This window comes from Monodon monoceros, unplaced genomic scaffold, assembly GCF_005190385.1.
Source record: "Monodon monoceros isolate NGI ecotype Baffin Bay Population unplaced genomic scaffold, NGI_Narwhal_1 Super_Scaffold_3, whole genome shotgun sequence".
NCBI lineage: Eukaryota > Metazoa > Chordata > Mammalia > Artiodactyla > Monodontidae > Monodon > Monodon monoceros.
In genome coordinates this window covers 24,557,596-24,618,950 of record NW_021703780.1, presented here as the reverse complement: position 1 = coordinate 24,618,950, position 61,355 = coordinate 24,557,596, and the positions used below count along the sequence as shown (strand labels likewise).

General features: G+C 39.9%; 2 protein-coding genes and 1 pseudogene across 2 annotated transcripts; 2 read left to right on the top strand and 1 right to left on the bottom strand.

Moving 5' to 3' along the window:
- Positions 1-12,562: 12,562 nt before the first annotated feature.
- Positions 12,563-26,342, top strand: BTNL2 (butyrophilin like 2). Its single transcript, XM_029243271.1, has 11 exons — positions 12,563-12,641; positions 15,045-15,392; positions 17,312-17,593; positions 18,791-18,811; positions 21,953-22,300; positions 23,329-23,610; positions 24,326-24,424; positions 25,015-25,189; positions 25,328-25,358; positions 25,490-25,547; positions 26,281-26,342. The coding sequence occupies exons 1-11, from the start codon at positions 12,563-12,565 to the stop codon at positions 26,340-26,342; spliced, it is 1,785 nt and encodes a 594-aa protein (XP_029099104.1).
- A 2,417-nt stretch (positions 26,343-28,759) lies between these two features.
- Positions 28,760-36,515, bottom strand: LOC114907537 (annotated as a pseudogene).
- A 6,248-nt stretch (positions 36,516-42,763) lies between these two features.
- On the top strand, positions 42,764-49,331 carry LOC114907536 (butyrophilin-like protein 1). Its single transcript, XM_029243270.1, is given in 10 exon segments — positions 42,764-42,845; positions 43,771-44,121; positions 44,711-44,992; positions 45,134-45,334; positions 45,909-45,929; positions 46,020-46,046; positions 46,231-46,257; positions 48,071-48,097; positions 48,809-48,934; positions 48,937-49,331. Coding segments are annotated over 10 exon segments (1,539 nt in total).
- The last annotated feature ends 12,024 nt before the right edge of the window (positions 49,332-61,355 follow it).

Below are 61,355 nucleotides of genomic sequence, written 5' to 3'. Positions count from 1 at the left end.
ATTGTGAGTTGCCCTGAGAGAGAAGCAGGTTCTTTGGATTATATTGCTGTTCTGGAGGCATCTCTCACCCTTGACAATCTGCCTATATGTTCAGCATGCTTCAAGGTGATGGCTCTGGAAAGTTGGAGCAAGTTTGGTGCAGAAGGTCAGGGTCCATAAGCCTATAAAGTTTGTCTCTCAGATTGGCTCTGATGTGCTAGGGTGCAGGCCAGGGTTGGAGGGGGCTTTGGTACTTTCCTGACAAAATTTTTTGCCATTCCTCTTCTCTGTTTAGATTTATTTCTCCTCGGTCCTGCCAGTCTTATTGCTCCCCAAGAAAAATTGCCCAAGGGGCATATGAGTCTAGTTACTGCAAAATTATGTGCAGTAGGAAAAGACTGGAAACAGCTCAGATGTCCATTTCAAGTGACAGGTTGAACGAATAAAGTACAGACACACAACAGTGCAATGAAGCTGTTAAAAGTAATCATGAGGGAGGAGAGGACAAGCAGAGAAGCCCTAGAATAAGGGACTTTTGGCCTGGGCTTTGCAGGTATCGGTAATTGGAGCAGCAGAAGCTACAACTGAAGGCAGAAGCTGGAACTGGTTCCCAGGAGAAATAACGTCACTGGACCATGGAGCCAAACATAGGGCTTATCGTGGAGAGCTGCCTGATTTCACCAACGGTTCCTGGATTTTCCCTCACTCTTCTCCTCCGCTGATGTAAATGTTTCTCTATGATAAAAATCTCTGAATGGTTTCCAGACCAGAGAAAAAAATCTGACCATGTGAGCAGCTGCAGACAGTGTTCTCCCCACGTGGACATGCTCCTCCTTGGTGATGTTTCCTGCTTTTATGTCTTCTGATTATGTCAACTACAAACCAGTCATCATGAACCAGGAATTAATTTCAGCTAAGCTGATCTTATTTAGGCAAGAAGTGAGGATTGTGGGACTGCTGAGCCCTTCCAGGGGGTGGTCACGTCCATAGGGGAATTGTGATTACTGTGCTGCTTAAGGGGACCGTCAGCACGGAACACTATCAGAAAGTGATTGGTTACCGTGCGAGAGTGACTCTAATGCCCTGCACAGTGGCCAGCAGGAGGGAGCCAACGCCGAATATGCACCACTCCGAAAATCCAGGTGAAGGTCACTTTCAATAGCCCTAAAAAACTTATTTATGTTTGTGAATTTAGCTATAATTTATATGAAGATATATAAAGTTATTTCACCATTCAATGGTTAACAGATACTTAAGTTGTTTTCAATGTTTTGCTCTTATGAATAAAGTTGTTATGAGCTCTCAACAGTTTTTCTAGGTGTATATTTAAGGCATAATGCAGTATGTACATATTTTCAATGTTACTATGTAATTTTGACTTCCAAAATGACTGCATCAATTTATACTCCCATCAGCTGTATACTGGCAGAAACACTGTTCCGCATCCTTGCTTACAACTGATATGTTTTGACATTTTTATTATTTTTCCAGTGTGTTTTTGGTTTGCAATCCTCTGATTAGTACTGAGGAGGTTGAACAACTTTTCATATTTGTATATAATTTAGGTATCTTTGCTGTAGAATGTTTCTTCTTGCCTTTACCACTTTTTCTTTTTACCCTGCATATTATAAGTTTTAGAATTGTTTATTTCTACAAAGCAAACCTGTTGGGAACATTGATCAGGATTATGTTGAGGAGAACTGGTGTTTCAACAATATCAATTCTTCCACAACCAGCCATATACTATCTCTCCATATATTTGAGATTTCATTAATCTCTCTCATCAGAGCTTTATAGTTTTCACTGTAGAGAGAGCAAACATATTTTGGTTAAATTCATCTCTCAGTATTTTGTGTTTTTATTGCTATTGGAATTGCTTTTTAATTTTATACGCAGTATTCTGCTGCTAGCATATAAGATTACAATTGTTTTGTTGTATATTGCCCTCGTTAAATTCACACATTCTAGACATTTTAATAACTTTCTTAGGGTTTTCTGTGTAATCATATAAAATGCTTTCCAGGCTGCAATGTTCATTCTTTGTCAAAAAGAGTCTGAGACAATGGGAAATCTGCTTGGCTCATATTAAACTTTAAAGTAATATTATTTTGAGAAATAAAGCCTGATTAATCAAAAACATTAAAGAATATTTTAAAGATTGTTTCTCATACCCAATTTTATGTTAAATTACAACCAGATACAGTTAATTAAACGTCTTAGACATGATCATGGAACTAGTCACAAATTGTTTCCATGTTCCAGTTTAAATAATTTTCATAGCCTTCAGGGTGTAGATTTCCTTTCTCTCTGCCAATATCTGGAATACTCTTTATTCTCACATGTGTCCACAAGTAGATATTTCTCTAATATTGAAAGCTCCGTGTCCCTGATAGATGCTCCACACCCGCCATCTCCTACACCTGTGGCTCACAGCTCTCAGTGAAGTATGAACTATGCCGCATGTTCCATCCCGTGAAGCATCTCCTCCATGAAGATTTTCTTGACTCCCTCATTCGTCACTGAACTATTATAATTTAGTGCCTATGTTCTCTCCTCTTAAAACTGTAAATGCCCTTGAGAACTGGATTTATAATTTTTTCATCGTTGCTTCTTTAAGAATACCTGATGATGAAACACGGTAACAGTGAATGTAAGATAAGGAAGCAGCCTCCCTCTCAAGAAACCTTTCCTTTTTCCTTTTGCCTCCCCTTCAGTCTCTCTTTCCGTGTCTTTCTCTCCTTCTCTTCTTTTCCCATCCCCACCAGTATCTACAGGGTGGTTCAGTCACCGAATTCTGGAGCCCCAGGAGACTGGAGCAGATTCAGCAGCATCAGTTTTCCTATTTCTGCTCCCATTTCGCAAAATTTATGAAAGGAAGAGATTGGGAGTTAGGATCTGGGACATTTTAGGACCCAGCTCTCAGCCCTCCCCACCTCGCTCAGAAAGTCGCTAGCCTCTTTGAAACCTGGTGCACGTTCTTGGACAAACATGCCATCTACTGGTCACATGAAGAACTGCAATAGCCTGCTTGGGACTGTGCCAGAGGGCCAAGCGCAGTATTTGAACCAAGGAAGTATGGCAGGGTACAAGGGTGCAAAGGCAGGAGGCTTGCTAGGTTGGTGTGCTTTTCTTTAACCCTCTTTTCCCCAACATTCAGAAGGTTCTCCTATTTCCGGTGTGAGATGCTTGGCTATCTCTGTGATTGTGCATTCTCTGGGGTCCTGGGAGGACTTTGCAGTTATTAAGACACATCCTGTGGTCCTCCTAATTCCCAAACTGAGGCATCTGTGCTAGTTTGCTAGTGAGTTAGTGTGTGTTTCACCAACTCTTCCCATGAGCTTCACTCCTACAGGCTAAACCTGCAGCGGAATCAATTTTACATAATTTTATCACTTTCAAAAAGTCATGGATGATAATTAGTGACTGTGTTTACACTTCCGTAACTTTCTCACAAAAGTAAATTTCAAAGTAAAAACTGAAATTTAAAAGTACATTTTAAAAAATTTAAACACTTCAGAGGAGGAACTGGTTTGTCAGACACTTTTTGGATTCTAAGACTGGGATGGCTCTAACAGTACAATGAGCTCTTCAGCTAGGATTTAGCTCAGTCCCCCAACCCTAAATGTTTCGGTATTTTAAGCACTGCTGTGCAGGAATTCCACTGCTTTTTATTTTTATACTGACTTCTGGTGGAAAATCTGTAAGATGGGGAGATTTTATTAAGAAAGCTGGATCTGAATGAGAGTCCTTGGGGCCAATCACAGTATTACAGTTACCCTATTTTTGTGGCAGGAACTTTAGAAATCACTATATTCTTCCTTCTCCTTTAAATGATTCCTCAGTCTGTAGGATCTCACTTTGTCACTGATTCTTTTTCCTCCTGGGTTTTGGCCAGACGGCAATGCCGTGCTTCCCTTTGATTTAAAGGAACATGGTCATGGCCCTAAGCCCTGCAGATCTCCGGAAGGGAAGCACAATTCCATGTCCATTGTGTCCCCTACTGAGGCCAAGGTGACACTCGATAAGGTAGGGTAGGACAGGGAGGCATACACACCAAGGAGTCCTCAGAGCTCTTCCCCGAGCATTTATTACCACATCACTTTCATCTCTATGGACCTGAGATATCACAGCGGGGCCTCCAATATGGCCACGGACACAGAATAACTTGCTTCTACCCCTTCAGGACTTGGGTTAATCTTCAGGCTGTTTATACCTGGGAACACACCACCTTTTGGGGTGCAACATTCCCAGAGGTCAGGGTTGCTGACTTGCACCTGTTTGGTCAGCTTCCTCCTGCACACTAAGCCCCCTCGTGGGCCTACTTCCTCCCCCTACTGTCCCTGTTACGGGTAGCTTGAACTCCTCATTTTAGGCTCAAATATTACCTTCAATTAAGGGAATCATCCCTCTCTATCAAAGCTAATTATCTTTTATCCTGTGTCAGAAAAACACATTAGCGAGAGGAACAGATCCAAGAAATGTTATTTTAAACAAGATTTTAGAGCTTCGGGCTTCTTCCAAACAATAGTGAGAGTCAGACTTTCCTATCTGCAGTTGTTCCAGAGCATCAAGGGTGATGGAGAAGAGAGACATAGAACGTTACCCTTCCCGAGGTGCCAACTGCACTGTGGTCATACATATGAAGAAAGGCCACCGTCCAACTCTGAGCATCAACCCCCCTCCCCACTCTGTGCTTTGGGGACCATTAGACACGTGCCTCAGCATTTGGGTGGGCATCTCAGAGCCCTGCCAGTGCTTTCTCCCCTCTAGTCAGAAAACAAACGGAGAAGACATTAGAATGATAGACTGCTATGCCACCAGGATATGAGAGTTGAGTTGATACTTTTTCTTTCTTTTGCACAGAGAGAACTGTACATCTTTAAGACCCATTGCTAGGGGACTCCGTGAAATAATTATTACCTTTATGGTGAGTCCACCTGACAACTCTCAAAATAGATTTCCACCAGGTCTCCCAACAGAAGTTGACAGTGATCACCTGAATTTCTCTGAATTCATAGCCAGAGTCCTGATGTCCTCTCTCAATAAGACATTTTTTTTCTTATTTTCATTTATCTCCCCTATTGTTTTAGCCTCTGGCCTTTCCAAGACTCTCTACTCCCAATAATGAAACCTACATAGGGATTTTGTGTCACAGTTATATTTTCACATACCCTTTAGAAATGTTTAAATGTGAGTAGTGCACATTTTAAAGCTAATGAAATTGAAACCTCAGAAATGAACAGACTTATCCAAAGAAGAAGCTTGCCCAAATTTATAGCAAAACTAGAATTTAAATCTCAGGCATCCTAAGCTCAGGGCTCCTTTTGTCATCTACTAGCTGAGAGAGTCATGAATGTGTGTCATACAGGACAGTAGCATTTGCAGGAGGAAAGGTCTGAAGTGAATCAGGTTTTGAACAAAAGCCTTTGAGGGGCAGACAGTGAACATGTCTCTGCTGCCTTCTGGTGGCCATATTGATGTATGACACCCTTTCCCTCCCTCCTCCCTCCTGCCTTCTCTGGAATCCTCATTCTCCCTGGTTTCCTCACTGATAGGAGCATTTGTCTTGTTTTCATGCCTCTCTCTTCCACATACCAACATGTCCCTACACAAAATGAATATCCATAATCCACGGCATAATTCAGGACACAGTTCTTATTTCAAAACTGGGGTCCCCTTGAAAAAGTGTATGTACGGGCCTTTTGTGAAGAGATGCATAAAATTTTAAATAGAGCTTCTTTAAGTGGTCAGTTGGTGCTAATGTGACTGACCATAAAAAAAGCGCAAAGACAAGTCCTAAGGTCCTGGGAAAATTCCGACAGCATATACCATGAAGATGATACAGAATATGTGTCATGAGTAGAATATTTTCATACCACAAAATTGGGTGTGAAAAAATAAATTTCTGTGTTTTCCTATTACTGATCCTAATTTATTTATTTATTTATTTATTATTTTTTTGCGGTACGCGGGTCTCTCACTGCTGTGGCCTCTGTCGTTGCGGAGCACAGGCTCCGGACGCGCAGGCTCAGCGGCCATGGCTCACGGGCCCAGCCGCTCCGCGGCACGTGGGATCCTCCCGGACCGGGGCACGAACCCGTGTCCCCTGCATCGGCAAGCGGACTCTCAACCACTGCGCCACCAGGGAAGCCCACTGATCCTAATTTTTATGTCAAGCCCTATAATGTCTTAGAGCAAAGGGGTCAATCTAGTAATTTCCAGAAAATTCCGTGGCTTTCACAACAATTAATAATTTAAAAACAGCTCTCTGCCCAGGGTTATTTCTAAGTCCCCAGGTAGGAGGTGGTGCAGGACTGGTGCAGAAGGCTCTCCTCATATTTACAGCGTTGGCTCCCACTGTATGTCATGGTCACACTGCCCTTGCTCGTCCCTGCCCCTCCCATGTTGGTGATGATGACTGTTATATCCATACCATCGCTCTCCTCTTCCTGTATCATCCCATGCCAGCATTTTAGGCAGCAAATTTTCATTCTAATAGTTGAAGCTTCCAGGGCCCAATTCTTCTTGCCTTGGGTAGCTTTCCCTTTGCTGCTGCTCTTTGGTTCTGTTGTAGGAGAGAGACGTCTGTGGCACTGCTGCCATTCTGGGAATCAGAGGTGAAGTGGAGCACGGTCCCTTCTACCCTCATTGAGAGAAAGAAACAGGGTAAAGGAACTTTCACCAATGTTTAATTATTTTTTTCTCCTCTTCAAACCCCTCATCCTCCACAATGGGAAGGGTCTTTATCTACACTGAAGATTGGAGGGAAAAAATTCTTCATTAAGAATAGCAGTTTCAAGTTAGATGGCCCAAATATGGGCTGATCATACCAGAGGAGAAGAAGAAACTTCAGGAAAAAGAATCAGCTTAAACACTACCACACCATAATGTTGCATATGCTTCAATTTTACATTGAAATGAACACCTAAATTAAATTTAAATTGTTCTGGAGAGGGACTTCCCTGGTGGCGTGGTGATTAAGAATCCACCTGCCAATGCAGGCGACACAGGTTCGAGCTCTTGTCCGGGAAGTTCCCACACGCTGTGGAGCAATTAAGCCCGTGCTCCACAACTACGGAGCCTGCACTCCAGAGCCTGCGAGCCACAACTACTGAGCCTGCACTCTACAGCCCGAGAGCCACAACTACTGAGCCCATGTGCCACAACTACTGAAGCTCACGCACAGAGAGCCCATGCTCAGCAGCAAGAGAAGCCACCACAATGAGAAGCCCGCAAACCACAACGAAGAGTAGCCCCCACTCGCCGCAACTAGAGAAAGCCCTCGTGCAAAAATGAAGACCCAATGCAGCCAAAAATAAATAAATAAATAAAAATTTAGAAAAGAAAAAATTGTTCTGGAGAACTCTTGAATTCCTGAGAATATACAGGCATACCTCAGAGATACTGCTGATGTGATTCCAGACCGCCACAATAAAGCAAGTATCGCAATAAAGCAAGTCACACAAATTTCTTGGCTTCCCAGTGCTTATAAAAGTTATGTTTATACTGTGCTGTAGTCTATTAAGTGTACAGTAGCATTATGCCTAAAAAAGTACATATCTTAATTAAAAATACATTATTGCTAAAAAATGCTAGTCATCATTTGTGCCTTCAGTGAGCTGTAGAAGTAGCATCAAAGATCACTGATCACAGATCACCATTCAAAAATAATAATAATGAACAAGTTAGAAGTATTGCAAGAATTACCAAAATGTGACATGAGACATGAAGTGAACAGATGCTGTTGGGAAAATGGTGCCAATAGACTTGCTTGACTTAGAGTTGCCACAAACCTTCAATTTGTTTTAAAAAAATGCAATATCTGGGAAGTATAATTAAAGGAAGTATGCCTGTATCTGCAGACCCCCAGGGGTATTTGCACTCTGATTCAAGAAAATGGACTTAAGAGGACTTTAAAGGAAAATCTAACTTAAACCAAAACAGACACACACACACAAAATGTACCTATAACTTCCATCATTATAATTTTTGTGCCTGAACATTATGTTGAGAAGCTTATTAAATTTCTTTGGTTTAATGTCTGAGAATAATTAAACTCTTTATTACCCAGCAAAGATAAAGGACCAAAGTTAAAAGAGCAATAAACTAGCACGGAGGAGACCTTGGCCTGGCGCTCTGATCCAGGAGAAGGTAATTCCTTTCTCTGGGCCTCTGTTTTCTCATCAGTAAAAAGAGGGGGAAGGGGGCTTCCCTGGTGGCGCAGTGGTTGAGAGTCCGCCTGCCGATGCAGGGGACACGGGTTCGTGCCCCGGTCTGGGAAGATCCCACATGCCGCGGAGCGGCTCCGCAACGGGAGAAGCCACAACAGTGGGAGGTCCGCGTACCACAAAAAAAAAAAAAAAAAAGAGGGAAAGGATATTTGGTATTCAGCCGTGCTTCCAACTCTAAGCCCCATGCGCACTGTATTCTGGTAGAAACTTGGCAGTAGATGGACATCCTTGACGTGTGTGTAGGTAGAGGGGATGCTGTAGACCAACAGCCAGCCTGAGGTGCTGTGTGAGGACCTGATGAGATGGCACAGATGGCTGTCCGATGGGACCTGGCTTTCTGGGGAAGGGTGAGGAGTGTAATGTCACGGTTTGGTCTGCAGCTCTAAAGAACTCATAACTAAACCCAGCCAAAGTTCACTCGCCACCTCAGTTTCACTTTCCAGAGGATTACAGCCAGGAGGTTAACATGCAATTCTGACTGGAATCTCATCTTCAGGGATTGGGCTCTTCCTTCAGTTTGGGTGAGATGGCTTAAATCCTCCTCCACCCAATGCCCTGGGGGACGGGGGCTGCCTCCACCCCATCTGCCTGTCCCTCAATTCTTGCTCCAGTCAGCCCTTCAAGCTCTGACCTGTCTTTGGACATCTGCTCTCTTGATGCAGGGTACAGCTGAGATGCAGTGAGGAGAAGCCCCAGCAGCCCCAGGTTTCTCCCCCAAGCAAAGAGGGGGACACGTGAGTGGTTTGGAGACTCTCTGGTAGAGGACAGCTTGGGGAGGAAAGGGAAGTTGGCTAAGATGATGAAGCAGGACATAGAGACACCTGTCAGGGGCCCTCTGCCCCTTGTCGTCATATCACCTACTTGTATTTTTTAAATTAATTAATTAATATTGGTTGCGTTGGGTCTTCGTTGCTGTGCATGGGCTTCCCTCTAGTAGCGGCAAGCGGGGGCTACTCTTCGTTGTGGTGCACGGGCTTCTCACTGCGGTGGCTTCTCTTGTTGTGGAGCATGGGCTCTAGGCGCGCGGGCTTCAGTAGTTGCAGCACATGGGCTTAGTAGTTGTGGTATGTGGGCTCTAGAGCACAGGCTTCAGTAGTTGTGGCACGTGGGCTCAGTAGTTGTGGCGCATGGGCTTAGTTGCTCTGCGGCATGTGGGATCTTCCCGGACCAGGGCTCTAACCCGTGTTCCCTGCATTGGCAGGCAGATTCTTAACCACTCCACCACCAGGGAAGTCCCCCTACTTCTATTTTATACTCAACTCCATTTTACATTTTTCAAAGTGCTGCCATAGTGTATTCGAGCCTCACAATGTTGCTGTGAAGCAGGCTGGGTAAGGAAAGGGCTCTAGATTAAACCTCAGAAAACCAGGATCACATGACTCCGTTGTCATGTCGGATGTTGTGCTTGTGCCTCTGAGCCTTGCTTCCTTGTCTGTCACATGGCAATGATACAGCTGGAAAAATTTTAGGAATGATTGTCTCCTTCAGAGAGGAGAGAAAGGAGAGGTTCAAGGAAATAGAGTGAGATTCTCAAGGTCACGGAAGTAAATACCAAGTCACCTTGGCTCCAAGAAATCTCATGTTACTTTGCTTTCTCTCTATAAAATGGGGATCTGTTGTTCAAGTGTATGTAGGTAAATAAGTTTCAAACTTCATGAACTGATTTAATTCATTATCACCAGTTAATTACTATGGTTACTTGGCATTTTGAGAATTTAACCTTTGAGGTTTTTTACTGAAAAAAAATCCTCTAACAACCCATGACATGTAGAAACTTGTAATTTTCTTTGGCATGAATTTTATTTTTTTTTATTTTTATTTTTTTTGCGGTACGCGGGCCTCTCACTGTTGTGGCCTCTCCCGTTGCGGAGCACAGGCTCCGGACGCGCAGGCTCAGCGGCCATGGCTCACGGGCCCAGCCGCTCCGCGGCATGTGGGATTTTCCCGGACCGGGGCACGAACCCGTGTCCCCTGCATCGGCAGGCAGACTCTCAACCACTGCGCCACCAGGGAAGCCCTGGCATGAATTTTAATAGAACATGCATAGACCTTGAAATCTGGAATGTTATTTACCCAATGCCTAAATACCACCACTTATCACCTCATTTTAACAGTTGCACTTTATCCAGAAAACTAAATGAAACATGGATTTTTGAGAATTTGATGGAACACATGCATATCAGGTCATATCACTTGACAATATCAAAGTTTACCATATTTAATATCAATGGCGGTTTCAGAAGATTCTTGGCTTACATTCAAGTCGTAACGTGGAGATGTCAAAAGCTTATGATTAAAATGTTTTGATTTAACACTTACAATGTGAGTCCAGTTATTTATTTACAGAAAAAAGTGCCGAAGATTTTCAGCACGCTGACAGCTGATGGCCTATGGCAATGCTTTTCCTTGGCATTATTGACATTTTGGACTGTGTAATTCTTTGCTGTAGGGGCTTTCCTGTGCATTGTAGGATGTTTAGCAACATCCCTGGCTAATACCCATTGGGCGTCCCCTCCCCTGAGGTGTGACAAACAAACATGTCTGCAGACATTGGCCAAATGTCCTTCAAGGGCAAAACCATCTCCATGCCCGTTGAGAACCCTGGTCTAAGGCATTTATTCACCCTGTTTATACTCTCTCACAAATCTCTTTATGAGCATCACTGAAGGTTAAGATGCATTTTCACAATTTCTTCAAAAGCTTCAATGATTTGGACAGCTTTTTTTCTAGAGGGCATTTGTAGGTTTCCCCTTGGCTTTCACATAAACAGCCTAAAGGAACACAAACCTATAAACTGGTTTGTAGCAAGTGTGAGTCCTTCTTTCTCACAGGAAAGGGCAGTGAAGCTTAGCACGGTCTTTGTGGGTTTTCTTTGCTTTTACTTGGTGGAATAACATGTTTCTGCTTTTCACAGGAGGAGTCAAGGAGTCAAGAAGGCAATTTCCTTTCATCTGAGGGGACATGACTCATCTATTTCAAGTGGCAAACTAGTACTGTTCCGTGCTGTCTTCTAATGCTCAGTCTAATTTTCCATAAATATTTGAGCACTCTTTCAGGTATTGTGGCTTTGTGACTGGGTTTGTATCACTTTTCCTAGAGATATTTTAGATGAAAGTATGCATCACTTTAGAAAGTAAATAGTCATAAAGGAGTAAAAATAATCTCCTGAACCACATGGTTCATCATCCCCATTTCAGATGACTGTTGTTCCCCCCACCGCCCCGCTCTATAAAATCGTATTGACATTAGTTTATGGGGTGATAGAAGCAGTAACTTATCATTGCTCCTGTGCAGGTTCTTCTATTTGGTGCGAAGCAAGTTTTTCTTTCCATAAAACACTTGACACAGCAGATAGAATAAGTCTTAGACGTCTTTCACTCTGAATTTTTCATTTTCCAAAACTAAAGTTAGCATTCTATTTTTTTTTCCTGGTAGTTTTAAAACTTTTTAAAATCTGTGTAGAAGCATTTTTTTTTTTTTTTTTTTGTGGTACGCGGGCCTCTCACTGTTGTGGCCTCTCTTGTTGCATAGCACAGGCTCCAGACGCACAGGCTCAGCGGCCATGGCTCACGGGCCCAGCCGCTCCGTGGCATGTGGGATCTTCCTGGATTGGGGCACGAACTCGTGTCCTGTGCATCGGCAGGCAGACTCTCAACCACTGCGCCACCAGGGAAGCCCTGTGTAGAAGTATTTTTGTAATGCTGGTACAATGGGCATGTTGGGTTTGCCCATCTCTGCCAGTTGGGCTATTTTTAAAAATTCATTTCTATATGTCTTCTAGATGATACTGAAAGGTCATTCAAGTCATTTCTTTGCCAGTCTTCTTCTGTATCACCATTTCCACTATTCTTTCCTTTCCTTTCCAAGGCATCCCCTGTCCCTGGGTCCTCCCGAGGCCCTAGTAATGGCTTCCTGGCTATAGCATGAGGATGCAGAGCCTTTCTGCTCTTTCCTTTACATCTTGGAGACCGTAGAGATGAAGGACTTTGCAGGAGGGACTTGAAGGAGGTCTCTGAAATTCTGCATGCTCAGAATAAATGGATCTAAGGAGATTTTAAAAAATTATCTAAATATTATTGTCCCTTTGGCCCAGAAGTCATTTTCATTTAAATCAGAAATCTTCCCTCGGGGACCCCAAATAGGTTAAAGTACAACACAGTAAGTAAGAGTTTGGAAATGATCGATAAATGCAGAGAAAGGGAACCAAGCCCATTTCATCATTTGATTGTGGAAGGTGTTGATGTTGATTTTTCTTTATGTCTACGTAACCACTGGAAACCACAGAAGTGCTTGCTGTATTACAGCCTCATTTAGGTACAGTCATATTTTCTCTTGTGTTTGTTCCAGGGAAGATGGTGGATTTTCCAGGGTACAGTCTGTCTGGTGTAGTTGCCTCCTTTTTCTTTGTACTGCTCAGCATGAAGCAGTCAGGTAGGATGCTCTTCTTCCCTTTACTGCATATTCGAGTGTCTCAGAGGTCCAGTCTGGGTGCAGAGTTCTAAATTCAAAAGGGCTAGTACAATATTAAGAGTGGGGATTCAGGGGTCAAAGCACCTGTGTTATAAAAAGGGCTCCTCCACCTCCAACTGTGTTACCTTTGGAAAGTTACTTGAATACCTTCTGCCTTAGTTTTCTCATCTTTATGATAAGAATAACAACCTACCTACATCTCATAGCTTAGCACAGCCTTTAAGATTAAATCAGGCTGTACACAGAAAACACTTGAATCAGTACCTGGAACATGGTAAGTCATCCATTCTCCTGCTTCTATTTAGGACAACACTTCCAGGGTGAGAAAAAAGTGGCTGCTTCCTACCATAAATTAAACAGCATAAAAGTACTTGGAAATAAGGAACTAGAAGGAGACTTCTAAGAAATGGGATTGGAAATCTCAGTAGCTGAATTTTGTTGGTCAAAATATTGTACCTTGAAAAGGGATTGTGAAAATTCAATGTCAGTGGGTAATATCAGAGCCCCAAGGAAAATGCAGGATTGCAAGGTGGGAAAAAACATTGGATAGGACATCAGAAGGCACAGGCTCCAGACTGAGGCTGTCAGAAACTATATGATGTGGTGAGGCTTCCCTCCCTGCTATGGGATGCAACTTCCTAACCTGTAAAAGAAGTCACCCAAATGGTATGACTTCAGTTCTAGCTTTATACTCGGATTCCATCAACACAATGCAAGCAGATGTCTATCTATGTTCCATAGTGACCTTTTGAGCACCATCTACTTGATGTTGAGCATCAGCTAAACGAGATGAAGTTCCTTCTTAGGAGGGTTGGATCTGCACGAAGTGCAAATGGCCCTGGAGCATTTTAGGATGAGAAAAAACATAATATACATGACATATGAAATTATTAAGCATAGGAACATACAGAATTATTAAACAGCTCTTCAATTTGCAGATAAAGAAGACGTCAAACATGACTTAAAATTTTATTGGAAGGCTTGAACTCTTTATACTAATCACTGCCTTTTATTTTTCTTTCTTTTTTTTTTTTTACATAGAGTATAGTTGCTGTACAATGTTGTGTTAGTTTGTGCTGTATAACGAAGTGAATCAGCTATATATATATATATATATATATATATATATATATATATACCCTCCCTCTTGGACCTCCCTCCCCCCCTCCCCTCCATCCCACCCATCTAGGTCATCACAGAGCATGGAGCTGAGCTCCCTGTGCTATACAGCAGGCTCCCACTAGCTATCTACTTTATACATGGTAGTGTATATATTTCAATCCTAATCTCCAGTTTGTCCCACCCTATCCTTCCCCCCTGTGTCCACATGTCCATTCTCTACATCTGCGTCTCTATTCCTTCCCTGCAAATAGGTTCATCTGTACCATTTTTCTAGATTCCACATATATGTATTAATATACGATATTTGTTTTTCTCTTTCTGACTTACTTCACTAATCACTACCCTTAATCCACCACAAAATGTCCTTGCAAAAACTGCATTTTACATAGCCCCAGTAGCTGGAGTCTTGCCCAGTCTAGACAAAAACAAAAAGAAACAAAACAAAGCAAAACAAACCCAGTTCGTTACATAGGACAAGACAAAAACAATTCTGAAAAGCTGAAAAATCTATTGAATAAATCTATTATCTAAATTTTAGGAAAAGTGATTACAATGTCAGTCACCAAAGTGAAATTACTAACTAGAAAATAAATCACTGTAAAATATAAAATAAATCACTAACTAATAAAGTTCCCAATAAAAAAAAAATCAATTTACACATTAACTTATTTGAGAATAAAAGCAACCCAGAGACGGTGGTTTTAAAATCTTAAAGATGAATAAATTGAGATTGCAAATCTTAAAATCTCATCGAGAATAATGGATTTGCCCCTGAATAACACAGCTGGTAAGTAATAGATTTAGCACGCACACTAAATTTTTTTTTTTTTTTGCGGCACTCAGGCCTCTCACTGTTGTGGCCTCTCCCGTTGCGGAGCACAGGCTCCGGACACACAGGCTCAGTGGTCATGGCTCATGGGCCTAGCTGCTCCACGGCATGTGGGATCTTCCCAGACCGGGGCACGAACCCGTGTCCCCTGCATCGGCAGGCGGACTCTCAACCACTGTGCCACCAAGGAAGTCCATCACACTAAAATTTTTGAACTGCGTGTTATTTTCGGTACACAAGATTGTCTCTGTACAACCAAAGATGCAAATCATAATGCTGGGTTTCTCTAAAACATTGCAAATAAAACTTTCCCTCCTCCAGGTGCCTCCATTTTCATAGAGTAGACATCCCAAAACAATCATATTGATCCTCCGGTTGGCATTTCCCGGTTTCTCTTTGTCACTCTTTTGTAGATGACTTTAGAGTGATTGGTTCTGCCCATCCTACCCTGGTCATGGTCGGGGAAGATGCCCTACTAACCTGTCAGCTCCTCCCTAAGAGAACCACGATGCACATGGAGGTGAGGTGGTACCACTCAGAGCTCAGCACACCTGTGTTTTTGTATCGGGATGGAGCTGAGGTGACTGAGATGCAGATGGAGGAGTACAGAGGCCGGGTAGAGTGGATAGAGGACAACGTTACTGAGGGAAGTGTGGCTCTGAAGATACACAACATCCGGCCATCTGATCATGGGCAGTACTGGTGCCGTTTCCAAGAGGGAAACTATTGTGGAGAAACAAGCTTGCTGCTCAACGTAGCAGGTGAGTATCTCAGAAAAGACATAGGGGCTCAGAAGAAGTGTATTAATTTGTGTTAAGCTTGGTTCCAATTGAAGAATTCCCTTTGAATCATCAAGGCAATTGCTCCTGTCCAGTCCTCTATCCTGATTCATTTGGAGGCAGGTGGTTCTGAAATCTTTAAAGTGAACTCACAAACAATTCCCCCAAATTTAACTTACACAGTTTTGACTATTCTTGAGGATTATTTAACATTGATGACATGTAGTCACTAGCAGTTTTGCTGAGGCAAGAATTTGTGCCATATAGGCTAGTGCACAAGGGCAAGTCAATTGCTGGGTGAACGACCCTAGCGGACTGCCCTGCATCCATGTTCTCTACTCAGCCTCAAGTACACAGTCACTGAGATGTGAACACATTGTTTCTTTGTGTAACGCCACCTCAAGTTAGAAAGTTAGTGATGAGACTAAGACATTAAGAACATGGTGCTTTTATGGAGATTACTGTATACTAGTGTTCAGTGAATTGGGGGTTCACAGATGCTTTGGGGACATACCCATTGTGAGTGACAAGGGTCTGCATGATGTTTTTGTGTTAGCAAAGTAGGACAGGGTCAGAAGAAGGGAACGACTGAAGAAAGGATGTCTCTGTGGAGAAACAAATATCTGAAAAGTAAACTATCGTATGGTTCCCTGGCAGGAATAACTCCTCCATGTGCTAAAGAGAAAATCAGGCAAATCCACTTGCCTTATCAGGGAAATAGTTCTCTGGAGATGTTAACATCTCTGGCTGATGTGACCTCTTTCTGTTCCCTAACACATTTTGTCTCAACACCTATGTATGATTATTAATGTTATTATGTTCAAGTTGATTCAAGATGGATGAAAGAATCCACATACTTCTGAGATGTGGAGTGGGGAGGGCACGTACTAAGGCATTTCACTATCAGGGACATTTGAAAAGAAACCATGCATTTTCTAAGCCTCTAGGTGAAGAAAATGTGTCTCTGTCCCCAGCAAGTGATAGAGACAGAACTACCATCTATGGAAAATAGAATCCTCTTCGTTTGGGTTTGAGAGTTGTGTTGAATAGAGAAAGAATTTCAGGATTATATAAAACTGGGATGTCTTGACAACATTTTCCCATGGAATGGAATATTTAGATACAGAAACTCAACATGAAGCTTCCCATTTTACATGACCCAGATTATCTGTTTGCACCCCAAGTTCACAACCACCAACAAAAGAAATGAGAAGAATATTCTCCCTGGAAATGATGTCTCACTTTATATTAAGTATTCTATTTATTTTGTTTGTTTTTTTTTTTTTTTTGCGGTATGCGGGCCTCTCACCGCTGTGGCCTCTCCCGCCGCGGAGCACAGGCTCCGGACGCGCAGGCTCAGCGGCCACGGCTCACGGGCCCAGCCGCTCCGCGGCATGTGGGATCCTCCCGGACCGGGGCACGAACCCGCGTCCGCTGCATCGGCAGGCGGACTCTCAACCACTGCGCCACCAGGGAAGCCCAAGTATTCTATTTAATTGGAGTCAAGATATTATCCAACAAGTCAAAGTGCCTGACACAATAATATTAAGATGAAACAGGCAGAGTCTGTGGCGTGAGGGAGTTCGTGAGTAAATTTTAACACATCTTAGTTTGCCGTGCTAGAGACACAAGCAAAATGTTATTATGTCCCTTTCTCTTATTTTCATGTCTGGGTCTGAATAAAAATACTGCTCATGTGCTAAAATTTAAGGATCCAGAGTGGGGTATAAATAAAGTGTATGTGAACTCCAGTTTGAATGTGAAGAGGACTTTGGGCCATCTTTTGCTCCCCAGAACCTTGAACTTCTGCTCTCTCCCTATGCAATGTCATTGGACTCCCAGCCTCTGTGATTTGTGCCTCCATGGGCTTTGGGACTCAGGGCTGTGTCTTTCCACCACAGGTCTGGGGTCTGACCCTTACATCCACATGGATGGATCTGTGGAAAGTGGACTCCAGCTTGTGTGCACTGCAAAAGGCTGGTTCCCAGAACCTCAGATTTCTTGGCAAGACATCAGGGGAGAAAAGTTGCTGACTATGTCTAAGCATAGCATCCAAGATGAAGATGGCTTGTTCTATGTAGAAAGCACCCTTGTGGTCAGGAATGTCTCTACAGAGATTGTGTCCTGCTTTATCCACAGCCCCACACTCACTGAGGAGAGGGGCTCAGACATCTCCATCCCAGGTCAGTGCTCTGCCTCTAGGACCAAGATGCTCTGATTAGCAGGAAAGGTTGCAGGGACTGTTCCATAGCACTTAATATTTTTTAATCAAGAAGAATATCTAATATTTTGTAATATGCATTAAAAACTATAAAACATTTATGGCTGGAAATATATATACTATATAGCTATTGTTAATGGCATTCCAGTTTCTTTCAGATTCTGCCTTTTCTTCTTTCTTTATTAATTTTCTTTACTCACAAGTATGTTTTACATTGTAAAGGAAATACAACTATATTCTTTCAACTGAAGTGTTTTCTTGTGCTGTATTTGTGCCAGTTACTTCTAGGAGCTTATCATCTGAACACAATCAGAGATGGAGACAGCTGCTTACATAGCAGCATCTTTATTATAGCCTCATTTATAAATAGCAACAAAAACAACAGCCAAAAACCCAATACAGCAGTGGAGTGTTAAGTGTCTTATGTTACTTATAGCATTGATGAAAAATGGTATTTTCAAATAATTTTAATGGTTGAAAATATCCCCCTGATGGACTACTTAAATGATAAAGATTACATCTATCTATCTATCTATCTATCTATCTATCTATCATCTATCTATCTATAAATAGATATTTCCAATCATGGAAAGATTATTGGCTTTAAATAACTTAAAATTTCACTAAGACTTTTGGGACACCCTCTACATTTAGATATAAAGAAATAAGTACATAGTTATTCATATAAATGGATACAGGAAAAAAGTTAAAATAAATATTATATGTTAATGTTAAAAGGAACAATACATATATATACATAATTGCAAAACATATACATATATATTTATATATCTCTCAGTTTGTAATTATGGGTGATAATTGTCTATGTCCATATATTTTTATACTTTTCATGCATTTATAAAAAGAATATTATTATTTTTATGAAATAGTTAAATATCGATATGTTAAATATAAGCAGAAACAAGCAGAATCATGGGGTGGTAGAAATGAGAGCATTTTTGTTGTGCAGAGAAAGGGAAAAACAGCTGGACCACCAGGAGGTGGATGGGGAAAAATCATTATTTTTTTACATTTTATTTTTCTTATGAATCAAGTGTTTCCATAAGATGTAGAACTTTGGGGGTTTTTTGGGGGAAATATTTTCTCTCCTTTCCCTTAGATCAAATTCCTTGATATGTTATTTTCATTCTTTTTCCAGAAAAACTCCAGACAGAGCTGGGTAAGTAGAGGTGGTGGCTCTCACAAGTATACACGAGCCTCTGCCCTCTCCAGGGGAGGGTGGTGCTCCTTGGACAAAGCGTGCACAGAGAAGGTGACACCTCGTGATCCAGATGAGAAACTGAGGCACGACCTTCCCAAGTCTCACATTTAGTAGTAGAGGGACCAGCAAAGTGCAGCTTCCTGAAGGCACCTTTGCACCTTGTAACCTGCCACTTTCAGTGTTCATGGGACCCCAATGAGCCTCAGATGGATGCCTAAAATGGGTGCAGACCTAAGCTCTGTCCTTCTGGGTGGGAGGAAAGGGAGTGTGTAGGGCAAGGCAAAGGACAGCTGGCCCAGCTCTGGAGGCCTTAGTGTGAGTTTCTAGTGCAAGGAAGCAGTGCCATCACGATAACTGGCGGTCCTCACCCACCACCTGCAACCTCTGGCCCTGCTACGGTTTCTGTACCTGCTCTTCACCCCAGTAAGCCTGACCTCATCACTGTCGGGAGGGAGCTGTGACTTTCTTAGATGCAGCCTGGGACCCTGTGCTTGGGGTTATCATTTTCCTTTTTATTTCTTTCCTTAATAGTTGGACTGCAGGTATGATTTTACTGTACCTAAGATAAGTGGTTTAAACAGTAACCAACTGATTTTTGAACCTCTTTCAGTTTCTCCTTTGTTGCCTTATCATCTTCCTCCTGTTCCTCATTTCTGTGACCTCTCCTCCCAGCCCATGACAACCAACCTGCCCCCTACCTGCTCGTTTTCTCCTTCCATCAGTACTCTGCTTTCCCTCAAGTCACCTGTTACAGGAATATATGCTTATGTGGGTGCGTGCCTGTGCACATGTTAGGTGAGTTTAAGCACACTTTTCGGCCCAGGTAGGAGTTTTTGAGGAAAATTAGGGTGGCGAACACACCCCAATCCCTGTCAGAGTCTAGTGTGACACTTTGGACCCCTTTGGACCATAAAGATAAAGGAAAGGGCCTTGGGATGGTCAAAGGTAACTCCACAGTTTGAAGAGAGTGCACATCTGCGAGTCTTACCTTCCAAGTCGGATACCCTCCCACCCAGGTGACATCTGCTTGTGATAGGTCAGAAACCTTGGCTGGCAGAGCTTGTTAGTTACAGATCAGAAAGCCAAGCCAGTGTTTGGGCAGGTTGACCCATGTCTCTGTCCCTTAAGAAAAATTTAAGTGAAGACTCATTTCTCTAAGTTATCTGAACCAAATTGACATGCCCATTGGACACCTAGCACACAAAATACAATCTGATGTCCTGTTGTTTCTAAGTTGTGCACACCTTCTGGGCCCACATTGAAACAATATGAAAAGACAAAGCTTCCGTGGGTTCCCTGTCAGGAGGAGGGCTGTGCCCTCAGGAGCTTTGAGGGTGAGCTCCTAATAGAGAGTAGAGTAGGAGATTCACAGCTACCTCCATGTTTTTAGAGCTTGTGAATTAGAGCTCAGAGGCTGCTGGTGAACCGAGATTTCCTTAGAAGTCCTGAGACTGAAATCCTAGTTCCCTTCTCTGGCAAATAATGTTGTTGGTAATACAGATAATGACTAAGTTTTTGAAATGGTAATAACATGCCTGGGACGATGCTAAGTGCTTTTCAGGAATTATTTTCTTTTCTTACAATAATTTAAAGGTGAATAGATTTATCATCATTTTACAGTTGGGAAACAGTCAATTTTAGCTCTTAATTACCAATCTCTGGAAGAGTAATTCAGTTTGAGAGTTGATTTGCACCACAGGTCATGGACAGGAGTAGAAAAAAAACCTCATATGGGTAACAGAGATGAGGAAACAGTCTGCTTTATTACTATAAGATACATGGATGGAGAAATAGCAGCAAACTAACTACTAGTTTTTTTTTTTCTTCTGATTCCTACTTTTGTCTTTATATTTAAACAGATACATATGAAGTAGAGATAATATGTTTTAGGTAAAATTGAAGAACAAAGCAAACAACATGCTGGATATAACTGGGAGTCAAATTTTAGCAAGAATAGAATGAAATAATCTGAAAATTAAAATTATGTTGGCAACGAGTTTCCTCTCTAGAGAAGTACCTAGAATATTTTGGCTAAATACATAATGAAGACATTTTGCCTTTGATCATTGACTCCCCGTCCAGACAGTTTACAAATTTATGCTTGTATTTCTTTATAAATGATCATTACACTTCAGCATTAGAATGGTAAAAACGTTCTACCATTTGATGGAAAAGGATGACTCTAAATATAGTATAGAGCATAATCAACATGGCCAGGACCTGATGAGAACTGCAAGTTGGGTCCAGGAAAAGCCAGGAAAGCCCTCAGAGAAAATCTCCATTCTTCATAATGGGGGAATTAGACTCATTTTTATGTATTCATTCTTGCTTTGTGCTTCGTATTTTCCCAATCTCCCCAATTCTTGATCTTATAACATTTCTCAAGATCACCTGAGAACATTGACTGCTGTGTGTTTAGTGCCCCACATATGTGGGAGCTGGGGAAACTGAAATACGGTGGTGGATCTGACTTATAAGGTATTATAAAACAAACTAGGGAAGGTTTCTTCACATTTCATTACTAAAAAGCCACCTGACTCAGTTTTGTTCCCTTCCCATTATCAAGGTCTAGAGTGGGATTGGCTCCAATGACCTCAAGTCTTATAATCTTAGGTCTCCACTCATACTGCATGGTCATCAAACTCTTTATATGGTTATTTTGTTTAACTCCAGTAAAAACTTATGATTTTGATAGTGATATATTTGTCTTATGGTATAAGAAGCTGAGACATACACAGATTAAGAAGTAGTTTAAGGTTGTGCAAATTTAAAATGATAAAATTTTAATTTGATTTTAATTGCAAAATTATTTTCTTATTGGGCTGTAAACTGAATAAGATTATAGGTAGGGGCTGCAAGTGTGGGTTCTGTTAGTGATAATTTTCAGACAGACACACATAATGGGATGGTTCTGCCTTGAATAGGGACAACCTCTATCCTGATTCCACCAAACCTCTACCTCTCCAAGGGATGACCTTGAACCTCAGGGCTCCCCTGGCATGTCCCTGGGTTCTAAACCCTACTCAAGATGTTCTTACTGATGACACTATTTGCTCCAGTTTGGATCTTCCATTGCTTTTTGTCTGCTGTATTTAACAGCTTCCTTAAAAGTGATTGGACCTTCCCAGCCCATCCTTGTCAGAGTGGGAGAAGACATACAATTAACCTGTTCCCTGTCCCCAAAGACTGATGCACAGAGCATGGAGGTGAGGTGGGTGCGATCACACCGTTATCCTGCTGTTTATGTCTATATGGATGGGGACCATGTGGCTGGAGAGCAAATGGCCGAGTATCGAGGGAGGACTGCATTGGTGAGTGATGCTATCAGTGAGGGGAGGCTGACCCTGCAGATAAACAATGCCAGGACTTCAGATGATGGGAAGTACCAGTGCCTCTTTGAAAAAGATGGTGTCTACCAGGAGGCTGATTTGGATCTGAAGATCATAGGTAAGGATTCTAGATAGATGTTTTGAAATCAACATTTGTTCCCACTGCTTTAACTTGCTAGTTCATGGAAAATTTCTCTGGCACCTGAAATTTTCTTAATGTCCATTCACTCATCAAATTTTTAGTAAACTCTCCCATATGCAGGAGCTGTAATAAATACATAAAGTCCACAAACCCTAAAGGACCAGATTTGATCCTTTGTGTGTAAATTTGTATCCTTCCCAGGATCTCCATAAAGTGGCCATACACCTAGTAAAATGTGAGATTCTTACTCCATAAGTACACAGGACTCATTATTTCAGTGTGTTTTTAAAATTCTGGGAAATATGTAGTTATTAGGAAGCATGATGATTTGAAGGCTAAACTAGATCCACCATATAATCAAAAATCATAAACATTGACAGTATTGGCAGGACGGAGGAGGAAAGACAAAATCAATCCCTGCATCATGATTTCCCACTGCCTATGTTTGTGGGTGAGAATTGATTTTCCAAGGTTAGCAAATGTCATTGAGGACATTGCCTAAATTGAGGAAAATCTACTTGTTTCTCCCATTGATGGTGTATTCAAATTAATAAATATGTTTAGAAAACATCCATGAGAGCACATGTTAAAACTTTTAATGAACTTCATCATTTTCTGCCATTGGACGCATGTATTTATAAGATTTTGTTCTTTGAGGATATTCTGTCTTTTTTATCTTTCTGGCTATGTGACTCATGACCTACCTGGTCAAAGTTACTTTGTTTCAGGTATAGAAGAAAAAAAATTGGATTTGAAATGTATTGTATCCTTTAATCTGTCCCAGAATGATTTTAGGAATACAAAGCATAAAAATAAAAATTTGCAAACAAAAGGAGACAAGTAAAGGCTCCAGCTAGTCTCGTTCCTGAGTGGAGTATAATTCCCCCCTAAGCTTTGCTTTCTTCTCCAAGTCTCTGAACCCTTCTCTTCCCCCTCTGTGCAATCACTGACTGTGTAACCACTTGCAGAGACTCTAAATTGCCTTCCTTCATCTCTATTCCCAGGTTTGGGTTCTTCCCCTCAGATCTCCATGGAGACACTGAAGGATGGAGAGACAAAGCTGAAGTGCACTTCAGAAGGGTGGTTCCCACAGCCCCATGTGCAATGGAGGGACATGGAAGGAAAGACAATACCATCAGTTTCCCAGGACCTGACTCAAGGCAGCCAGGGCCTGTTCCATGTGGAGGCATTTCTACTGGTCAAAAACAGCTCTGTTGTGAATGTGACCTGCTCCATCAGCAACCCCCTTCTTGGTGAGGAGAAAATGACAACTTTTTCTCCTTCAGGTTAGTGATTCCATGTGCTCCTCTCAGCTTTGGGAAATTAATATGAAGACCAACACAAACTTACTCATTTTATTGCTTTTCTATTTTTTGTTTTTTATGTTTTCTTTCTGATGAAGTCTCTTGCTATCTCTTGCAAAGCTGGTCTTCAGGACACCTAGAGATTCTACTCTTTAGAGTTTCTTCCTGAAATTCCCAACTAAAGCCCTAAGGTTATATGGTTACATTATTATCTACTGAATTCCAAGAATTGACTCTATCATCACTATATCTATAATCTCTTTTCTTCTAATGTGAAAACAATGACATCATTTTTTCCCCCTCATGATGGGTTTTCTTCTGGATTAGAAATTAATTTTCCTTAACACCGTCTTCATGGCTGTGGACTCAGTAAATTTATCCTTTTGCTGCCCTCATTATTCCAGTGATTGTGGTGGTATAATTGGAAAAGAGAAGGGTGAGAACTCTGTGTGTGTGTGTGTGTGTGTGTGTGTGTGTGTGTGTGTGTGTGTATTTCTGAGAGGAGCAAACAAGAAAGCTAGCATAAACCCCTAGCCTCTCCTCAGCCTCTGCAGAGCGGGGAGAAGCAGACCCACTTTCTTCTTGACAGGACTAATTCTCACCTTCCTCTCCAGTCTAGGAGCTCTCAGATGAAAAGAACGATCTTGAAAATTTCCCAGTTTCATGATTTAATGTGATTCTGGGGTTTCCATTTTAGAGCCTGGGATGACTTTTTCATGGAAGATACTGCTTATTTTGGGATTGCTTCCTCTTGTTGGGGCTGTAGGCTTGATCTGGAGGAAGAGCTGTAGAAAAGGTAAGTTAGGAAAACAGAAACAGCGTGGAGCACACTTTGTGATGGGAGCCTTACTGTACACTTTCCCTAACCTCTCTTTACAGCAGGCACTGAAGCACAGAGACATTCAGGGGATAGTCAATAATTCATGAAACATGAGGTTGATGGCTTACATTCATGTAGTTGAGGATCGGTGCTGAAAGAGCTCAGTTTACAGTGATAATAGAAGCAAAAGAATTAAAAGACAATAATTTAATCTCCCAGTGCACATTCCCAAGTGATTTAGTTAAGGGAAAGGAAGAAAAAAAGTGGCAAAGCCATCCTCACTTTGAAGTTGAGAGCTGAGACTTAACTGGGATTCTGTTGGCATGAACATTTCACTAAGATCATTACAAATATGGTGACTTGCTTATTGGCTATTCCTGCTCTGCCAGTGAAGGACTTCTCATGTATTGATAGGCTGTTTTGTGTGCCCTAGAAAGTTCTTCCACTTTAAATTTCTTAAGTCATTGTAACTTTTGTTTTCCTGTTTGGATGTTAATATCATGAAATTGATATTTTTAAATATTCCTGTATTGATTATTATCAGAATGGATTTTCTTTCTCTGCAGTGAATGAGACATTGGATCCAAATACAGCTCACTCAGAACTGATCCTTTCTGAGGGAAATGAGCGTGTAGCCCACAGACGGTCACGCAGCCAGACTTCCTACAGTGATCTGACGGCCTCCTCACTGCGATGGGCCAGGAGGGGCTCATCTCAGGAAGGTGGTTACAAGAAGTGGAGGTTAGGGACAGGACAGTATGGGTCCTGAGTGTTGCCAAGGATGGTGTCGTGAAGGAGTCATCTTTGTGTCAACTGAGAATGGGTTCGGGCAGTGAGTTGCTATGGAAATGAGTACTGGGCCATTTCCTCTTCTCTAAGCCTCCGCTCTCTGAAGATGTCTCTGGGACAGGTTAGAATCTCTCTGGACTACACTTCTGGATGTCTCTCCTTCTATAACATGAACAAGTGCCTTATCTATACCCCCCTAATTTTCTTCTCTGAAATTCTGCACCCCCTTCATTCTTTGGTCCCCTACTGTAGGTTCTCCTGACATTTTCCCTGCACTTAAGAGAGCCCCAGCAACACCTCCAAGGAAAACAATAACCCTGGATTCTGGAAACCAGGATTATATTCTAAGTCCCAGCTCTTTTCCCCTTTCACCAACCGCTTGAAGGGGTCTCACACGATCACCCATTTACCTAACCAAGAGGCTTTAACTTTACTCTGGCATCAATTCTGACCTGGAGACTGATCCCTTCTGTGACCTATCATATCCCAAGCTCTCTGATATCCTGCCTACGGATCACAATCTGATATCTGGTGATAAAAGACCCTTAGAAAATCCAATGGGAAATACAATTTAGCCTAGAGGAGGAAGTGCAAGGAATGATCAAATATTTGATTGGTTTCTCTAGGAAAGTGACAATTAATTATCCAAGTGGGGGTGAGAAAACAAAAAATATGGTTAAAATGAGGTAAAGAAAATACAGCTGAATATAAGGAGAAAAATCTGATCACTAAGACATAATCTTGAAAATCACATAAAGTGTGTAATTCCTGCACCAGACTTCTTCAGAAAGTTAATTAAGAATGTGGAGTAAGGAAATTTTTCAGAAATTTTAGTCCAAGAGAAAAATATGTTACGTTTATGAAAATATCAATTTCTGTTTTAGAGTGAAAAAAGCACACAGTTTAAAATTAACAATTATAGAATAAACATAAGCAATTAATGCAACACAAGTAATAAAATGCAGTGGAAATAAAAATATTTTAAAAGTCACAATGAATTAAAAGAGAGAAGCCACACATAGGACAAGAAAGAATGTGAAGAAATAAAGATTTGGAAGAAGTCTTAAAAGCTTCTGAAGTGAGAATGAGGAATACCCGCAAATGACAGGCTGCTGCTTTCTAGGAAGGCAGACATCACGGTTTTAGCTGTCCTTTGAGGATTATTCATCTGTGGCATTCTGGAGTTTTCTCTTTTGGGTCATGATATGTTTTCTCTATTTTTAAACTCATGAACTTATGTTTGAAACTATGTAGTGTAATACTGTAGTATTATTATTTCACAAGTATTTGAACATTTATTTGATTTAGTTTTAAAATTTTTCCAGTAGTGGTAAAATACACATAAAATTCATCATTTTAGTCATTTTAAAGTGTCCAATTCTTATTGTTGTTTTAACTTAAAGGGAACCAAAAATCATGAACAGTTTCAGGCCTTTTTAGACTCTGATTTTACAGTTTCTTGAAGACAGAAATCTCAAAGGCAGAATGCAAAATGGGAAAGATGTTATTACTAAGATGAGAAAGATATATAATTACTGAAATGATGTCTCAAATCTGAGTTCAATCAAAATTAGGAAGGAATGTAATCAAAGTGTATTTAATTTTCATATCCATTAGAATTTTATTTAAAGAAAAAAATAAACTGTCCAATTCTGTGGTATTTTTACCTTCACAATATGTGCAACCTTCATCAGTATCCAGCTCCAGAATATTTTGATTACTCTAAAAGGAAACTCCATAACCATTAAGCAGTTACACCCATTTTTCCCTCCCTCCAGCCCCTAATATACTTTGTTTCTGTGAATTTGCCTATAGTGGGTATTTCATATAAATGGAATCATAAAATACTATATATGGATTTCTTTGTGTCTGTATTTTTTTAATTTAGTGTAATGTTTTCAAAGTTCATCCATGTTGTGGCATGTAACAGTACTTCATCCTTTTTTTTTTTAAATTAAAAGACTTTATTTTTTAAGAGTTGTTTCAGGTTTACAACAAAATTGAGTGGAAAATCTAGAGCACTCCCATATCCCTCCCCTCTCACCCCTTAGTTTCTTCTATTATTAACAACTTGCATTGGTGTGGTACATTTGTTACAACTGATGAACTGATACTGGTACGTTATTTTCAACTAAAGTCCATAGTTTACATCAGGGTTCACATTTTGTGTGATATATATACATACACACACACACACACACATATATATGACAAAAGTAAAATATCCCAAACTGAACGCATTGTCCTTCCTGTTCCATATCATACTTCCAATACCATTTGTACCCATTCTGTTGTTACCCTCACATATCCTCATCCACATGTCCATTTGATTATACCTATTAATATTTTCCCCACCGTTCATTTACCTCTCTCCTGCTTTTATTATTTCTTGCTTGTTATTTAAGCCCTTCCTTTATTGTCAGTAAAGTTAATATTCTGGGGTCTGGATTTATTCTTCTTGGGTTCAAATACTGACTGCCACTTAGTGGCTGTGTGTTAGGGAACTTTTGCTATGGCAGTATACCTTCCAAGAGAGGTTGTTAAAGGGACTTGTCACTTAAAGATCTGCTAGAAGTGCAGAAAAACCTAAGTGGATCTAAGTTGATCTCATCTACTGTCAGAAAGAGAGGGTTCATTTAACAGGAGAAGCTCATATTTTATATTCTTGAAAACGTAAGCTTTGTGATAAACACCTGGAGAAGGCTTAGCTGCATTAAAGGCAAAGGAAAAACCCTCAACAGTGGAAAGAACTTGGTCAGAAAGAAAAAAATAGGCAATGTTAATGATGACTCTTTCTTCATGAAGTCTGAGGATGTTTCTCCATTCCTATTTGATGATTTCTTTTTTCTCTGAAAACATAAATTGTAACATCCATTCCTTTTTTATTCACATACAGTTCTGGACTTGCTGACCAGTAAGAACTTGTTTTTTTTTTTAAAAAAAGGCTCTTCCTACCCAGGAGGCTTGTTCTCCTCAAATGGTTTTACAGTTATTTATCAGTCTTCAACACACCTTGGCAAAGTCCAAGTTTAGAAGTTGATGGACACCAAAGTCTGAAGAAAGAACAAGCTGAGCCATTAACTTTTAAAAGACTTGAACAGATTTCTGCGTGTATCTCCAACAGTACTGCTCAACTGAGACCCTCCCCTTTAAACATCACTCCCTCTTCCATATTTGATAACAAAAATAGTAAGAAGAGAGATTTTCTCTTTAAATGTAGCTTTAAACATATTTACTTCAAAACACAGTAAGTACCAGAGCTGAAGAAAGGCCCATGAATTAACTTGGAGCTTTCTCGTGACAAATCGTTGCTGCCCAGAAAGAGTATTTCCCCAAAGGGAGCACTGGAGGAAATTCCCCCAGACATTTTCTAGCCGTGCCATTTCTCTTTCTCCCTCTACCTCTCTTTGAAAGGGGTCAGATTTATACCTAGTGAGAATGACCTACTCTTCAAGAAGAAGAGCTTTCTTGGACAACATACCTATAAGAAGCTTGAGCAGAGGCAGCAGAGGTGCTGACACTTCACTTCTTATGGTGGTAATAGAGAGTTTCTTGGGGGACGCTTGTATCACAATTACTTAAATGAGTTAAAGAGGTCTTTGGAGAAGAATCAGGACAATTTTCAGTGTGATCTGAAGCTGCACAGATGGTCAAAGATGCGCCAGCACCCTGAAGGCTAAAATAAGGATGAAGGGTCCCACAGAAGGTGATTCCAGTAAAAGGATAGATGTGGGACCCATCGATCATACTGTAAAAGGACACATTCCCAGCATCCCAGTCCAAGAAAACTCCTATCTTGCAGGAGTGCTGCCTCAGTGACAGAGGCTTTCTCTGGGAGGTGGGAAATATGAATTCTCCTGCCTTGTATACCACCACCTAGAAATTCTTCTCTGGACATTCTAAAAACCACCCCTCTCTCTTTGCTGTGTCTGAGCAAACACCCAGAGCCCATCTAGTTCTAGATCCAACTTCTGTCCCAATATTTACTTCTACCTCCCAGTATTGTCTCTCCACAGTAAGAAAAATCTTGCCCAGAACACTGAAGATGGCTTCAGACTCCCCTTGCTCTTGGTGTGTTGGGGCATCACCATTCTGAGAAACACTCTCTTTTGAATAAATATGTTTTCTGCTCTCAGATAAGATGAGGTTGGGAAGAGCTGTGGCTGGATCCAGAGTAAAAACCACTGTAGGTATGGGGGAAAAAAATAAAGGTCATTCCACAGTGGAGACTTGTTAGTTTTAGGAAAGATGCAAATTACTGGGAAAGGAGAATGAAGAAAAATAAGAGGGAGAGAAATGGAAGATTAGGTAAAACAATGCATGTTCTCTCCTATGTTCATTCATAGGAGACACATGATGTATAGATCATAGAAGGCCGGGGATGGATAGGACCTTGGGTAACCATGTGTTCCAGACAGGCTGAGACCATTTAGCCAAGAAGTCTGTCTCATCTGAAAATCTCCAGGATCATGTATTTCAAGTTGTTGTTTCTCTAACCTCCTGCAAATGCTGGTTGCTCTACTGCTTGCTCTTAATAGTTAAGCCATGCCTTATTTCCAATCACAGTGTACCCACTTTCATTTAAGCTTCTTTGGTGTCATTTTTCTCTAGGCTTATGTAAAAACTAAGTCATCTACTTCTCATACACTCTTATTATATTTCTAATGGTTGAAATCCCAGGCTGTGTGGTCAGAAAGAGCTGAATTTTGATAATCACTCTGTCTTTCGTAGCAGTGATGTTGAAGTTACTTTGTCTCTCTCTGTCCCACTTTAATCTCATGAAGATGTACATCATTATGGTACCTCAGTACATACAGGACTAGTGTGAAAAGTCAATGAGCTAATGTGTAGAGAACTTAGTACTACATCTTGTCCATGATGAACACTTGGTAAATTTTAGCTTCTGATGGTTGTAATAACACTAATACCTGTACTCATAATAGCAATAGTGCTAATACTAGTAGTAATTAATCTGCTTCTTGTCAAACCGAACATCTTCAATAATGAAAAGTTTTCTCATAAGAATTTGTATGTTAGCAATTATAATATATTTTAATTTTTGGAGGATTAATTTAACTGGGAAATGTGTGTAGATACAGGGATATTCAGAGTGAAGTAGCAAGCAGTAGAAATAGAGAGTCGACTCATAATTCTGGAAAGACCCTAAGATGGTCAGGGGTCATTTTTCCACTGAGATGCAACAAGCTCTTCTGTGTATCAGACTGGGTATGTAATAGGCTTCCTTCTGACTGAACTATTCTTTCAATGTTATTCACATGAATAGATCTACCATATCACTTAAGTCTCATATTAAATATCAATTCCTCGGGGTAATTCCTTTAATCCACGATTTTTTTTTCTCATGGCAATCTTTTATTCCTTCATAAGATTCATCACAGTTTGTACATGTGCTTTTCCGTGAAGTTAGAGACCAGCTCCACTCTATTTATTTGGCACTGAATAAATAGTTGTATAATTTTATGCTGATGAATGAACGGTGTAAGAACAGTAAGAAATCTGTTAACATTTCTGCATGAGATTGAAATGAAAGCCATGAAATGAAAAACCAGTTAGGTATTACTGGGAGTTTATACAAATAGAGTAGTTTCTCATTTGTATAAAAGAGATTAAGTGAGACAAAATAGTAAGGGCACTCACCTGCTTTGAACTATTCCTTTCTCCAGTCTAAAAAGAAAATCATATGGGAAAATATGCTAAGGACGTTTCCTCCGAACTAGTGAGATGCTTATCCCTTTACCTCTTGTATTTTTTTGGACTCCCAGATTCAAAGTAAAATCTCCAGATGATGGCACCTATCTGAAAAATTCTCTGGAAATGTCTCATGAAATCCTGAAGTACCTGAAGCCCCAAGACAACATCAGTTACTCACCAGCATATAACTCTGCTTTTCTCCAATCTGAAATAGAACAAAGGAATTAGATTCTCTCATTCATTGGAATGCCACTTCAGGGTGTGAAATTGCAGTGACCACAAGAAATCTGAGGGTTTATGATAGTACTATATTTCTGCATTCATTATCTCAATGACAATTCTGATGTACTTGCCCTCTTTTACATCTCCTGTTTTATTTCTCACACTTTCCACATTCTACATCTATGTTAAAATATGAGGGTCTGGTTTTTTGCGGGAAGAAAGGAAAAGTAGGCTTAAATTGTGAGAGTGTATTGGAAAGCCTAAAATTCTATGTGCTGCCTTGATAACTTTGAGCTTCACAGGGCTCCAAATGCCTAATCGTGAGCTCTCCTGCTCTCACCAGGTATGCCCTCCACCCAGCAGGAAAAGCTCCCCCTCTCAGCTAATTTCCCTGTTGGCCAAAACAGCTGAACCACAGCTGGTCTTCAACCTAATGAACTTTACCTCCCTGTCAGCCTGCAAAAAATATCAAACAAGCCAATTACATACTTCCACAGAAAACAGCGCCACCTCATTCTCTTGTTCCTGAAAACCCTGGCTCCTACAGACCATGTTAATTCATTCTGCTCCCAGGTGCAGTCTCCATGTGGTCCTGCATGGTGTGAGGTGTCTTTCTTCCCCAGAATGTGGGTACATGTGACTAAAAAACTGCTGTCAATCTCTTTTGTCCAGTGTTGGGTGTCATGTGTTTGAACATCTTATACTGTTTAGGGTATGGGATCCCTCCCTCACCAACAAGGTAAATAGGGGGTGACCAGAACAGAGGGGCCAATGAAATGGTTCATCCAACCATAACATCAGTATAACTCACCTTGCTGATACAATTTCTTCCTTCTGGCTGAAAGGAATAACAGCCTGTGAGAGGCCAGACATACAGCATACAGTAATGACTCTATTTCCTCTATTAGAGCAAAGAAAGTGGAAGACTTACCAAGCTCTTTCTCAAATGATTCTAAAAAGGAAAGAAAATAACAAAATGGATTTAACAGAAAATAAATATTTTCTAGACTATGTTACTAAGCCCAGATCCTAAGTGCTACTTCCATATACCTAAAACAAAAAAATTACCTTAATTGAGAATTATTATGACCATTAAAAAAAACCCTCTATGTTTATACCAGTGATATTTTCTCTCTCCAATGGACTTTATAATACTTTTTTTTTTCTCATGGAGGTCCTGGGCTCCATGTTTTATAGGAGGTCTTGGCGCTCTAACTCATCCTTACACATATCTCTTTGTTCCCAAAAGATGCCATCCACATGCACAATCATGTTAACAAACCCATAAATTCACAGATCCCCACCAAGTCTGATTCACAGTTTTACCTTTGGCTTTACTTTCTTTCTCCTTTTCCTTCTTGACTTCTGATAGTTTCTTCTTTTTCTGTCGTTCATTTTGAGCCAAATACACAACAGCACCAGTGAAAGCCCCAAGTATCACCAAAGTCACAACGAATGCTACCTTCCAAGGAGAGGTCCTAGGGAAGAAGGGTTCTGACACAAGACCCCCCCCAAACCTGATTAAAAACATACACCAAGCAAGTCTAGCCCATCCCAGGTCATAAATATCCCCTCCTTACTCCTGTCCTGCCCCCCAAATGAGCAACACTGACCTGGGATAAAAATGGTTTCCACTTGCTCTTGTCCAAAGAAAGGGTTCTTCATGGAACAGGACACTTCTGTCTTTGACCTGTCTCTCACAAGAAGGGATGCCTCAAACTGAAACAACCCATCATTATCTTGTGTCTTGTCCTCAGCGAGAGATGGGATCTTCTCTCCCTTTGCATCTTCCCATTGTATTTCAGGCTGGGGAAACCATCCCTTGCCTGTGCACTTCAGCCTTATTCCTTCATCTTCTGGACCCACCATGAAAATATGAGTACCAGAACCCAAACCTGGAGAGGAAAGTCATTCGTCTGAGACTTGGACATTTTTTGTCCTCGTGTTTCACAGCTACACCAGTGGGAGAAGATGGACAAAGCACCATAGCTCTCTGTGGATGCAAGGGGGTTCTTTTCTTTTCCCATGAGATAAATGGGTATCTGAAGTTCAAAAATTACAAGAACATTGAAGCTGATACTGGAACTTATACCAATGCCTGTCATATCTCCTCTACACAAGCATATCTGCAATTGGCCATAGAAGGATAATAGGGAAGGTACAGAGTAAAATTTGCCAATGTAGACATGTTGCCACTATATCTATATCTGTTCTGTATCTATATCATATGTCTATTCCATTTATTGGAGTCTCAAGGAAGACTTCTTCTGTGCTTAAATTGAGACTACATGTAGTCACTTCCTTAAACAATCTCCTTTTGTCATTTTTCCAAATTTTCTTTCTTCCACTGAGTAAAGATTATCTAAAACATGAAGGTAACAAGGTGAAGTGAGTCCATGAATGAGTCAAGATCTTTTTACTTTTCCATTCTCACTCCTTTCTTTTCCTTCCACTACCCCTCCTCTTCTTGAACTCCGCACAGGCTAGGTCAGCTAGTAGATTCACATAACCAACACCCATATCAAAATATAACAGCACCAGAATACTAGATGAATTCACTGTCTATTCAAGAATGATGGCTATTCTAACTTCTGAGACTATATATTATTTTCTCTTTTTAAAACTTGATATCACAAAGTATGGAACCACCATAAGCTCAGTTCTATTCTAGTTTCTCAGTTGTGGGAAATATATTAGGAACCTCAGCTACATCATCTTTTTTTGGCTAAAAATTATAATAGAGCTAATAATTTTTACTACCAATCCCTGATCTTCCTGGGGGAATATACTTCTGGAAAACAGAAAGCAGTCTGAAAGACAATCCATCTTCTCAGAATTGCCTGAGAGAACTGCCAATTCTCTTGAAAAAAGGAAATAAACTGCTCCTGAGAAAAATGGAACAGATCAAAGCCAAGGAAGCAAGATATAATAAACCAAATAGACCTTGCATTTCCTGGAAGAATATAATCATTGAAGTTCCAAGTTGACATAAGCAGATGAAACCTATATCTATGTTGAGAAAGAGGAAAGAGAAGGAATACCCATTTCTGAGCATTAGAAGTGGCTGTAAAATAGACAAAGTTTAAATGAGTGAAAGATAAGCATGGATATATAATCAAACAACTGCTTCTAAAGGTTGGACTTGTCTTTACACCAATAAGTCAAAGAACTGTTATGGGAAAGGTACTGAAAAATGCTGTCACCTGCATGAGGTTATTTCCATGACTATGAAATCTTTGACCTCTTACTGGGAGGATACTGAAGTGAGATCACAGTAACATGGCTCAGGAGAGTTTGTCACTCTTTCCTTCAAGATCTAATGGATTAGATTTTTTCCATTCAAGTTATACATAAAGAAGATGGATAAAATGAGTATATCGATATCTTGTCAGTTGGTGTTAAATGAGAAGTATTAATTTAAGGTAGGCCCAACATAGTCACAGTATGAGAAAAACATTACAACTAAAAGGAAACAACGTGTTCGTCTTGGCAGAGAGGTATATAGCTTTAGAAATGGAAACACCAGAGAAATAGACAGATAACTCATTATAACCACACAGAAAATTTAGACTTACCCTGGTACCTATGAGAAGTTTATGGGAAACAATGCATTGAAAACTGGTGGAGATTTTCTACACTATTCACTACTGGTATGGAGATAAGTGAATATATACATTATGAAACAGTATTTTGAGCTTTTCATTAAACTTCATACCAAAAATACATTTCTATAGATGAAAGATCTAAATGTAAAAAGCAAAACAATAAAAAAGAGATAGAAATGAACTACAGCTACATTCAATTAACTACATAGAAAAATCTCAAACAGAATGGTGAACAACAACAAAAAAAGCCAGACATAAAAGAGCCTATGAATGTGAAATTAAAAAACAATAAAACTAACCAGCACCTCAATCTACTCTGTCAAACCCTCACAGTCACTTCCTCCAAACAGTGGATTTGGTTCTGGACCACTAACACTCCCTGTTAAGCCTCTGTCCATCATGGTACCCAGATGGAATTCTGGTCTCTTAGAGTAATGGTACTTTTTGCTAATCATGGTGCCTTCCTTCAAAATACGTGAGGAGAAATGTAGAGGGAAATAAATGATCAATTTTTATGGTAGATATTTATGGAAATAGTTTAATTTTAAAGTACAGCACAATAAATGTATAAATAGATGAAGAGGATTTGGGGCTAAATCCACTGTCTAAGATGTTGACTAGCTCTAAGGATAACTGCTTTTTTGCTTCTGTCCTGTTCACCATCCTCCTCCCCCAAATCAAGTACAGAACACTTAGATTTCCCTTAGAGTGATATGTATTCTCAGATATTACTCACTTATCACCTTTAGCTCCAAAACGGCTTCTTCAAATTCACTTCCTTTTTAAAAAATACATTTGTACATTCCATTGTCTGAGACCCGGAGGCTGTCATTCTCACAGCTACTCTTCCCTCAGTGATGTAGTCTTTTACCAACTCTGCTCTCCCTTTGAAATCTACTAGTTGTTCTCCCGCCTGCTCCATTCCATTCTGATACACATACACAGCATCTGAGAACTGGGAGTGAAACAACCGGATCTCCATATTCTCCACGCTCATGGCTGGGGACACGCGGCAGGGCAGCACCGTGTCTGCACCCAGCACGGCCACAATGGGCTCCGAGGGACCAATCACCAAAAAGGAATCTGTGGAATAGAGCCACAAGTGAAAAGAATATCAGAATATCCTGCCTGGACCTTTTAGAGCACAGCATCATTATTGGTCCAGTAAAGCCCCATAGACATTCTCTCTCTCATTCATACAGCAATAATTTGTAGCACACATTCAGGCTGAAGAAGGCAGTGAACAAGACAAGGAGGATTTCCACCCTGTGGAGCTTACAATCAACAGAGTGATCTCATATTAAACAGAAGATTTTTTAATTGCCATGGTGGTAAATTCAATGAAGGAGGAGGGGAGAGTGCTGGAAAATCAAGAAGCTATAGAGTTTTTAATCAGGTCTTGGGCATCAGAAAATGCATTCCTCCAGAATCTGATATCTAAATGAATTACAGGACATCAGTAAAGTAATTCTACCTGGTCCTGCCCTCTAAAATAATCATATAACGATTTATTTGTCCTTGTATATGGATAAATACATTATTGTATCAAAATAAAAGATTTGGAATTAACCTATGTATATCGGAGACATGATGGAGTAGTTTAATGCTTCTGTTCAGAGAGCAAGAGAATCCAAGTATAGAAAATATAAAATATTCTCGCCTGAGCCCCATATGGACACTTGGAGAAGCAAGATAAAGAAGAGGTCTCTTGGCAGAGAGAAGTCCAGGGAGCACACCATCTTTCCCAGAGCAGAGAACAGTATGACCCAGAGGGAGGTCCTGAAAATAGCTGGAGTGAAGACAAAAATGGGACCCACAAGGTAAAAAAGATTATAGCTAAGGTGGTTCACAGTGCTTCTAAGAAATGGCCTCCTGAAGCGCTCAAATGACTGTAGTGTCTCTCAGGGAACATCAGGGAAGACTTTGACATTCACAAAAAAGACCTTTTGTTTCCCTTTTCCAAGAAAACAGTTTTTATCTCAATAGCCATGCTCTGATGTGATAAATCTGACCACAATGTCTCTAAACTCCTCTCTCAAGAAGAACATTTTATCCAATGGACGGAAAGACAGAGCAAAGGCAATGAGCAGCCACTGAGAGATGGCTTTAGCATAAACATTACTCTGGCCTCAACCAATTTTCTCCCCACACATTCCTATGGGCTGAAGGAACATATATAACTTGGCTTCTCCTCTGTCAACCCCCAGGGTCCTTGCCCAGATTCTCCCTCTTGCCCGTCACCAAGAAAGCATTACATTAATTAATATATGCAAAGCACTTAGAAGAGTGTCAGTAACTTTACGTTCTGTGTAAGTGTTGGCAATTTTTAGTTTAATGTCTTGTTCAATTGACCTCAATATATCTGCCATTCTGATGAAAATTTTCATCTATCAGTTAGGCCTCTCATTCATTCCATTAGACAGGGAATTGAAAAGACATGGGCATATTCATACCTTCTCCCAGACATAGAAATTTCCTCCACTGACGTGAGGGTTATATCCGTCTCAACCAGGATGAAAGAAAAGCGGTATAAAATTCCCAAAATGATTCTCTACAAACTTTCATCCTCCTTCCATACTGTAAACAATGAGAAGAGGCGAGGATGAGATTGCTGTCCTCTGTTTACATAATTGACTTTTGTTTTGAAGATCCTTCAAATCCTATGAGTTCTAGAATAATTGTTTTTCTTACTTAGAATGACAGAAAGACATTCTGAGTTAGAGCCTGAAAAAATTAAAGTTCTAATTTACATTTTTTGAAATTCTGGATCTAAAATTGAACATCTATGTATAAATTGTAAGAGACATAGTAAAACAAGAAATAAACAAATATAAACCAGATATATTCTAACGAAATTTTAGACATGGTAGTATTAATTTTAAAATAAAAATAAAGTTCAGAGAGAAATCATTCAAAGAAACAAGATTGTGCCTTCAAATAGGGACATCCATTAAGAGCATATAACTTCCGAGGATTGCATGGTGCTAATGGCATACAGCAGAATTAAAAAACACAAAATCAGTTGGGAACTCAAAAAACTTTATAATTATAATTAACCAGAAATGAACAGAATCATTCCAGAACGTATAAATGAAGTTATAGAGATTTTATTTTATTTTTTATTTTTAACATCTTTATTGGGGTATAATTGCTTTACAATTGTGTGTTAGTTTCTGCTGTATAACCAGAGATTTTAAATAATATAACTATGCTATATCAAATCTTTTACTTTATGACTTGGTGAGATCTAACAGTTTCTCTTAGTTTTTGATTAACAGAAATCCACTTCAGGCAATTAAGATGGATTAGTAGAATGAGTCAGTGTGATACTTAGCTAACCCTTTCCTCCACCGTGCTTAGAATGCCAATCCTCTCCCAGGTCTGCCTATAAAATTAATACCAAAATATCTGCTTATTCTAAGTATTCCTTTTGAAACTTGCTTAAGTATCTAATCTCATTAGAGATTTGGATTTGTGTTTCCTAAACAGGCAGGGATTTGACATGAGTATGAATAATACTATCATGCTTTGGGAAAATGATTTAAATTTATGAAGTAAATCACCACCGCAGGACAGCCACGCAGTCTCCTTGTAGGCAACTACTCTATTGGAAGGAGCTATCAGAAAAGGAGAATAAGTCAGTCCTTGATTCCTCCATTCCTAGGTGACTAATGCCAGGACACAATACCTGAAATCTCCTATCTTCCACTTTACTCCAAGTCAAATAACAGTACCCCACAGAGGGCAGGTGTAAACAGAATGTGGGATGTATCTCAAAAGTTTGTACCTTTTCCCTGCTCCAATCCCCTGTGTTCAAAACCTGTAACCTTCGTTCTTCATATAAGAGAAGTTTAGTGAGGAGAAAACTTCTGATTCTTTGTTTGTCCAGAATTTTCTTTCTTTTGCTCTTACACTTAATGTTTTGTTGTTTAGATAATTCTAGTTTCTACTCAGGAAAGTGATGAAATAAAATTTATATTTTAAAGCAGGACAAGAAAATTTAAACAAAAATTCTCTCTCTCTGTCTGTTTGGGCCTCCTTCTTCCCCCTGTAATATGCAATGTGTATCTGCATTATACATTAACCAGACCTCCTCAAAGGTGGGAATGCCCGCTTGATTGTAAAGATCAATTTTTTTTTCTTTCTTGTGATGACAGCAATGTAACTTCCTAAAAGAATAGCATTCTTTCCCTACTCTGTAGGCGATCATGGAGACTCTCTGCTTGCTTTGTACATGCTTACCTGGACTATGTATCTTTGGTGAACTTTTATGTAAAATGTCAGTATGTCTCAAAAATATGTGTGATCCTTTGTCTCAAAAATATGTGTGACTGTGCCTTCAACTTCTAACAGGTGGAACAGTTCTCAGAGCTTCTGAATCTGTCTTCTAAGTTATAATCCTTAGTTTGGCTCAAATAAAATTCCACCTTTTTTGCTTAACTTGATTGTTAGTTGAATTTTTGTTGACAAAAATAAAGACTAATTTCAATTGTTTTCTCGTAATTAATATTGAATGACAGATGTATGATGGAATCTGATTTTTTTCTTTTGTACATAACACATTTTTCTGGACTCTGGAAGCTTTGAGGTTTTTGGTTTTTGTTTAGTTGTTTGTTTGGAGCTCTAAAACTTTATAAGAATTCATGTATATATGACTCTTTTTTTTTTGCAATACTCCAACTTTTTGTGAAGTACTCTTCCTTCTGATTCTTGCCCCTAATCTCCTTTCCATTTTGGAAAGTGTACTAGGTGAATGTTGAAGTTCTGGATCTATTTGCTTAACTTATATTTCCTAATTTTTAAAATCTCTTTGATTTAAAGTACCATGTAGTAACTCCATTGTCCTAACCCAATATTTTGACCTTCAGGTGTGTCTACTCTGATATTTGACATTTCCATTTGTTTTCTACTTTAAGCCAATTTTTCATTCCCAAGAATGCTGATTATTTCTTCAATCCTGTATCTCCTATGAAGGAATCCTTCCTAATATACTTCATATTTGCATTAAAAATCTTCATATACACACACTATTCTTTACCTTTTTATGTTAGAGAAATCTGAAAATTAGAGATAAGCAAAAATAATAGATAGAAACACCCATATTTGCACCACTCAGAAATAAATACCCTGGACTTCCCTGGTGGCACAGTGGTTAAGAATCCGCCTGCCAATGCAGGAGACATGGGTTCGATCCCTGGTCTGGGAAGATCCCACATGCCACGGAGCAACTAAGCCCATGTGCCACAACTACTGAGCCTACGCTCTAGAGCCCATGGGCCACAACTACTGAGACTGCGTGCCACAACTCAGTAGTAGCCTGCATGCCTAGAGCCCATGCTTCACAACAAAAGAAACCACCACAATGAGAAGCCCGTGCACTGCAATGAAGAGTAGCACCCATGTGCAGCAACGAAGACCCAACGCAGCCACAAATAAATAAAAATAATTAAATTTTTTTAAAAAAAGTACTTTCCAAAAAAAAAAAGAAATGCCATATCATTATTTTTCTGTGATTTTGATGTCTATCCTATTTTTCTCAAACAAGATCATACTGTTTACACTGTTTTAAAACCTGCTCTTTGAAATCAATAATACCTTGTAGTTCTCTCTTGCTCCCTCTTCACTTTTCTCTCTCACACAAACACTGGTATGTACTCAATGAAATTCCTCAAAATATTCTCCACAGGTTAACTGATTTTACACAAACAATTATCTATTATTGGGAAAAATATATAAGTATGTATATAAAATTTTCAAATTTATTTTGTGAATAGAATATTTACAGTTTGAGATAGAATACACACACAAATATATACATTTCAAAGTAAACAAAAAAAGCAAGTCATGTCTTCAGCCCATTCCTTCTCTCCTTCAGTTTTCCCTTCCCATTCCTCAATATTTCAGACCCTAACCATATGGTAGGTGTCAGACCCCAAATGAGACAGGATGGCCTTACGGAGGAGGGTTGCCCAGCTTGGTGGGAAAGAATTTGAGTGGAAAGAGAGGTCATGCATGAGGTGGGGAGACAGCCCCGAAGAGAACTGCGGAAGAATATATGGTCCTATATTCAAACAATGTAATATTATGCAACAATATAAAAAATGTTAATGTACTGATACACACAACGTGGTTGAATCCCAAAATACATTTTGTTTAGCCAAAGAAGCCAAGCACAAAAGCATACATACTGTATGACTCCATTTTTGTTGAAGTTTTACAATAGGCAAGATTAAGCTATCACGATTTATATCAGAATACTGTTTTTCCACCCCCTGGAATGGATTGATGGACAATGGACATGAGGAAAATTTTCAAGAGACAAAAAAATTCCACAGTTTGATGGAGGTGGTGGTTACATGAGTGTAAGCGTTTGTGAAACCTCATTCAAATGCATGTTTTAAAACCATGCATGCAAATTATATCTCAAGACATTTGATTTCTTAAAAAGGCAAATGTACCTCATTGTCTCTAGAAAATATTTGTTTAGGATCTTGGTATTCATTTAGCCAGACAGTTAGGGGCTTACATACTAATATTTATGCAATTGCTATTTGTGTCTCTGATTATCTGTAAACCTTGTGTGACATGAAGAAACATGGAATAAACTTAGAAAGAGTGTGAAATGGAAAGAAAATGCCATGTGAGCATTCTGTATCTAGCACGGTAAAACTGTGTAGTTATATCTATTCTACTTTGGGGAGCCCTAAGGTTTTTGGAAATACAGACCTATTCTTGGAGCACAGAGCCCTCCATTTTCAACCTCTTATTTCCCCCTGTGCAGCTCTGCACGTGGCTTCCAATGTCAATCATGGTGTGGTGAGAGTAAGCGTGCTTCTCCTGGGCTTATCCTCTAAATCAGCTAGCTTTGTTAGATGGACATTTGGATTATCCGCCGAACTGAGTAGTATACAGGAAGATGACTCCCTCTCCCCAAATAATGTCATTTCAGTCCTTTGCAGGTGGGAGGGGGGAGCTACACTGAGCATTTTTTACCAAAGCAACTTTAGAGTTCCTATCATTCTATAGCTCAGCCCAGTCCAAAGTCCCCTGGGGTGCCCTTTATTACTCCCACTTTCAAAGTAAGTAAAAGAGTGGCAGGCAGGCTGTGACTTTCTCGTTAAACCTATTCCAGGAGAGGCATTCAAATGCCAGTGCCTATTGGCAGCCCTGTTTGTCCTCCTTCCTAAGAATATTTTCCTAATCCAGGGATGGGTTAGAAACCGGCCGTTTCCAGCCCCTGAAGCCACACCATTGGAGGCTGACCTCAAGAACAACCAGGTGAAAATTGTCTCTGGAGCTGGGTCTTGTAGGTGCCAGGTCTTGTAGGTTCCAGGAGCTTCCAGCAGCTCCCCTTGGCTCAATCTGGATGGTGAGAGAGAAACATATGGTGATGTGCAGGTGTGTCTGTGGGACATGTGGGTCCTGGAAAAATAAGGGCTTGAGCTCTGAGTCATGTGGTGACAAAATTCCCTTCCCTTTCAGAAGTTAAGCCACAAGAGTATTTGCAGTCAAAATAAATAAATAAATAAATAAATGTATGAATGAATGAATGAAGGGGGAAAATAGTTTGGCTGAGTGGAGTGGACAAATTTTGTGTCTGACTTCATCTCTCAACATTGAACTCAGGGTTTTCGGTTTCAAGAGGGCCCCGGTGAGAAGGTGAATCTGTAGATAAGCAAGTGAGCCCACAGGACACAAGAGAACAGTTTACTGCACCTGCTGGGGAACCGGTTTTCAGGAAAAAAAAAAAAAGAAGAAGAAGAAGGAGGAGGGAAGAAAACAAAACCCATTGGGAATGGGTGGGCGTTGGTCGTGTTTTTCTCAAGGTCTGTGAGGGAAAATAGCCAAAAACCTGTGTATAAAAGTATGTCTTTGAACACGGGATTTTTGTTTTCCAAGAACTTTCACTCGGCTAGCTTCTCAGCACCTTCTCCGACAGAGTGAACATTTTGTGCTTCCACCTGCTCCACTTTCTGCTCTGAAGAAGATGGCAGGTTTTCCCAGCTTCCTTCCTGCTGGCTTTCTCCCCACTCTTCTCCTTCTCCAGGTGTCCACGTGGTGCTCCCCAGGTCAGTGTTCTCCCTCATACTTTTTATTTGTAGGTGTGTTTTCAGTGGTTCTTCTCATATAATGGGTCCATCAGTCCCAACTCTGTATCTTCTCAAACCAGTTATTTCTGGGGGAAACTGTGGCTGTGTCTGCTGCTAACAGAAGGCTTGAAGGGTCGGGTGAAGGGTGGGAGTGATCTCCTTCACATCAACACATCTTAATCCTTTGAGCAGACCTCGCAAAACTCATAGCTATAATATTTATCTAAGTCTTTATTGCGTACAACTGATTTTAGCCTGTTTAAATTTGATGTAACTGTTTGTTAAAACATACTTTGTAGGGCTTCCCTGGTGGCGCAGTGGTTGAGAGTCCGCCTGCTGATGCAGGGGATATGGGTTCGTGCCCCGGTCCGGGAAGATCCCACATGCCGCGGAGTGGCTGGGCCCGTGAGCCATGGCTGCTGAGCCTGTGTGTCCGGAGCCTGTGCTCCGCAGTGGGAGAGGCCACAACAGTGAGAGGCCTGCGTACCACAAAAAACAAAACAAAACAAAACAAAAAAACATAAAACTCCCATACTTTGTAATGTTTTCACTGTCAAGAAAACCCAAGTCTGAGTACAAAGAATTTGGACTCAGGATCCCTAAGCTCTATCTGCTTATGATCTTGGACAACCCATTTATTCTTTCTGGGACATAAGCCCTTTCTTCATAAAATAAAAGGTCTCCTCAAGATGAAGTTTTCAGACTCCAGGTTTGAAGAGAACCAGCTATGAAGTCATGATAATGACATTTTCTGTTATTGTCTCTTTAATTTGAGGTCAAAAAATAACACAAATAAGAGAGAAATACATTTGGGTCCCTACATAAAGAATGCAGGGAGGTCTACCATCTCATCCTGCCCCCCACCCCCACTCATTCCCCCAATTTGTCTCTAATTTTCATGCAGTGTCTGGGTTTTCCGTGAAGGGACCAGCTCAGCCCATCATGGTCCTGCTAGGAGCAGATGCCAGTCTGCCCTGCCAGCTGTCTCCTGAGCAGAGTGCAGCCCACATGCAGATCCGGTGGTACCAAGCCCAGCTCTCCCCCACAGTGCTTGTGTACCAGAATGGACAGGAACAAGGAGGGGAGCAAATGCTGGGGTACCGTGGCAGGACAGAGTTGGTGGGGGACTCCATTGGCAAAGGTGCTGTGGCCCTGCTGATCCAACACATCCGTGCCTCTGATGATGGCCAATATCTGTGTCATTTTAAGGATGGTCACATCTCCCAAGAAGCCATTGTGGAGCTGCGTGTGATAGGTAAGTTAAATGAGCACAGAATGTATGTGTCATGGTGTAAAGCAAAGGGAAGGGTGAGAACATATGGATTCCTAACTTGGCATTTCTTATGATCTTCCATATGTTTATATAATATTTTGCCTTGTAGAATGTCAATTTCCTAAACTGTACAGTGAGGATAAGACTACATACTCTGCTTTTAAACAGTAAAGGAGGAAATCCTTCTGAAGATACATTAGTATCCAAAAGATCACAAAAATTAATTAACTAGTATTAATTCAGATAGGTACTGAGGCCTTCAAATATTTTTGACCCAATCAGGAGAGAGAGACAACTTGTAGAATTAAATTCCTTTCTTCTAACTTTCATTGTCCCTGTTCTTTTTTCTTCTCAGAATGTTCCCAGAGCTCTCTCAGTCCAAGTAAAGTGCAAAAGCATTAAGTTGATTTAAAAACTGAATCACAGGTAAGCCTAACATTGGCCATGAGCAGTTTGGAATTCTGAGCTTCAGTTTGCTCATCAGCCTAGTGAAAGGCAGTTACACCTTCAGCCTCAGGGACTCCTGAGTCCCGAGGACCACAGCCCTCAGGCACATGTCTTCTCTCCTCAGGCTTGGGCTCTGCCCCTCACGTTTACATGATGGGGCCTGAGGATCGCGGGATCCGAGTTCTGTGCTCCTCAGGTGGCTGGTTCCCAAAACCCAGGGTGCAGTGGAGCGACATGGTGGGAGTGAAGCTACCATCCCTCTCTGAGTCTCAGACCCAAGATGGAGATGGGCTGTTCCATGTGGAGGCATCGCTTGTGGTCATGGACAGGTCTCTGGACAATGTGATCTGCTCCATCCAGAACCCCTTCTCTGGCCAGGAGAAAGTGTCAGCCATCTTCCTCTCAGGTCAGTGCAGCACAAACTCCAAGGCAGAGTTGGGTGCGTTAAGGGCAAGTAGGAGTGAAGGAAGGCTGAAGGGAGCCTTGGAGAGAGGGCAGGGCTTCCTCCAGGTCAGTCTCTCACTGTGTCTCCACATGCCTGTGTCAGAGCCCTTCTTCCCCAGGATGTCTCCGTGGAAGACAGCCCTGGCTGGGACACTCCCTTTGTTGGTGCTTCTCCTCATCGGGATCAGCTACACTAGCTGGAGAGAACATAAAGCCAAAGAGAGAGAAGTAAAGAAAAGGCAGGAAGAATCTCATGACACAGAGGAGATGAAGAGAGAAAAAGAAGTGGCACTTAGAGTCAAAAGTAAATCAGGGCAGCAGGTCAAATCAGAGGTTCATGGAAAAGCTGCAGATACAGGTTGTGTAGGGTGGATGGGGAAATAAAAGATTACTGAAGGATCCCAAGGAAAACACAGGGTACCAAGAATTCTACAGAGCTGGGAGTCCTATGGAAAGGAGAAAATCATGTGGGAAGTTAGGAGGTCTGTGAGCAGTGGTCGCAAAGCCTCCAAATTGCGGCTCAACCCACACCATGCCTTTTCACACCACTGTGCCTCAACCTGTTTCTCTTTGTGGAAATGTCTTCCCTTATCTTCTCTTCCTTTTTGTCCTTCAAGAATAGGCTTTAGAAACACCTAGGAAATCTTAAACTCCTATGAAGCATGGGCTCTCCTTCCTGTGTGACCCCATGATACTTCCCATGTAACGTTTCTTAGCGCCTGTCCTTTTACATTTGACAAATATGTTTGCTAATCTTTCTCACCTACTTAACTATGGGACCCTTAAGAGAAGATCAAATTGAATTCATTTAGCTACTCACCAAACTTAGGAGCAGCTAAAACCCAGTTTGATGGATTTTATATCTCCTCCTCTTCCAGTGAACCTCAAGGCAGAGCTTGGTGAGCCTTGTTTCTTTTTATGCCCTGTGTAGAAGTTGTTCCCCTTTTCACACCTGTTCTGGGTCTCTCATTGAATGTTGTTTCTTTCAGAAAGGTGAAAGGCATTATACAATGAAGGTAAGAGACTCTGTCATGTCAATTGATGTCCTGATGACCAACAAGTTCTCAGCTCCCTATCCTTAGAGGAAAAGACTAGAGGATTGAATGATGATTAGTGGAAGAGAAATAAGGGGAAGGAAGAAAAATTCAAGGCCCCAGATTAATGTCTCATCTTGTCTTACCTCTATTTGTTCTGTTTTAGATTGGAAGAAGGCCTTGCTATATCCTGGTACGTAACTCTATGGACTTAGTCTTGCCAAGTGCCTCTGGTATTCTGAGCATAATAAGCAGAGTCATAAACACACACACACACACTTGAAAGTTGTGAAAATTTATTTGGTATCACTCTGTAGTATTTTGTATTTGGAGGCTCAAATAATCAGTTGTCTTCCAGAGCTAATGATGAAGGAGAAGTAACGGCTGCCTGGTCAGTCCCACCACATGGCTAGGGTAGGACTCAGCAAGAATTGTTAGCTCATCCACTATGAAGAAGGAAGGGACAGAACTCAGAGTGATTTTGATGAATAAAGAGAGATTTGGGAACAATAAAGAATATATTATATCAACACTTCTATTCTACAAATAAAGTTTAAAAGAGCAGAAAATGTATTATATTTTATATTTGGAAAAATATATTAACCATGATTTCACTTATTTTACCTATTTGAAATAAAAAAGGTAAAATTCAATATATAGGGAGAAGGTTTATGTGTTAAAAACTTGAAAAACAACTTTTAAAAATATTTGAACATCATTTGCAAAAATAAGTTTATCTGGTGGTGGGGAAATTAGCTATATTTATACCTTCTAAAATTTGTCCATGTACTCTGTGGGTTTATAACTTGTGTGTGTGTGTGTATGTGTGTGTGTAATATAGAGTTGGACCTCAAAAGCACACCAGGTCATTTCTTGAATATGTATCTGTGCAATTTTTATATGCCAGACATTGTGCTAGATGTTGGTGGTACAAACTATTATACTCTGACCCTGTGAAACAAAGTCCATTGGGGGAAGTAAGCCAGGAACCAGGCAACTACACACAGCCTGATAAGTGCTTTGATAAGAGGAGGTCCTCCCACGGATTAAAGTTGATTAAGCAGTTTCTGTTGAGTTTTCTTTCATGAGATACTGAAAAATATTCCCGTGTTTCTAAAGGAGTGAGCAAAGTACTAAGAATGACTTTTAGTTCCAACTCTACCAATTACAGCTGAGAAATCAGGTTCTTTTCTCTTTTTTGAGCTGACTGTCCTTATCTCTAAGACAAAAAGACTGGAATACATGATCTCAGATGTCCTCCTTGACTCATATATTCATAGATTCTATGTATCTGAGTGCTACACTTCTGACAGGAGTGCAGTTTAGTGAGAGACCACAGTGCTGCTCCAGTCAAGAATTATGGATATGTCCTTATCTGCCTATTGTCCCAAGACTTTATGAGAATACCCAATCTTTAAATAAAATCACAGGTCCTGTCATAAGAGAAGTGGCCACAGGCAGAAGCAATTCTATTTCTCATGAGGAATCTGTCCCTGGAGAAAAATATAAGCAATCTGATTACAATCTGGGTCAAAGTAATAATGGCCCATTTAAATGCCTTAGTCATAAGCTTAAACTCTACTCTGAGGAGATCACAGGCTAGAAAAACTATAAATAAAATGGAATAGAATAAAATTAAATTAAATTTAAAAATACAGTTTATAGCTCTCATAGTCAGTGAGGAGGTCCATAAAGGTCTTGAGAGCATAGTAGAGGGGCATGTAGAGCATTAGACCCTGCTCCAGGGGTCTCCAAACCTGGCTCAGACTGGAGAATACGTCCCAGCTTCGGGCTGAAATATGTGATAGTTTCTAGTGTGAGACAGAGTGCAAAAAACATACTATTTGTCCTGTAGTTTCTGGATACTACCAGAGTTTGAGGGGTTTAGAGGAGGAAGAGAATGTTGACAAGAGAAGGTGACAAGTCAGGGAAGGAAGCATCTTACCTCCTTTTCTTTCCCTGGGTATGCCTCCGTCCCCATTTCAACTTGTATTGCTCTTTTTCAGACTGGAGGAAGGAACAGTTCCAACCTGGTAAGTTGTTCTTTATCTTTTTGGCTCCCTTCCAACCTGCCCTCTGAGACCCCGCTTTTCTTTCCTAACATCATCTCCTCGCTGAAAACACAGAGGCACTATTGTTCTGTTAAAGAGAGGGAAGAAACCTCAAAATCGTTTAACTATTAGCCTGAACTGAAAATTGTTGCTAGGCTTAGCTACTCTGGTCGTGATTCCATTTTCAAATATTGGCACAGCTTCCTCGTCTATGGGGTCCACTTGGTTCTAAAACAGAAATTAAGATAGTCCCTCAGCTGAGGAGACCCCAAACTAAGTAAGAAGTGCTCAAAATAAGAAGTTAGCTGTTCTTTGTAGAGAGGTCAGCTCACTTGGATCCTGTTACTAATTGAGGAACATAGGTCTAATTTGCAGAGGACACGGAAAGAACACCATTCTCCAATAAACACTTCAAGTCACCTGCTCACTCTGGCATTCTGCCAAGACACTGACCTATATAACTGCATAGATAGGATAAGATAAGTAGCCTAGAACTCAAGATGAGAGCACATCAGCCGCCTCCCAGCACCACCTCCCCCAACACACATGTTCAGAGAGGATGCATTCTATCCCTACTCCTTACACATTTGCTCTGTTTTGTTAAGGTTTCCCTTGTAACAAAACAGTTACAGGGGAAACAGTTTTCTGAAATATACAATGTTGGCCTTTTCCTTTCCTTTTTTTTTCTTCCAGCTCTTGTGACTCTAAATCATGAAAACTTTCATGAGGACAATTCTGACCCAGAGAGAGAAGAGAACGTCAGAGAGGAAACATGGGTATTATTATGTAATAAGCAAGGAGACTGCAACCTTATCAAATTGGTCAGAAAGAATTCACTTCAGGGAGACATTACTGGGAGGTGGACGTTGAGGACACTGATGAGTGCACTCTAGGCATTTATGAGAAGCCCACAGAGAGGAGTGGGTTACTCAGCCATCTACAAAAGAAGAAGTTCAGCGTCTTAGAGAAGAAGGGACGTGAATACAGGGCTCTCATCTGTTCTCCCCAAAACATTTTCCTGGAAGAGCCTCTCCTGATAGAAAAGTGTCCACGAAAGATTGTGATTTTCTTGGATTATGAGGATAGTGACATTTCTTTCTATAACATGACTGACAGAACCCACATCTTCTCTTTCACCCAGGCCAACTTCTCTGGGTCACTCTACCCTTACTTCAAACTTAAATCCATGGAGCTCTCCCCATCTGTAAAATATTAAGTGACTTAGAAGAAGAACCTATAAACCATGAAGATAGTAGCCCATTCTCTGTAAGCCCTAGGACCACTGATTATGAGGCCTCTTGGCTTAGGGCTCCATGAATCTGCATGACCAAAGTTTCTAACCACATCAGGCAGTGTTTCTCAAACAATCTGCAGAGAAGAATCTTTTTTTTTTCTTTTGGTTATTGTTGTAAATATTTCTTGCATTATATATTATATATCACAGACACACTTTTCTGAATAAATTAATGCAAATAATGAAGTGAATTAAAAACAGACATACAAGTGGTAATTTTATTATTAGATAAAATATAACTAATATTTTCTGTTAATTTGCTCTGAAGTTTTGTAATACTATATTTCTGTATTTGTTTCATAAAGAACTAGTAAGAAACGTTTTATAAATATGCACTGGTCTGAGGATCACACTTTAGTAGCACTGCTCAGGGAATAAAAATTAGATACACTTCCTCACATTTCTCAACACTGAATAAAAATGACAAGAGTTCTATTTTCAAATGTTGAAGGAGAAAAGTTAAAGTGTAATTTGATAACAAGCTAAACTATATCTTAAATGCAAGGATAATTTGAGAAAGAAAAAAATAAATATCAATCACAATCCAATTCTAACAAATGTGATGATGTGAACATGATGGAGGTCTGGGAAAACCAGAATCAATTGATAGCAAATTGAGGTATTTATCCTATTGAATGATGAGAGAGAAAGGTGATTGCTTTGCTTAAGATGTTAATAAGGAGAATGACTACTTTGTATTCTGGGGAATTCTAAGTCTGTCCACCAGCAAAGGTAAGGAAAGGCCCTTCTTCTCCCTCCAGTCAAAACTATCTATTAGGTTAAAATGAAATGATTAGAGGAAACAGTAACTAATACTTAAACAAGGGTGAGAAGAGAATGTCATCCTACCACCTAGACTAGAAAACCTTGTAAATGCAGTGGACACTGTGTAGAGTACCCACAAAACTCTTTCCCTAGTAACGGGGAATAATTAGCACTAGACTAAATATTGATCCATATTGATGAACAAATTTAAAACCAAGATTCAAATGGACCAAATAGTTTACACGTATCTTAAATTAATTCCAGAGCAAAGCTCAACAGGATAAAAAATTCACACTGTCTGATATTCAATCAAAAATTACCAGGCAAGGAAAGAAACAAGAAAATACAACATATAATGAACAGAAAATCAATAAGTTAAAATTGACATGGAACTGGTACAGGTATTCAAATTTATAGACCTGGATGTTAAAACAGAAATTACAACTGTATTCCAAATAGTTTAAAATATGTTCAAACAATTCACTAGAGATATACATTTAAAAGAAAGACCCAAATTGAACTTCTAGAAATGAAAACTACAATGTGTGAGATGAAAATTTCACTGGATATGATTAACGGTAGATTAGTCATTGCAGAAATAAATGGTTAGTGAACTTGAAGACAGAAATTCAAACTATCTAAAATGAAATGTACAGAGAAAATAATTTAAAAAATGAAGAGTATCACTGATTTGATGGAAAACTTTAAAGGGCCTAAAACAAAAGTAATTAGAGATCTTGAAGAGAGAGGTGTGTGGACAGAAAAAAGATTTGAGAAAATGAGAGTCTAAAATATATTCTAAATTTGATCATTGTAAACTCAAGATCCAAATATCACTCTTAGGGCAATTCCCTGGTGGTCCAGTGGTTAGGACTTCACGCTCTCACTGCAGGGTGCCCGGCTTCGACTCCTGGTTGTGGGAATAAGATCCCACAAGCCACACAGCAAAAAAAAAAAAAAAAAAAAAAAAGAAATCACTCTTAGTCTGTTCAGACTGCTATAACAAAAAACACAATAGACTCAGTGGCTTGTAAACAGTGTAAATTTATTTCTCACAGTTCTAGAGGCTAGGAAGTCATCCCATTAAGGTGAACAAGAATTAAAGTTTTACAATCTCACAACCACATGTTGAAACATTGTTACATTTTAAAATATATGGAAAATAACTATGGTCATCAATCGAGGCCTCACAAAAACTGCAGAGTCTAGATAATGTATTTATTAAATATAAGAATTCTTTAAATTCCTTAAGTTGAAGTTGAACATGCATCTTGTTAAGCTGAATATATTCAGAAGTATCCTTTTACAGTGACAGATATTACCTGTGCCTTATGCACCTGGAAGGACTACAGAGCAGCTCCTGGCACATCAAAAAGCTTCCTGAAGTCTACATCATTTATAGACTTAAAGCCTCTTATACAGAAAATACATACAGTACACACACACACATCCCCACTCACACACACTATTAGAGATAATAAAGAAATTCAGCAAAGTTGCAAAGTTTAAGGTAAACACACAAAATTCAGTTGCATTTCTATGCACTAGCAATGAACAATCCAAAGATAAAATTAAGAAAAAGTTTTATTTATAACAGAATCAAAATAATAAAATACTTAGGAATAAATACAATCAAGGAAGTGCAAGATTACAAATTGAAAATTACAAAATATTGTTGGAAGAAATTAACAAAGACATGGATAAATGGAAAGATATTCTGTGTGCATGGATTGGAAAACTTAATATTTTTAAGATGATAATACTATCCAAAGTGACCTACAGATTCAATGCAATCTTTGTCAAAATGCCAAACACATTTTTTGAAGAAATAGACAATCTGATTATAAAGTTCAGATGAAAATTCAAGGGACCCAGAAAAGCCAAAACATCTCAAGATGGTTTGATGAAGAACAAAGTTTGAAAACTCACATCTCTCAATTTCAAAACTTAATACAAAGCTGCAGTGATCAATACAGTGTGGTTCTGGCATAAGGATAAACATATAAGTCAATGGAATTTATTGAGAGTCCAGGATAAGCTCATACTTTTATGGTCAACTGATTTTTGACAAGTATCAAAAAAATCACTTCATCCATTTGATAGGAAAAGAATAGCCTTTTCAATAAATAGTGAAGAAACAATAAACATCCACAGGCAAAAGAATAAAGTTGCCCTCTATCTCACATCATATATAGAACATCAACTCAAAATGGATTAAAGATCTAAATGTAAGCATATGTGTAAATCTTGACTTAGGCACTGGCTTCTTAGATATTATACCAAGAGCACAACCAAACAGAGGAAAAATAAATAAATTTGACTTTATTAAAAGTTTTGTGTCTGAAAAGACACTATCAGGTGTTTCCCCTGGTGGCACAGTGGTTAAGGATCCACCTGCCAACACCAGGGACACGGGTTCAAGCCCTGATCCAAGAAGATCCCACATGCTGAGGAGCAATTAAGCCTGTGAGCCACAACTACTGAGCCCGCCTGCTTAAACTACTGAAGCCCACGTGCCTAGATCCCGTGCTCTGCAACAAGATAAGCCACCACAGTGAGAAGCCTGCACACCGCAACAAAGAGTAGCCCCTGCTGGCTGCAGCTAGAGAAAGACTGTGCGTAGCAACGAAGACCCAATGCAGCCAAAAATAAATAAATTTTTGAAAAAGAGACTATCAAAAAAGTGAAGAGGCAACTCATAGAAAGGGAAAAAATATTTACAAATTATTTATCAGAGTTTAGTATGAAGAATATATAAAGATTCTTAATGCTAAACAATAAAAAGAAAAGCAATTCAATTTTTTTAATGAAAAAATGATTTGAATAGACATTCGTCTGAAGAAGATGTGCAAATGGTCAATAAGCACATGAAAACATGTACAACACAATTAGTCATTTGGGAAATGTAAACCACAATGTAATATCACACATACCCTCTAGAATTTCTATCCTATGCCCTCCCTACACTCCCCCCCCAAAAAATGAAAATAACAAGTGTTGGAAAGGATGTGGAGAAATTAAAAATCTCATACAGCTAAGAAAATCAACACTACAATGATGTATCACCTCACATTGGTCAGAATGGCCATCATCAAAAATTCTACAAACAAATTCTGGAGAGGGTGTGAGGAAAAGGGAGCCCTTCTACACTGTTGGTGAGAATGTAAACTGGTACAGCCACTATGGAGAACAGCATGGAGGTTCCTTAAAAAACTAAAGTAGAGCTACCGTATGATCCTCCTGGGCACGTATCTGGAGAAAGCCATAATTTGAAAAGATAAATGCACCCCAATGTTAATTGCAGCACTATTTACAATAGCCAGGACATGGAAGCAACCTAAATGTCCATCAACAGAGGAATGGATAAAGAAGATATGGTACGTATATACAATGGAATATTACTCAGCCATAAAAAAGAATGAAATAATGCCATTTGCAGCAACATGGATGGACCTAGAGATTGTCATACTGAGTGAAGCTAAGTCAGACAAAGACAAATATCATATGATATCACTTATATGTGGAATCTAAAAACAGGGTAAAAATGAACTTATCTACAAAACATAAATAGGGTTACAGATGTAGAAAACAAACTTACGGTTACCAGGGGGTAAGGAGGGGAGGGATAAATTGGGAGATTGGGATTGACATATACACACTTTTATATATAAAATAGATAACTAGTAAGGACCTACTGTATAGCACAGGGAACTCTACTCAGTACTCTGTAATGGCTTATATGGGAAAAGAATCTTGAAAAGAGTGGATATATGTATACATATAACAGATTCACTTTGCTGTACACCTGAAACTAACACAACATTATAAATCAACTATACATCAATACATTTTTAAAAATTTTATACATTGCCTGTTGCATGTAAAATGGCACAATCACTGTGGAAAACAGTTTGGAAGTTTCTCAAAAAGTTATACATAGAACTACCATCACTCTGTAATTCCACTCCAAGTTATATACCCAAGAGAAATTAAAGTATATATTCACAAAAAATGTGTACAAAAATGTTCATAGCAGCATTTTTCTCAATGGCCAAAAAAGTGGAAAGAACACAAATGTCTATCAATGCATACACAAAATGTGGTACAGCCAGACAATGGCACATTTTTCCACCATAAAATTAATGTGGACCCATGTAAGGATTAGAAATATACAAAGCAGAGTCTAGGTTTACATTGACAGGCAGAATTTGAGAAGGATAGAGGTTAGTCCTAAATTTGAACTGCAGAAGTATAATCCTGGAGCAAGGACAGGGATCAACAGATAAAGTTTGGGGGAAAAGGAAAGGAACCCAGAATCACTGCCTACTCTGTAACAATCCTGGCTTAAGTTTTATTGGTTCTCATAGATTGTCAAGTGAACATAAAATTTCTTCCTTTTCCAGCACTAGACAGTCTCATTGGACTTTATCTGCATGAAGGGAAAAAAAAGCCACTTATCAACTGAGCTTTGTGTGTATATGTGATAATTTGTTTGTACATTCAAGTGAGCAAATGGATACCTGCAGCTAAAATATTGTTTTATCACCCTACAAGGACAAAAGTCCAGAGTCTCCTTCCCTGCTTCTGAGATACTCCATACTCTACCTGACTACAGAGCTCAGGAGCAAGAAACATGCTTCGCATGTCTGAAGCTCTCTGCCCCAAGGATACTGCCCTGGGTGATACAGTCCCTCTCTTCTGTACTGGTATAGGAAGCACAAAGACATTTCAAACTCTGGCAACACAGATCAGAATAAAGCTGGGAATTTCCTGTGGACCAAGAGTGACAGACATGAAACAAATGCCCTTCTGACTCAATGAGTTGGTTTAGAAAACTGTTTACAAACTCTGAGAGTTAAGTTTGATTTTTTGTTACTGTTATTGTTTGTTTTTGTATGTATATGTATGTATGAATCTATGTATCTAAAGTCTCTGTAAAAGTATTTGGGCCACAAAGACAGAGCGGACTGCAGGGTACAAGGCCTAGGGGTTGGAGCTGTTACTTTGAGGTCTGGTCAACCTGTCTTCTCATTCCCTAATTAGCCACCTTTAGTTCTTACCTCACCAATCTATCTCTCATTATATACTGATTTTTCTTCTACCTCACTTCTTTCAGCACACTTTAATTTGTGGATACTATCGCTCTTCCCATATTTCTCCTCTTCATATCTGTGATGCTTCTGGTAATATGCTTCCTGCATATTCTGAATCTTCTCTCTACTCCAAACTCACAATTCAAACTCCTTGAGTAATCTCACTTTAATCCATCCATTTTTATATTCCAAAGTAGGGAAAAATCACCTTGTAAAATTGAAAACCAATACTCTCATACTGGCCACCTTGCAAAATAATGAAATCAAACCTTTAAAATAATATATTGATATGGAATTTTAAGTGGGTATTAATATGCATGATCAAAACATTTTAATGTGCACTATTTGGAGGTTCTAAGGGTGGAGTGGAAATCCAGTCTTTAGTGATTATAGTTCCAATTCATATTAAGTAGTGAAAAAGTATATAAAATGAGACTTTGAACAAATGATTAACCTTTTCTGTCTTGAAAGATAAACAACGATTTGACAAAGTTTACAGGTTACCAATGTCTGTTCATGCACAACTGGTGAATGAGGAAAGGTTTACCCAAAAAAGAAAAGCTATTTCTTGCCATTAATGGGGTGGCATTCAAGTTACCTTCACATAAGATTTATACACTTTTTCTGCCTCTGTGGATATGATTATCACTGTGAACTCCTTGAAGCTTCCTCTGAGAGTAGACATGTTATCTTCACTTTCTCTGGTCCACATGACGTAACACACTCATTGTCCACCAAGGCAAGAGTATCTTTCATAGCCACACAAATTCGTAAATCAATTTACCCAAGCTCTCCCCAGTATCAATTCTATGTCTCCTTTCTGGAGAGAGATGGGGGTTGCCTGAAATCTGGGGGAGGCCCAAGCTCTGCTGTGTATCTAGAGTGTCCTTGAAAGGAAGGAACGAAGAAGTAACATTGATCAGTGAGTCCACCATAAACACATCTGAAGTGGATTTTTTAGATATCCATCTTGGAATAATTTATGCAATATCAGTCTGGCCATATGTATATAAATCCTGATAGCAATCACATGTTATTTCATGTATTAGAAGCCACATGAAAATGGTAAGTCAGAATCATCTTGTGATCTAAAGGGAATACCCTCCCTTAAAATAATTTACCCTTGAGTTGAGAACAGAGATGAACATATTCTGAGATTCTCAGTGCAGAAGCAATCTCCAAGCAAGAGATGTCAATGTACTTTTCTATGGTCATTTTTTTTTCCGGATGTTTTATTTTTTTTTTTACATCTTTATTGGAGTATAATTGCTTTACAATGGTGTGTTAGTTTCTGCTTTATAACAAAGTGAATCAGTTATACATATGTTCCCATATCTCTTCCCTCTTGCGTCTCCCTCCCTCCCACCCTCCCTATCCCACCTCTCTAGGTGGTCACAAAGCACTGAGCTGATCTCCCTGTGCTATGTGGCTGCTTCCCACTAGCTATCTATTTTACGTTTGGTAGGTTATATATGTCCCTGCCACTCTCTCACTTTGTCACAGCTTACCCTTCCCCTCCCCATATCCTCGAGTCCATTCCCTAGTAGGTCTGTGTCTTTATTCCCGTCTTACCCCTAGGTTCTTCATGACCTTTTCTTTTTTTTTTCTTAGATTCTGTATATATGTGTTAGCATATGGTATTTGTTTTTCTCTTTCTGACTTACTTCACTCTGTATGACAGACTCTAGGTCTATCCACCTCACTACAAATAACTCAATTTCATTTCTTTTTATGGCTGAGTAATATTCCATTGTATATATGTGCCACATCTTCTTTATCCATTCATCCGATGATGGACACTTCGGTTGCTTCCATGTCCTGGCTATTGTAAACAGAGCTGCAATGAACATTTTGGTACATGACTCTTTTTTTTTTTTCCCGGTATGCAGGCCTCTCACTGTTGTGGCTTCTCCCGTTGTGGAGCACAGGCTCCAGACGTGCAGGCTCAGTGGCCATGGCTCATGGGCCCAGCCGCTCCGTGGCATGTGGGATCTTCCAAGACCAGGGCACGAACCCGTGTCCCCTGCATCGGCAGGCAGACTCTCAACCACTGCACCACCAGGGAAGCCCGGTACGTGGCTCTTTTTGAATTATGGTTTTCTTAGGGTATATGCCCAGTAGTGGGATTGCTGGGCCGTATGGTAGTTCTATTTGTAGTTTTTTAAGGAAGCTCCATACCATTCTCTATAGTGGCTGTATCAATTTACATTCCCACCAACAGTGCAATAGGGTTCTCTTTTCTCCACACCCTCTCCAGCATTTCTTGTTTCTAGATTTTTTAATGATAGCCATTCTGACCGGGGTGAGATGATATCGCATTGTAGTTTTGCTTTGCATTTCTCTAATGATTAATGATGTTGAGCATTCTTTCATGTGTTTGTTGACAATCTGTATATCTTCTTTGGGGAAATGTCTATTTAGGTCTTCTGCCCATTTTTAGATTGGGTTGTTTGTTTTTTTGATATTGAGCTGCATGAGCTGCTTGTATATTTTGGAAATTAATCCTTTGTCAGTTGCTTCATTTGCAAATATTTTCTCCCATACTGAGGGTTGTCTTTTCATCTTGTTTATGGTTTCCTTTGCTGTGCAAAAGCTTTGAAGTTTAATGAGGTCACATTTGTTTATTTTTGTTTTTATTTCCATTTCTCTAGGAGGTGGGTCATAAAGGATCTTGCTGTGATTTATGTGATAGAGAGTTCTGCCTATGTTTTCCTCTAAGAGTTTCATAGTGTCTGGCCTTACATTTAGGTCTTTAATCCATGTTGAGTTTATTTTTGTGTATGGTGTTAGGGAGTGTTCTAATTTCATTCTTTTACATGTAGCTGTCCCGTTTTCCCAGAACCACTTATTGAAGAGGCTAAACATTTGTTTTTTAAGCCATTTAGTTTGTTGCCTTTGTTACAGCAGCCATGACAAATGAATACACTCTATTTTTATCCCAAGAATTCCACTGAACTTTTCACTTTTCACTTTTTTATGTATACATAAATAAACACATACATAGTGGAGTCTACAATTCTTAAATTAATTAACTTATTTATAAATCAAGAAAGAATTGATTGATAATGGGAACAATGAAAAGAAACAAATATATGAGGAAATATGAAGAATTATTCAACAACTAATAGAAGAGAATCTTCCAGATTTGAGGAAAAATAAAGGATTCTTCAGATTAAAAAATCTTGATAGTTGGTCAAAATAATGGACAACCTGAAGAAATCTTCAAGTAAATCTCTAAGAAAAGATCACCTATATAAGGACTAGCATCAAACTAGCATCTCATTTCCCATCAGCAGCATTATGTAATAGTAACCAGTGGAATAATAATGCCTTCTAATTTCTGAGGTGATAAAGAATTTAATATTTAGCTAAAATATAAATAATACTTAATATATGCATGGTCTGAGAAATTTATTCCTACTGCACACTCTCTTAGGAAAATATTGAAGATAATACTCCAGAGAAATGAGAGCCTAAACTAAGAAAGTGGATCCAGTCCAGTTGAATAGTGAAAAGAATTCCAAAGTAAAAAAAGGGCAGGAGATTTAAAGAAAAGTATTCAAGACTGGGGGAACTGTGATTCCATCAAAATTATAAATTGGAATTAAAGAATCTATTTCTGGCAAGTTTTAGGTGGAAAGGTTTGTATTAAAGGATATTACAGAGAGAGATTCAAGATGGCAGAGTAGGTGGATGTGGAGTTCATCTCTCTCCATGGATGTATCAGGAATATATCTATAGATGGAACAATTCTCATAGAACACTGGCTGAAAACTAGCAGAAGAGCTTGGACACTGGAAAGGACTCTAAATATCCCTGCGTAACTGGGTAGAATGGAAAAAAAGAAGGGAGAAGGAGGAGGAGAGGAAGTGGGATGGAACCTGCACCCCAGGGCGGGGGAGCTGAAGCAGAGGAGAGATTCCCGAATTCAGAGAAACCCCCTGTCCAATGGGGAAATCGATTGGGACAGAAGGGAAGCATTTGAGGCGGTCAGAAGAGGGTGAAGCAGCCGATCTGTAGCAGACGGGACAGAGTGAGAAAAGCAAGAAATTCACAGATGGTCCGTACCGCAACCCTACTGGACTGGGACTTGTGTTCACAGGTGTGCAAAGGGGCTGGGAGCTGGTGAGTGGGGATTGGAGAACAGGCCCAGAATGAGAACTGCCGTTGGCTGTGGGGAGATGGACTGAGGGGACGGGAGGGAGGACATCTGCAGCAGGGCATGCCTATGGAGGAAGGCTGGACTGCCATGGAAGAAGGGCTCTACTGCTGAGTCACGTGCAAGGGGAGGAGCCACTATTGTAGCCTCTCTCTCCCCACATGCCGGTACCTACTGATGAAAATAAAGGAAGCCCGCTCAGGGCTGGCTCTTGTGAGCCGGCTGAAAGCAATAAAAAAGTCCCCTCAGAGCTGGCCCTCACACACTGGCTGCAGGGCAATAATAATAAAAAAAAGCTCCCTCAGGGCTGGCCCCCACATGCCTGCTGCCAGGTGCCAGAAAAATCCACGGACAGGGCTGGCTTTCACATGCCTTAATGCTGGGCACCAGAAAAGGCCCTCACTCAGGCCATATCTCTTGTGTCTGTGGCTGCCAGTTTGCCTCTGCATTTGGCGCCACCGGGGCTCCTGCGATCCAAGTGGTCATACCACCTCTGTGCCCGGTCCTCACAGGGGCAGACCCAAGAGCTCCAAGGCAGCCTCAGGACCAGACTCCTGTGGGTGGACCACACGCAGAGGTAGGATAAAACCAAAGCTGAACCCCAGAGATGGGGCAACTAAGGAATAGGATGGAAAATCTTTCCATCAACTGTACAAGCTGCAGATTAAATCCACATGATCAGCAAAGTAGACCCTGTGTCTATGGAATATCTGAGTAGACAATGACTGTTCCCACAAATGAAAATGGTCTAGCTCTGGCAGCTGTGGACTGTGGGGGCAAGTACACACAGGAACTGGGCCAGATCAGAGTCTGAGTGGTCCCCACAGGCTCACAGCAGATCTAGAGACCAGCCCAGAGGCAGAGGAGAACCTCTTGGGGAGGCGGAGGTGGGCTGTGGCTCACAGCATGTGCAAGGACACTTACAGAGGAGACCCCAGGGAAAGATAATTATGACTATTAATTTTATTATGTTTTGATTCATTCTGCTGTTGGTTATAGCCTTTCTTTGGTTTCTTTTTCTTTCTTTTTTGGTTTGTAATTGTTTTAGTTTTTTTAAATTTAGTCTTTTGGGATCTCCATGTTTTATAACATATTTTTATACATTTCTATTTTTAATTTGCTTTCCGGTCATTCTGTGTTCTTTTCCCTTATTTTTTTCTTCCTCTTTTTCTTTAATATATTTCTCTCTCCTTTTTTAAATTTCCATTTCTACTTTGCTTTTCTGTTGTCCTGCCTTTTTAAAATTTAATTTAATTATTATTATCTTTTTAATCTTTTTTATTGGTTTGTCCTGTTTCCTTGCTTTATTCTTCAGTAAGCACACCGCTTTGGTTTTGTTTTTAGGTTATGTGTCTTTGTTAGTTTTAATCCTTATTGATTTCATTTTTGACTTCTATTTGTCTGGTTGTTCTCTTGCTTTTTGTTGTATTTGGCTCTGTTTTTGTTTCTTTTACGTGTGTGGTGTTTCCTTGTTTCTGTTTTTGTTTGTTTGTTTTCACCATTTCTCTGGGGGTTTATCTTTTTTTTTCTTCAGTATATTTTATATTTTATTTATCTTTATATTTCTGTTTCTGCATTGCTTTTCTGTTGTTCTGTGTTCTTTCCTCTTTCTCTTTTTATTTATTTTTCTTTTATATCATTTTTGTTGGTTTTGTTTCTTTGCTTCATTCTTCAGTTGGCACTCTGCTTTGGTGTTGTTTCTGATTTTAAGTTTTTGTCAGCTTTCTTCTTGTTTGATTTCGTTCTTAGGTGCTTTTGTTTATCTGGTTGTTTTCTTGCTATTTGACTTTTTGGTTTTGTTTTTGTTTCTTGTGTGTGTGTGTGTGTGTGTGTGTGTGTGTGTGTTTCCTTGTTTCTATTTCTGTTTGTTTGATTTTACTTTTTACCAGTTGCCTGGGATTTTGTTAGTCTTTTTTTTTTTAATCGCCT

What these genes read in the sequence shown, in the direction of transcription:
- BTNL2 (XM_029243271.1), top strand. Translation starts at nt 12,563, where the DNA reads ATGGTGGATTTTCCAGGGTACAGTCTGTCTGGTGTAGTTGCCTCCTTT. An exon ending in AAAACTCCAGACAGAGCTGG is followed by an intron (nt 18,812 to 21,952) that starts GTAAGTAGAGGT and finishes TGTATTTAACAG; the next exon opens with CTTCCTTAAAAGTGATTGGA. An exon ending in GACAACTTTTTCTCCTTCAG is followed by an intron (nt 23,611 to 24,325) that starts GTTAGTGATTCC and finishes TTTCCATTTTAG; the next exon opens with AGCCTGGGATGACTTTTTCA.